The sequence below is a fragment of the Haemaphysalis longicornis genome, unplaced genomic scaffold (assembly GCF_048455015.1).
Source record: "Haemaphysalis longicornis isolate Haplotype H1 unplaced genomic scaffold, Haemaphysalis longicornis Haplotype H1 scaffold_6, whole genome shotgun sequence".
NCBI classification, from domain to species: domain Eukaryota; kingdom Metazoa; phylum Arthropoda; class Arachnida; order Ixodida; family Ixodidae; genus Haemaphysalis; species Haemaphysalis longicornis.
In genome coordinates this window covers 183,916,191-183,988,279 of record NW_027526407.1, presented here as the reverse complement: position 1 = coordinate 183,988,279, position 72,089 = coordinate 183,916,191, and the positions used below count along the sequence as shown (strand labels likewise).

General features: G+C 44.8%; 1 non-coding gene across 1 annotated transcript; it reads right to left on the bottom strand.

Moving 5' to 3' along the window:
• Nucleotides 1-46,850: 46,850 nt before the first annotated feature.
• On the bottom strand, nucleotides 46,851-46,922 carry Trnat-cgu (transfer RNA threonine (anticodon CGU)). The gene has a single exon. It is a non-coding gene; the product is annotated as a tRNA-Thr (tRNA).
• Between the last annotated feature and the right edge of the window lie 25,167 nt (nucleotides 46,923-72,089).

Sequence of the window (72,089 nt, the reverse complement as noted above, 5' to 3'; positions counted from 1 at the left end):
TGGCTGCTGCTGCTGCTGCATTCTTTTATACTGTTGATATAACTACATTACCCTACACTGACGTGAAACCACACATCGGACAACAACTTCGCGAAACATGGCAAACACACTGGACTGAACAAACAGACAACAAGTTGCACGTATTGAAACCTAAACGTGGGACCATACACCACCAACACACGCAATATATACACTGAAGGCGCCTTGGCTAGATTACGGATAGAGCACACACATGCAACGCACTCGCACATTCTAACTGCATCTCCAAGACCTCTGTGCAGCAGGTGCGGAGAAGCTCTATCCATGATTCACATCCTCAAACGATATAAGGCACTCGGCAATACACAACGCAAACACTTCCCACAAATATACACACGACTTATTCCACCACACCCGTCATACGTATTGGAAGACGCTGCCATGTTTTCCGTTCAGTGCACCTTTAGGTTCGTATCAGAAGTACCCTTTTTACAACTGACCTGAAACTACCCATAGTTTTATCCCTTACCCGTTGATTTGGTATATGTCTGCGTTGATTTGGTATATGTGTAAGCGCGAAATGTTGGGCCATAATCGCTACTTTCGCATGGTATGGTAACAGCTGTTTGAACCATGTCTTCAGAGCTTATAACGAAAACATCAAGAAGGAAACGGCTGGTCAGTGTCACTTCATTGGTCAGTGATAGTGCGGTGTAGTAGCCGCATGCGCAGATTTTCATGCTAAAATGCCATGAAAGACTGTGGTCATTTATAAAAGTTTTGTTTAGGTCGCCTGCGTCAAGTTCGTTGTTATGCTTTAGTGTTATGTAGTCATGTAACTGTTTTATTAACCGCAAAGACGCACGTTAGCTAAGAAACGAAGGACAAAAAATAATGGTAAAAACTTCGCTTTTATGTTGTAACTACTGTATTTTTAGGTCAGCAGTACAACACTTCAATTGTGTGCTACCTTCACAAGGAATACGGCGGTGAGCAAGCCTCCGTTCACCGCAACCACGTAATTTTGCTCGAAAATAAAGTAGTATTTGTAACGTTGCAGAACTAGCAAGTCGCCATCATCTGATACGAGGTTTCTTCTAACCTGAGGTCATTAAACGTAAATTTATATGACTAAGGAATACAAAAACTTGATCTTTTTTACACAATGGAGATCTTTCGTAATAGTAATGCCTGAGGTTGCACCTTTTGCGCGGGAAAGGAATCCTAGTTCTTCTGAAAACGCCAGTTTCTTGTTATGCATGGTTATTGGGCCTTCACTTGCCAGCTAGATTTCAGCAGGGATGAACATTTTTTGATTATGTCAGCGTCAGTCGGACTGCGAATCCTATCGGTGTTTTTCAGTTTGCCTGAAACGGTCTTGTCATTCCTAATCCAGAAAAACCGTCAACGGCATTCGTGTTTCTTGACGATAGCTAGCGCCAGTAGTAGCTTCGGTTTTCGGCAACGATGTTCATTTTGAATAAACTGTGGTTTATCCGAGATTCTAATCAGGATATTCTTTCAATCAATTTGCGGGATATCTTTAGAACGGAATTGAACTTGTAGTATTTGTAAATATAACGACATAATTCGACTTCCAAGCCTCCCGATTTGGACCTGATGAGCCGCCTCCACGTCACCGGCGGCTCTGGGTTAGCCTATCAAATCAGCTATCTTACTAACTAGCGCATCATTTTCTACGTTTTACTTTTGAGGGACTCCTCAAAATATTACGTTTGCCACCGCGAGGGTTGCTCACGCGCAATAAAAATGTTTCGAATTACACGGTGCTATGAATTTATTCCGTGCATATGGTCCGTCGTTCATTTATTTATTTTGCTTATTACAATACCTTCAGGGCTTAGAGGGCGCTCGTAACAAGAGAGGTAATACACGTTGAGTTTGACATGGCTGCCTTGAATGATAAAGGATCCGTGATGCTTTCGATAAACGCGGTTAGTTTGTTGTATTCCGGCGGCGGCTTTGATACAAAGGTGTTAAAGCACAAGCTTGTGTGGCAGGATAGCACTGCAAGCATTATTATGTTGTAAATGCGTGAGGCAACGTATGAAGAAACATCAAAAAGGTCGCGCTTGAGGTCACTGTAAGTAACATACATTTGATAAGAAAGGTACAATCCGGCTATTTTTCCTTGTTACTGAAAGGTCAGGTAGGTATAAAATATTTTTTTGAAGATACACTGCATGATCCAGAAAAGTTGCACACAATAAATATGACAGCCCGGTTCCAAATGAATTCAACGGAGTTAGAAAGGAAAAATTAATGAGATGTAAAAAAGGAGAGGCAAGTTCTAGTTTAGATCACACGAGGGATTTGTGTACGAGTAGTTTAAAAATTAGGCGCAAGGAAAAAGTTACGGCGCAAGAACCCAAGCACGCAATTTGCGTTCCTGGTTACGTAATCAACATGCGTTTGCCACAAGAGCTAATGGTTATAAGACCACAACGTTTGTAAATTTTAACAGCGTCGAGATCGCAAAGTTTTTGTACGTTAGGTGAAGCTTGCAGTTTTTTCCTTTGGTGTAATTCGTATAGCTTTGAATTTATGCACATTCAGTGTCATTAACCAACCTTCACACATAGAAGAAGCGCTGTTTAGTGCAATTTGAAGGGCTTAGCCGTCATCATTATTCGTTTCGCATCGTTAAATTACGCAATCGTCTGCGCATATTCGCTTTGAGGAGGCGTTGTTGTTAGCTAAAACTCTAAGGTATATTAGAAAAGAAAAGAAAACACATGGAACCTAGTGATACTACGAAAGATATTGGGCCCGCAGGTGAGTAGTTGTTCTTATTAGAAATGTTGTTGGCTACTATATGCAGGTCGTTTTTAATCTACTTCTGGATGTTATATTTATATAAAGTTTACCCAATATTAATATTAGAAGGTAGTGCAACACGGTATCCATGTGTTTCAAAGTCAAGAATGATGCAGTGAATGCAGCCGCGGTCCGGAAAAGATGCTGCCGCGGTTCTCAACAGAAAACAGGTGTTTTGTAAAAGTAGACATTGGGTTCAGAAGAGTGACCTTTCCTAAGCCATGCTGATGTTCGTTGAGTGAGAACACTCGTTGAGGCATGACGGGAAAGCCTAAAGTTGCAGATAAAGTGCAGTATGCATGTTCGTTGAGTCCAGGCAGACATGTTGGTTACAATCAAATCTAAGAGTTTAGCAGAAAATGGAGTGACGCGCATCGAATGACGCGCATCGCATATCTGGGTTAAAATAACTTCGTCACTAGTGGTAATAAATGCAGCCCTCTCAGATGAGTTCGAAACAGATAGCGTATGGTCGGAACCCCAACATGCTTAAGCAAAGTTCAAATAGCCAAGAAAAAACGGGAATGCTGGATAGCGTACGCTAAGTTTATTTAAGACATCGTGTAAGGAATTACAACACTTGGCGAGAGAATTAGGAGGGCGATAGCTCCCGCTCGCAACGACATCCTATGAAGTGTAACACGTGCGCACACAACTTCAAGGTGGCCTACAATGTGTATATATTGAGATTGTATTTCGTATGAGCAAGGAATCAAGACACCGCTACCCGTTCTTGATTGATTTTAAATTCCCTAGCACAGTGAATACTTTCAGAATCGAGAATTTTAGTCGATAGGCATGCTTAGGTTAGCACGACGATATCAGCTTTGCAGTCAGGAATACCTGACGAGAATTCTTTGCGCTTTTGAATTGCATTAGGGATGTTTGTAAAAATGAAACAAATTTATTCATAGCTCAAGGTTGGTTTTCAGACTGCGATTGCTACTGCCAGCTGCTGGCATTATAAAATTATGGGAGGGGGCGAGCAATATTTATCATTACTCTTTTTCAGGAGTTCTGTTCATGACCGTTCAACTTCAAACTACCGTTTTGATCTTTAAATAGCCCATAAAAAATCAATGATCGCTTTTTTTTAATATTTCAATATAGAACTCGCGGATATCACTTCAGTTCTTCCAAAACAGCGCAAAAGACGAGGACTAAGAAAGAAGGCACAGGCAAGCGCTGACAAACAACTGAGCGTAATTTATTGCAGCTTGCTTATAAATAGGGTTGTCTCATACAAAATACATTACAACCAAACCAGAAGATTTACACAACCATGAGAAGAAGACGTAATCACATCTTGTCCAACTTACACTCTCAGGTTAACTCATTCATGTAATTTATCTATTTTAGTGTTAAGGCAACCGACAGCTTTTTGACGCATTTTCCTTCTTTATCGCAATGTCGAACGCTTCGTGTATCTGCCTCCTGTCCGCATGTCCGTATCTGCATACCTCTTCAAAATGGCGCAATCATCCCGACGGGGCACACAGCCGCATGATGAGCAATTAAGTGCAAGACAGCATTTGAGATTGCGATAAAGAAAGAAAATGCGTCAGTAAGACGTTGGTAGCTTTAACACTAAAAGAGATAAATTAGCTGAATGGTTAAACTTGGAAGTGTAGATACGACATTATGTGATTACGTCTTCTCATGGTTGCGTAAATCTTCTGGTTTTGTTGTATTGTGTTTTGTGTGTGACAAACGTATTTATAAGCAAGCTTTATTATATTACACTTAGTTGTTTGTCAGCGCTTGACTGTGCATTCTTTCTTAGTCCTCGTTTTTTGCGCTGTTTTGGAAGTTAAGAATGAACTAACGAGCCCCACGCGAGACGCTAAATCACTTGTGTTGTCCCTGTCAGAAAACAGTGCGCCGTGCAGAAAAAATTTAAATTTACTGGAAATTTTTTTATCAGTGACCGCAGGAAGAAACACTACTCCACCTTCCCACTAAGGACTTTTAGCGACCGGAATGCACAGCATGCTTTAAGCTTGTGTACTGTCCAACTGCCACCGCTCCCAAAGTGTTCGTTACAAGGAGCGTGGCCTACTTAAGCCTTGATGAATGTCGTCACGTCACTGGCCCCACAATTGCTTCCGCCACTGCGGGCTGCGGTTGCGTCACACAGCTTGCATGCTCTAACCCGGTTCTGTAGGCTTCCGCGGAGGCGGATCCCCTCATGCGGCGATGCAGAGGCACTTGCGGAATGGGTTACTTGTAATGAGAAGAAAGGACACGATATAAGCATGTGTGCTGTCGTCATCTTGCATGTATACAAATTGTTTCCGGATGGCCTCACGCAGGGGGAAGACACGTGGGGAGGTTTCTCTGGTCCAGGTCCGCCACCGTCTTCAGTGAGCATTCGGTGCATCGCCCAAATGTTTTGGTGTAATGCTCAGTTCGACAGACAACACTAGCTGCCCCGGTGCACCAAAGCCTCAAAATGTATGTTTTCGTTTGGTAGCGCCGACTTCACCATCGAAGAAAAATCAATGGCTTTGAGGCGTCTTTAAGTTCGCTGCTAAGCAGCTACAGCAATCACGTCGGCTAAATCGCTTAGAGAAAACTTTGCTTTAAAACTTGAGGACTGCACCCAAGGTGAGCCCAGAGTGCGGCGGAAAGCGCGGCCATACCCCTCTACCGTCATCTGCTTTGGTGTGCCTCCAATGCACAGGTCATCCGTAAGCACGCTGGCTGCCGGACATGCCCCCGTTGCACTTTACTAAACTTAACGTCTATGCCGAGATGAAGCGGTTGATTCTAGGATTCCTCTTGTGTACTGTTGTCGAACACTGACGCGATTTTCAGTCATGTTGCTGTCATTTCTGGCCCATTCGTTTAGCGCCAGGAAGCTGTCACTGTAAGGTGTAAACATTCATAGTGGGAATTTTGGTTTGGTCTTGAAACCCTCCCGGTCTACACGGTGAGAAAAATGTTCTCTTACAATTTTTAGCGCCGTGTTTTATTTATGATGTTCTTTCGACTGTGTTACTGCTACAATTGCATTGCTTCAGCAAGAATTGAAAACGAAGTCTAATGTTGTGCGAATGAGGACTTTTGGGTAATCGAAAACAACCTCAACACTGAACCTTTTTTTTATTGCATCATCAGCCATACGCATAATTTTTTTCCGTCTTGTAACCTTATAATTTGAGGTTTATCTTTAAACATCAGAACTTTGCTTTATCGTTCTGTTTTGAATTGCGACAGATTGCCCAATGGCATATGTGGAAGATTTAAAGGTACAAAATTGCGTGACACTCCCTAAATCACCAATTTGTGTAATGTAATCACCGTTACTAGGTTATTTTACCCACTATTTTTCGTGAAACAAACGCCATTTTTGTTGTTTTTCCTGTCTTGTTATCTGTGATACTCTGCGCTTCGAAGCATGCAGCATTAGTGCAATTTATGATACTGTTTCAACAAGATATCTTATGTTTGAGGATTAGTGTTGTTTTTAAATACTGGAGCAATGATTATATTGCAAAAATAATGTGTAACCTTGCAGTTTGCACACTATTACAGAAACAGAAATCACCGTGCCTTTATAGGGTAGTTTTTTCATTATGAATTAAATTTATGTTTGTATTCGTAGTTGCTTCTTGACGTTGAGCATCCGTGGAGTATAATGTTAATGCTCGACGTGGTGTTTTTACAGTGTATGAATCACTGGCAATGCTGTGGCCTAATGATGTGCAGGCCATACTACACCAAGTTTTACTACGTCGAATTTCAATGCACTTATGGTCAATAAAAGGATGTTCTGTTGCACCAAAATACTCAGGCTCATCACTTTTTTTACTAATTTTAAAGTTTGCTCTTCCCACACTGGCGCAACACTGGCGCAACACAACACTGGCGCAAATCGAAGTTTCGTTGGCAGCTTATGTGCCCGCAGGGTATATTTTGTACTTCGCGAAAAGTTTTATTCAAACGTGCGCGCTTGCAGAATGACGCGAAGTGCACACACAGGATTTAAAAAAATTGAATTTTGTCTCTGGTGGAAGGTCCTTATAGCTGCCGGCCCTAAAAAGGCTGAAGGTTTGAAAATGGCCAAATTGTTTCAAGCACTTCTGTGATCATTGAACACGTACTGGGGTGACAAATAGATTGAATCGGTATTAGACAATATTTATAGGAGCACTGGCGTCTTAGCTCTGTCATTCTACTCCGAAGGCGCAATTGTTTTAATATTTTGTATTATGATAATGCATGTGGGCACCATGCCGTAATTCTTTGTTCGTTTAACAAGCAGTAGTTCTTGCTTTCAAGAATGATCATCCTCTTTCGACAACCAGGCATATACCTCTCTTTCATACAAAAAAAGACATTTAAAGGGAAGTAATAATGGAGAGCCGGTGTAGCACTAATATTACACAGGCCATTTGGTGAGGCCACTTGATCTTCTTTTTGGCTTTAAGCGCTATCTTGCGAGTGATTACACAAAGTATTTCTCAAAAAGATGTTTTACACAAAATCTTGGCAATATATTATAATAAAATAAAAGAAAGTCTATGACATTTCAATGTAGCGAGGTCGCATTGGACAGGCGATCGGTCTATAATATTTTTCTCACAATATTCTACCCTTAGGTTGAAAGTATTGTAGTTACCACCAGCCGTTGGAGCAACACGAAAATGTTTTGCTTTCGTGAATGCGTGGAAAAATGTTGTAGGAACAGTAAGCAAGATGATAACCTAAATACTGAAATGGTCTACACAAAACGTTAAAATAAACCTTAACTCTCGGGTGGAAGTTTTTAATAATAATACGATATCAATAGTATTCTTGAGTATGTAATATTTTAGTAAACTATATGCGTGGCACGGTACACCTGAACAAAGTTTTATATAAAATTGTAATTGCTAATGTCAACTTTTCTAAGCGACCAAATTCGTTAGCAGTTTTATTTACAGCTGCGAAACGAGACTTCTTCTACTTCACGCATGGCTCAATATACATTTTAGTGGAGTCATTTCACTTTCCTCCGTCTGCAAAGTTGCATGGCGGAACCGCGCTGTATTTCGTCAATTTCTTCATTCACCTAAATAAACTTGTGTTTTTGGAGTTCCCCGCCTGAGACATCTTTTCTAATAGAGGCAACAAGAGAGGAGACATGGTCGATTTCTTCTTCCAATTATAAGCTAAAATAAATCATGGCAAGGGAGGTAGTTACAGTGTGAGTGCATCGAAACACGCCCTGTGCTTGTCAGAGTATTTGCCGCTAAACACAGAAAGCCCCTCTCGGTGTCATCCTGGAATGGAGCTCCGAGACCCCCCTGACCATCAGTTTATCGTTTGTGTAGAAAGTACCAAGTTCCTTGGTTTTTCTACACCGCATTGGAGCGCCCTTTAAAAGATAGATAACCAAAATTTGAAACCAGTAAAAGTGCCTCTCCAAGACATGAGGAAGCAATCCGTGGAACAGAGTTCGTGATAGGGTGCACACACCAAGCACTTCAAAAAATAAAATAAAAAGTAAGCTACCTCTGTCACTGAAAAAAAAAACTGAGTGACCAATGCGCGCTCCCCGTGATTAGTTAGGGACAAAACTTTATTAGCTACCAAGTAACTGGAAAGAACACTTAGGGAGTCTGAACAGGCCATGGAGACAAGGATGACAGGAATAAGGCTAAGAATGCAAAAACATGTTTCGTCGATCAGAGAAAAAACAAGAGGAGACATCACAATCCTAATCAACGAAAAAAGGGCAGCGTGTATGCTCCTTGTGTTGGAAATGTCGACGAAACACGCTAGTCAACTGGCGCCGCCGCCAAGTAAACGCCTTCATTCACTTTTCACTCAGCTGTCATGTCATTCTTCTCCCGTCTCATTCCTCCCAAGATAACGCACCATAGGTTTGCTCAAGTCAGTTTAAATTTTTACTGCCCCACGTCGGGTGTCTCCATGCCGCAGAGCAGAAACACGCGTGAGTCGAGGCACCCTACCACAACACTTGTAGAACCACGTTGCCCTACTCCAGTAGCGTGTCAGGCAGAACGTGGAATCCCTCTGGCGCTATCTTTCATTGCTGTTTCCATTTTATTCCTAAAGCCGCCAGTATATGTTATAGTGCAGTAACAGCACGCGACCGATTTTAGCAGTTGATTTAGTATTATTTGCTATCGCAAAAACTAGGCACCCACAGATTTTTAAATATAAAAACGCTGCAAAGATCACTTATGTGTATTTTCTACGTTATACTCGCCTAATGCCCCGTACTTGTTCAACAGTATTGACAGGCATGAATACTGTATCAACACCGTACTTAGACGAGTAGATTTGGCTATGGGTATATTATACTATTGCGCAGCTTGTATTTCACTCTGACTGGGTGGCGGAATTCACTCCAAGACAGACCGACGGAAGGAACTATCGACGTTTAAGTAGCCCAAGGAAGACTATCATCTGTAAAAATTGTCTTAGGATGACCATGTATTGAGACCTAATTACTGCTGGTGGTTCACCATTGTTGCAGAGTGGTTGAAGAGAGGGGAAAGAAGGTAAGGCTACAGAAGAAGGGAAAGGGCATAAAATTGCTGGAGAGGAAAAAATGAGACAAGCAAAGAAAGAATGTTCTCAACAAGCGCAGGATTGGAGCTTTTGGAATCAGTGGGGCCTAGAATGGGTGGGTGTCCTGCAATGGCTGATGAAAATGATAATTATGATGAGGATTACTTGATTTTTCATTTTTAAAGCCAAAGTTACACAGTCGCAGTATTGATTATTATTAGTGAAAACTTAATGGCAGCACGGTGCACCGTTCAAATACAAATATAAGAATGAGCCATTCTTGTGAAAATTTATGCCTTTGTATCCCGGATTTTAACCCTTATGATTTTTTACACGACCCTGCCATTAAAGTAGTCACAATAAATAAACGTGAAAATTATCAAAAAAGCTTTACGTAAGAGTAATTTTATGAGCATTCAGTACACAGTCAGATCACAATACCTTGAATCAACTCCTTTAGTCCTAGAATAGAGTCCAGGGGAAGTTTTTGGTTTCCAATCATGATGCACCAATAATAAATGTTTATAGCCATCGTTACTTCTAATATTGTATTAAGCAAACTTTCGAAGCAGATACATCAGTGTTCTCTTGCTTAACCACAGCGTTTGTATTTTCATCCATAATCTGTTTTAATTATCACCAGACGCGGCGAAAATATGTTTAAAATAGAAATAAATATATTCGCCACAAATCATGTATTATAGTATTTGTGACCTCTGCGTGTGAAAAAGTAAAGTAGTAGCGAGAAAACGTGATCTACAAGAAGGATCATTGAAAATCGAATTGTTTTTCAACGTCCCAAAAATATTATGGCATAACCTCCCGATATTTTGTTTTAAACAAAATTGACGTTGGCCTACATCATGTTTTTTTTTTTTATTATCCGCTATTTTCTGACAAGCTGTTGCCTTCAAACTCTAGGAGAGTAACGTGTGGTGTGACTGTGTGTCATGCGAGAAAGCAACAGGAGCCCCGAGTGGAAAATGTCATCTCTGCCGTTTTTGAAGTTCACGAGAACGGTGTAGTCACGTAAGGTGGAGTTATAGCACCTAAACCTACAGAAAGTCTTTCAGGTGTCAACAATAACCCAGCCATCAAGCTCGATGACTTGTGACCTTCCCGAGAAAGCCGCAAACGATGCTTTTTTTTTCAAACAAGAATGTCATATGATGTTTTTACTACATAATGCGAACTTTTGCCTTTACAATGAGTATTTTCGACTAAAGGTCAGAAACACCGAATGGGTACTTGGGTCGGCGAGAGGCAAAACGTGCAGAGGTTGGACGTATCTTTGAAAGAAAGGTTTTGTGTGTCTCTTGTCAATTTCGTAACGTTATAGTGCTGTCCCTTTCTTAAAATTCGTATTTATGTACCCCGCAATCGGGTGTTGAGGTAACTAGGCTTTGTAAAAAAGCGATAAAAAAGACAGAGCATGATGGCCCCAGATTTTGTGTTTTTCGTTTGCGGCACCTGTTGGTATCTTTATGCATCCTTGTTTTTTGCTGCTTTAGAAGAATACCACAATTTGGTTTTGAAGTCGAAGCCACTGAAAACCATACTGCCTCTCAAGGCGAAGCGTGCACAGCCAAATTTCGCGGTTGCATGAATTTTTGTCATCAGAAAAACGGCAGCGTGGAACGAGTAACGTTGCCGCTTTTGGTGGTACAGGTAAATTTATCTCGTGGTTGGGGTGAGGGGTTTCGCAAAGCCATTGTTTTTCACAAGCATAAAATTATATACCCCTTCATCGGCACACAACTTACCTATAAACTGCATGAGTTTCAGGCTTTAAATTTTAAATTTTATATTAAACAAGACTCCTCACGGAAGTCATTTAAAGTTGTCGCTCTGAAGAGTTCTTTTGTAGTGTTTAGTTCGGGTACGTGAGCCGTGGAAGGAACTTGTACGTTATAAAAAAGAAATTACAAGGTATAAAGGGAAAAATGACGGGCTGATTGTCAATTGAGAATTTGGACATCATCAGAATTTTGTCCGATGACGAACAAAGCCTACATCAGCAAAAGATTAACCGTTCCAGAATACAAGAAAGTACACAGAGGGTAATTCGGTACGTCGAAATTCCCAAATTTGTGGTGATTATAAAACCTACGATGGCGCAGGCATGCGCGACCTAATAATTCTATGGTTTTATGGCGATATATTCGAGAGTTTTACATTTCCAATATTTTCCTCGTGAGTTATTGAACAAGTAAGGCAAACAGAATTTAGAATACACAAACTAGAGGCCCTAAAGGATGACTCAGAGGCGGCGACGGAACGCAACAAGATGTACACCGAATATTTACTACTGGAATCATGTGACCATGTTTCTGTATCGGCCTTGACAGTATTGGGAGCTGTTGGTACTCAGTGTCAGATATATTTGGTTGGATACTTCTATTTCTTCTATGATAGTGCTTCCTATGTACCGTCGATTGACGAGTATGCATTCTTTGTGGTAGAACTGTATTCTCTTAGCGTGCTGTTCCATGAAAATGCTTTATTGTGACGTGGCACCTCATACTATACGATAAGGCCAAGTTTTTGAAAGGATCGTTTAGATCAGGAACAAATTTCCCTTCCTGTTTTTATCCTAACTTTGAACGTGTTCTCCTTACATTTTAGTTAATGCAAAACTTACGCCCTAAAGTTAAACTTAAGACATTGCATTGTGTCATAATATAAAATAGTGTTGGATAATGATGAGGGAGAATAAAGTGAGCACAATAAAGCTCACAACAAAGTACGTGTATAATAACAATATGAACACCACCGGCAGCATATATTCTGAGAATAAAAGAGAATGGAAGAAATACTCCTAAGCGACTGTCTGAAAGGAGCACCGGGTGTGCTGCAAACACTACTAGATTCAAATTTAGCCATCGTCTATTGCACCTTTAACGCGTATGACACGTTGAACTTCGGTCTGCAAATGCAGTCAAAATACTGTGCTTTAGACGTGAAAATTGAATGTTACCTGCACGATGGTGCCTAATTTTTACACAAGAAACAGCATTGAAAGGAACACTACACTGGCATTAAATGTATGCTTATTCAGTAATACAGAATCAGTGGGGGAAAATGTCCACACTAATTATTTGGGAATCAGTAGAGTTCCCTGTTCGAACTAAGCAAGAGTTTACTCTTGATGCTGCAATCCGAGAGACATATCTGTTTTTACTGCGAAAAACTACCAACTCTAGTTGCCATGCTCCTCCAGCCGCTGTACTCTGCGCTGGTCCGGAGTTCCGTTTTGCTACCAGCGGCCCGTCTTTGACAACTGTTAGCTGAAAGGATCTTTCCCGTTTAAATACGCACAAAGAAGTGGAGCGCACTTAAGCGTTAACGTTCAGGTAGGAGAGGAAGGAAGACAGGTTTGGGGGGGAAGGGCACAGGAAGATGCACACTTCGTGCCCTCTCTGATGGTATATTGGTTTTCCTGGCGAGATATTTCCACGTGGACATCAAAAAGCCTAATGCGTCCCTCTGGAGTCTTCACTTTCGATCCGATGGGTTTGTTTGTTCCACATACAGTACGATGTCTATGGCGTGGGAGGAAAACACACAGCGGCGATTTTCAATCCCTAGAATAAAGCTCCTGTCTTTCTAAGTTTTATTGAGCAAACCGCTATAAACTATGCTAAATAGCAAACAAGCACAAACTGCCTTGCTTCGCTAACTCCACCCACTCCCTCTGAATTCGCAGGCTACCCACGTTCTTATACTGGAAGGGCAACAACTCTTTTATTCCTTTTTGTATAAACTGCCTAAATGTGCTTGGTTACAAATTCAGCTTTGTTATTTCGCTTGTTCATTTAGCGCCATGGTCTCTCTGTATTTATTTTTTCCCATTTTGTTTTGTTAGTTATTAGGTACTTAAGAGGTCGCCCTTTGTAACTTAGTTGCAGAGCTTTTTCTTAAATTTAGGTTGTTATTAGTGTTCTCAGACCGACCACGTTCACCAAATTCTGGTACCGAAATCCAATTCTTAGATTTGTATGTTAGTTGCGAAATTGTGCGACGTTTTGTTTGGCTTTATTTTTTCTTTGTTTGCGTTTTTTCTTCTGTATTTTTTGAAATGATTTCTACCTAAGATGTTATAACCATCAAATGCCCAACGTCAACTGTTTCACAGATTTGTGCATAGTTATGGGCGTATCTGTACATACACCATATTGGAGACACATTAGTACTAACGGATCTCCGATTCGCGCAACGGCGTACTATAAAAAATAGTATTATGCACTACTACCAGCAGTAACGCGACTCACAGATGTGTATTCGTTTTTCGAAAACCCTTACAGCATATTCCTGACACTTCCGCCGTCTTCGGAACCACCAAAAATTAAGCTATATTGTGAACACCACTGCATTGCGCATACTCACTCATACTGGCCAATGCGTCACTGCCGCCACTACTACCACAAGCTCAAGCGATGTCGCCGAAGAAATAGCAATTGCCCTGGCCGCCATTTTCCGCCCTGACCAAGTAACCATCCTCACCGATTCTTAGACAGCGTGCCAAAATTACCAAATCGGCCGAATTTCTTCATCAGCATTTCACATCCTCAAAACTGCTCAACGACCCCTGACATCCGTATCGTCTGGGCTCCTGGACACGCCGCCATCTCCGGCACTCAAGTGGCTCACGCCACCACTCGTGATATGATACACCGAGCCATTGCCAATGGTGGCCAATGTTTACCCCCTCACGATCAACCCAACCTACTAAGTGGCGACGCGGAGATTCTCGCGCATTACCGGCAAACTCGCGGTCTTCTCCCACCACCACACTGGCGCCTCTCCAGAGAGGACGCTACATCTTGGCGGCGGCCCCAAACGAATACCTATCCACATCCCACGCGCCTCCTTCTCATCTTTCCCACCCAACACTCTTCCCTCGGTGCTCACTGTCCCCAACCTGGCACCCTCTACCATATACTGTGGGATTGCCAACGAACTCCAGACTTGCCACCCCCTTTTCAACCCAACCCTCGAGCAGTGGAGGGCTTCCCTGGCCTGCCCGGACCCAGATATCCAGCTTAAGTTGGTGACCGGAGCACGGACGGCCATCCGAGGTCAAGGCATCCCGGACTAGGGACGCCTTCCACGGGGCGACGCCCACACATCAGCCTCTGCTAGAGAAATAAAAATATTTTCTCTCTCTCCTCTTCACCCCACTTCACACAACCCGTGACTCTACAACACCTACTGCGATGTTATTCACAGCATGCTTATAAGAAGTAGCCAGAACATAGGATTGGGAAAAGGTGGGAGTAAGGTAATAGAAAATACCTCAAAACCTTAGATTTAACGATGGCGTTGCCTTGTTAAGCAACTCGGATGAGGAATTGCAAAGCAAGCTTACCGCCCTACACAAACTGAGTAGAACCATGGGCCTGAAAATTAACATGCAGAAAACTGAAGTAATGATCTATAAACTCGGGGGGGGGTGGTTGGAGGGAATGGCACAGCAGTTTGGATAGGGGACGAGGCCGTTGAAGTAGTAAGCGAATTTCTCAACTTACACCAAGTTGTGTCCCCGGATCCCAACCATGAGGCGGAGAAAATTCGAAGGATAAGAATGGGGTGGAGTGCATTCGGCGGCATTCTCAGGTAATGAATAGTAGCCTACCATTGTCCACGAAGAAGATAGTATATGACAGCTGTATCTTACCGGTACTCGCCTACGGGGCAGAAACTTGGAGACTATAAGAGGCTTCAACTTAAATCTAGGACGACATGCGCGCAATGGAACAGAAGATGACAGGTGTAACATTAACTGACAAAAAGATAGCGGAGTGGGTAAGGCAACAAACACGCGTGAATGACATAGTAGAAATTAAGAAGAAGAAATGGACGTGGGCAGGGCATGCAAGGCGAAGGCAAGATAACCATTGGTCTTTAAGGGTAACAGAGGGGATCTCTAGAAAAGGCAAGCCTGGCAAGGAGCACAGAAAGTTTGATGGTCAGATGAGATAAAGAAGTTTGAGGGGATAAATCGGTCGCAGTTACCGCAGTACCATGGTAATTGGAGAATAATGGCCCTTGCCCTGCAGTGGGCGTAGATAGGCTTGTGGTGGTGGTGATCATGATGGAGAACGAAGGTAGCTGTTGACCCATTGTAGATATCCTCTTGTATTTTTACTCTAATGGTCGTCCACACCGTGGTTCCCAATGACTGAATGACGGCTGAGGGTTTGACTGAGTCAAATGATTTCTTATAATCTAAGAAGGATATGTATAGGGGTTGAGTACACTCCGAGCACTTCTCTTTCCCCTGATTCATCGGAGGAATATGTTCTATTTTTGGGTAGCCTTTACAAAAGCGTGCCTGTAATTGCGTTGACTAAAATCTAAGGTGGCGGAAATTTTGTTAGCGATTACCTTGCAAGTGCCTTGTAAATGACTGAAAGTAAGCAGATTGGCGTGTAATTTTTGAAGCGTGTTATGTCACCTTTCTTAGGGATTAGGAAGATATTCGCCTGCTTGTGGTCTACTGTTATTGATTTTTACCAGGTGGTTTGCCCCCTGCCTTCATTTCAAAGCCTTCCTCACTTCTTCTGTAGTGCCTGGTGCATTGTCTGTGTCCTCTGAACTACTTACTCGTTCGGTATTCTGGAAGTGATCTCAGTGTTTGGTGGTGGGGACCACGAAGCGTGCACACGGGGTCAATGACGACAGAGGCCACAAAACGAAGGGGAGACGTAGAAACACTGTAATATCCAGCGTAAACGGCTCAAATGGGTAACAACAGGAAGAAACCGAAAGGTTGACACACGTGGTAAACGAGAATAGAAAAGGAGAAAATCAAGAAGGGGTATTCAGTCCTGCACCTTATAACAGTCCCGCGCCAGTCCCAGTTCAGCGAGGGTAGCGAACGCCCCACATATGCGTGCAATCTGGAGTGCGATCAGATGGGTTGTCGCAGTCCCACTAGACTAGGGTCAGAGACTTGCTTGTCCCGTTTGGCTAACCCCACGTCACTCGAACCACACGTGGCTCGACCCGGTGGTGCAGTCCAGCAGGAACACGAGGCGCCCGGCGCAGTAGCACGGACCCCTCACCCGGGGGCCCATGAGAGGCAGGCAGGGGCAGGTGCCTCGAAGGATAGTCCTCTCGAACTGATGGCGGCCCAGACTCATAGCTGATGACCAGACGCCCCGGCCCAAGGGTCGGGTGCCCGGTGTGGTGGCGGGTACGAGGGACCGGCGCTACGGCACGGCCCCCGTTATGCGGCGGTCACTGGCGACCTCAACGCGCGATAGCACGGGCGCCATCAGTGCGTGTAGATCACGTTCGGTGCTGTCCAAGCACACACCGAGATGGTGGTCCCCGTCGCGTTCTGTCGGCCCAAGCGCTCCCGCGTGGGGACGTTATTGTCGGTCAATTGCAAGCATACACCATCGGGGATTGGCAGTTTCATTAGACTTCCCCCGACTTGGGAAAGTTCTTTAAGGTGAAGCCACACGCAAACTTTAGGAATACACCGGTCAGCAAAAGGTGGGGCAGGAAAAGAAAACAAAACATTGTTCGCACTGTCAACAGATTTTGCGGACCTGCAGTAAGCATCGTCTGGACACCACAACACCTCACTGCCGAGACAACAAAACAAGGTTGAACAGGTTGACCTCAGAGCACGTATGCGTCAGTTCGGCGTGGCCTGTCGGTGCGTTACGGGCTTTTCGTTTTGCTTGAAAAAGACTTTCTCTTACGCACAGGCCAACAGTAGGCATCATTGTCGAAAGAGCAATGCCCTTATAGCTTTTTTTTATTTTCCGTCTTGCACGGCTGAGAGGTCCTAAAAAATCATCGGTGGTCGGCGTAAATGTTTGGCCTTTAAAACTCTCGAAGAATTCTTCTGGTTGTTTTTAAAATCGATCATGATCTGGAACTCCTTCATGAGCCTTCCTCATGACCGCTTCTCTGAAAGGTTGAGGAACATGTTGTTGAGTGCAGCAGCCAGATGGTAAGGCGTACTCACGGTACAGCAGCTCCTTTTGCCAAAAACACTTTCGGGGGTTCTCTTTATCGGAGGAGGGCTCTGCCGGTGCCATCTTCACGAAACCGCCTAAAGTCTTGTCCAGCTGCTGCTGTAGGCGCATCTCTTTAATTGTAACACAGGCGAACATGATGGGACTTGCCGCCCGGTTATGCAGTACATGGTGATGGATGTGGGTGGTGTTTTCGTCGGCCGAAGAAGGATTTTCTTCCCCACCGGGCACCACTAGATTTTCTGGATGCCTTGGTTTTTGTGGCTTCCATGCACAGCTAAGGCCCTTTAGGTTCCTAACGCCTGGTACGTTTCAAAGTGGGAGGTCATACAGAAGATCCACCATGAATTTGGTCAGTACTTTACCAGTGAAGTTAGGTGTCCCCATGTGGATGGAAGCCTCTCCCAGTCTCTATGTAGTATTGTCCACAAAACGGACCGTTCATGCACGGCCTGTAAGGCACCTATCAGGGACGAGGTCTCGTCGCACAATGACGGCGTTGCTGCCGGTATCTCTCAGAATGAAAACGTGCTGTCCATAGATCTGTACGGTTCACAGAGGCGCATGCGTACGCCTTACAGTACTTTCCGTTTGGAGCTGACGCTGTTTTTTACGCTGGGAACGTGCTCATGCCAATGTGCCTCTATTACTGTGGTGCTGTTGCGGTTTGTCATGACGAGACTTCTCGATAGCGCAAGCCGACACCTGCGCTTCATCAGGAGGCTTAGAGTGACAGCTGATTGCATCAATATCTTGTCTTCCGCAGTTTAAACAGAGGGTTTGTGGCCCCCTACTCTGCCGTTAGGCTCGCTGTGCTCATTTTTTAAGTGCAAATGCACTTCTTAAGCGAGCCTGAAGCGTCCGCCGCCGTCCGCATTCCGCCGCCGTCCGCATAGCAACAGCTGCGGGTGCGCGCGCTCCTCGTCTTTCTTGGCAACGGGGGGAGATGGCCGCGCGCTGCCTGGCCGCTGACATGGCACATACCCACGTGGGGGATTGGCCAGGAATCTCCTCGTCTTCCTTGGAACGGGAGGAGATGGCCGCGCGCTGCCTGGCCGCTGACATGGCACATACCCACGTGGGGGATTGGCCAGGAATCGGGCGTGAGAAGGGCTAATGCACCCGCTTAAAGGAGTACTTGCACGTAATTTCAAAGCGGAGATCTGCTCTAGCAATGAAGTACAACGACAACACAAATAGGTGTCTGTGCATGACGCATACCCACGTGGGGGATTGGCCAGGAATCGGGCGTGAGAAGGGCTAATGCACCCGCTTAAAGGAGTACTGACACGAAATTTCAAAGCTGAGATACGCTCTAGCAATCAAGTACAACGACAACACAAATAGGTGTCTGTCAATAAATGCATCTTTCTTTCTTTGAAGTTGTGTGTGTGTGTGTGATCTCTCTTTCGCGAACATTCCCGAACCGCGCAAATTCAACTCCTGCCTTTGCTCTTTCACATTCTTCATCTCGGGTAAATGCGGGGAATTTTTTTCACACAAAAAGCAGGTGGGAGCTCCCTTGGAAGAATCGTCCCCCTACGACTCTTTTCTTTCGTCCCTGGCCTTTCCCAAGTTTGTGATAGCTTGTGCTTCAAGGAAGCGATCGCAAGCTTCGGCCATTTATTTGGTGAACTTGCACTCCCTTTTTCTGATGAAAATGGCCAGCCGAGACGAACAACACTTAGAAAATTGCTCCGCGATCACAATGTCGCGTAATTATTTGAACGTCTTGGGAACCCCAGACGTTTCGAGCCTTTGTTAAAAAACACGGGAAAGTCGCGTCGTGCATTGAGTTCTGCTTTCGTCATCCTCACCTTTCACCTGGGAAATTTGTCATTGTACCCTTGAGGTGTAAAACGGAACCGCTGAAGGAATGCCAGCTTGATTTTTTTGGAAATCGAGAGAATCTTCTGGGGTCAGCGTTTTGTTGACGGAGAGCGCATCTCTGGTGAGGCATGTGCTCAATTCGACGGCCCATTTATCTTCCGACCATTTTTGAGCTGCAGCGACCCTCTGGAACCTGAGTAGGTAAACGTCCAGGCCGTCTCTGCGCGCATCAAACGGGGGAATTAAGTTATGCGGGGTCATCGACATCACAGGCACGAGGTTAGGTTGTGCTGCCACATAGCATTCAGATTGAAGGCTGTTTCGCGCGCCTTCCTGTACCATTAGGCTGAGACTCAGGCTGTCCTTTTTTGTGCGTTTAAGCTCTGCTGCGGCCTTTAAAGCTTCCCGTTCTCCCGCCATTTCATCGCGCAGCCGACCCTGCTCGAATTTAACCCATCTCTCAGCTTGGCATCGCGGAGTCCCAGCTCCTTTCAGCTGGTCACAAACGTTTCCACCTCCATGTCAGTTCTCTGTCCCCACGCCTACTGGACAAGCCTCGTGACATCTTCGAGATGTAGTTGAAGAGGTTCAATTGCGGACGCAATTTGTGATGTTTTTTTGCGATGGGAACATGCTGCGTTAGGACTGAACGTTCCATGCAAGGTTAGGACTGTTTTGATCCCTAACGCCTGGTTCATTTCCAAGTGTGAGGTCGTACGGGGTATCGGCCATGATTTTGGCCAGGAATTTTCGAGTGAAGTTGGTGTATTCACGTGGATGGAAGCCTTTTCCAGTCTCTATGTGGTATTCTTCACAAAACCGACGGTTGATGTACGGTCTCTAAGGCAACTATCAGGGACGAGATCTCGTCGCACGATGACGGCGTTCCCCCACACGGAGCACCTTGAGTATTCATGGTGACTGTGAGCAGCGACACGGCGGACCCCGAGCTCCCATACATAAGCCATGTCCAACAGTGGCGAGGTGTTTAAAGTTGAAGGATAGAAGCCGTAACCGGTGGCAGTCGGATCCTTGGTCAAGCTCCGGCCGATGGGCTCCCTGCCTGTCTACCAGGCAGGGAGCTCCGGGACCTCTTTGACTACCAGGGTAAGGTCAAAGAAAGTACCTCAGTCTCCCTGCTTTTATACTATGTCGTATGGTATTTTCTAAACCCTCCCCCCAACCGTGATCGGCACCCTAAAAGGGGCCGCACCAAAGTATTTTTTCCCCCATTGCCGTCTCTGACATTTCCTGAACCAGATTATTACTCTCGATTTCTTGTCATGGAGTCCCTCAAACCAACCCACACTCTTGCATCTCAGTCAGTCTTCTTGATCGCCAAGTATATTGAAGCCCAAATAGGAAAATCGTATAAGTTCAAAAACCAGAGGTCTGGTGAACTCCTAATCGAAATAAATGACAAGCGGCAGTCTGCAAAGCTTCTAGCTCAGTGTAGACTGGCTGATCTCGACATCAGGGTCACACCCCATCGGAGCCTCAACAGCTCGCAGGGTGTGATGTCCGAGACAGATCTCCTGAACGAAACGGATGCGGATCTCCTTGTCGGCTTTAAGGATCAGGCGTCACTGCCGTGGGACGCATCACTCTCCGCAGAGACAACAACGAGATTCCCACCAACCACATTATCCTGACTTTTGACCGCGCAGTTCTCCCACAACACATAAATGCATCTTTCTTTTTTCCGTTGCTCCATCCGTCCGTACATCCCGAACCCGCGGCGCGCTTCGGGCACGGTACAAACTCTTGCCGTGGCCGAACGACATGTGCGAAATGCGCGGAGCATGATCAACTAAGCGAGCCTAGTCCCGCAAGTGTGTAAAGTTCCAACTGGAAAAAAAGATAATCAACATCAAGGTAACTGAGAACATCAAATTCCCGGAGGCGCGAAAGAGGTTCGCCTCTTTCCCCCTGGGGCGGTACGCTGACGTGGCTCGCCGGGGGGCGGAGCGGCGTCTGGTGTCCACAGGGACCCAGTTCAGCGAGTCTGACCTGGTCCCGACCCCCGCTGGGTTGCCGCACGCAGCCCAACCTGGCACCACGCCGCTGGCTGAGGCAGCAGCGGTTGTGGTGCCAACCACTTTTGTTGGGACCGGTGCCACTACCGCCTCGTCCTCCTCGTCCTCCAGTGCGTTGGAGGGTACCGAGGTGATGGACACCACGGGCCCCGCATCGGCTCCCACCGCACCACACCACCCATGCCACTTTTGGCGTCCCCGACGCCCGCGGCGTAGGCGGCTCAAACGAAGGGCTCCCAAAGGGGGCCAAGTCAGGGGGGCCCGGTCCGTCGGGCACCCCCTCGGACATCCGACGTCGTCCGGTTTCTGCCTGCAACGCAGCGCAAGGACCGGCGTCCGACGCCCAAGCCAGCAGCAGATTGGCCCAAAAACCCAAATCCTAGACACAAACAGCCCCGAAAGACACATGAACACGCATACACACAGACTTCAGTAGCTTCTAAATCTTCATAATGGGAGGAGAAAATATTACTCAATGGAACTGTACAGGCCTCATTAAAAATCTTGATGATGTCCATGAGATATAGCATTCGAACCAGCCAAGTGTGATGTGTCTTCAGGAGACGCATTTGAATCCCAGTCACACAAATTTCCTAAATAGGTACATGGTATTCAGAAAGGATAGGGTTGGCTGCACACACTCTTCGGGCGGTGTAGCCATAATATCCCGGAAATCTCTAGCATGCCACCCTATCGCTCTCAACACCGTCCTATTGGATGTTGCAATACGCACAATTATTTTTAATAGGTTGATAACGGTATGCTCAATCTACATTCCTCCTGATTATGCACTTTCGAGCTCTTACTTCGAGGCGCTGGTCGGCATGCTGCCCGAACCGTACATCCTAACAGGCGACCTTAATGCACACAACTCTCTTTGGGGCTCCTCCAGAATGGATGCCTGAGGTCGCCTGATAGAGAAATTTCTTACATCTTCCGGAGCATGCTTTTTCAACAAAAAGCAGCCTACATACCATAAGTTAGAACAGAATACATACTCACATCTCGACTTGGCTATTGGTTCTGCAATTTTCTTTCCATGTCTTGAGTGGGGCGTGGGCACTGACCCATATGATAGTGACCACTTCCCCACTTCCCACAAATATATAGGTAAAAGTCCATGCAGTCTATGTTCCCATAACAGGGTTAAATAATCAAAAGCAAACTGTAGTATATTCACAGAAACATCTAAACTACACCACACAACCATAGAACACCTACACGTGGAGGAAGCATCCCAACTCATCATGGCGCACATCCTCGACGCTGCCGAAAAGTCCATTCCGTACGCCTCCAGTCCTCCGTGCAACCAAAGGAGGCCGTGGTGGAATGACGACTGTAAGTGGGCGCGACAGGCTCAGAACAAGGCGTGGGGTGTCCTTCGCAGGTACCCTACGTCAGATAACGTCATTACTATTAAACGGGCGAATGCTTTTGGGAAGTGAGATCGTCGTGAGGCGAAAAAGGAGAGTTGGCGCACATTCCTCACTTCCATCAACTGGTACACTGACACGCGAAAAGTATGGACACGAATACGTAAACTAAAAGGACAACAGACACACAGCCTGCCCCTGGTTAGTACAACAGGGGACACACTAGAAGACTAGGCTAACACCCTCGCACAACACTTCCAACATGTGTCCAGTTCAGCGCACTACACCAACACTTTCATCAAACACAAAACATCCTGTGAGAAGAAGTTCTTGCGAGACAGTAATAAGTCGACATCATCTTATAACACCCTGTTCTCACTGCATGAGCTGAAGATCGCACTTAGTACTTGTAAACCTTCAGCTCCAGGCGCAGACAACATTACATACACTATGATCGGACACTTGCACACAGACACACTTGAAACCCTCCTTCACCTCTACAACAAAATATTTCTTTCGGGTGACATCCCAGGGTCAAGGAGGGAGGCCATCGTAGTGGCCTTTCTGAAAGACGGGAAAGACGCTTCCTCTCCCACAAGTTATCGTCCCATCGCCTCACAAGCTGCCTGTGTAAGCTGTTCGAGAAGATGATCAATTTGAGACTCATGTACTTCTTAGAGTGCAATGGTCTTCTCAACACCTGCCAGGCTGGCTTCAGAGCTGGGAGATCCACAAATAATCAACCGGTTACATTGGAAACATATCTAAAAGATGCCTTCATTCATAAGCAGTATTGTATAACAGTCTTCTTCGATATGGGGAAGGCCTATGACACGTCCTGGCGGTACGGCATCTTGTGTGACCTCAAGTCGTTTGGTGTTTCCAGGAACACGCTGCACACGCTTAGTTGTTACATGTCGGAAAGGACCTTTCGAGTGAGGGTTGGCAGTGCTCTTCCGAATGTATACGTGCAAGAAATAGGCGTCCTTCAAGGCGGTGTCTTGAGCTGCACACTTTTTATTGTTAAGATGAACTCACTTCGGAAGGCATTGCCACCAACCATTTCTTGTTCTATATATGTAGATGACGTTCAAATATCTTTTAGGTCCTGTAACTTTTCAGTTTGTGAACGCCAAGTCCAGCTTGGGGTGAACCAACTTGCTGGCTGGGCGGACACAAACGGTTTTAAACTGAACCCTGGAAAGATTACTTGTGTTGTGTTCTCCCGCAAGCGCGGGATTAAGGCAGACCCTGAGATTACCCGTCATCGCGCTTCTATCCCTGTAAAAAAGGAACACAAGTTTTTAGGTGTCATATTTGATAAAAAACTCACGTTCATTCCACACATCAAACAACTTAAACAGAAATGCCTGAAAACACTAAACATTCTCAAAGTCCTCTCCCACCAGTCCTATGGTGCAGACAAAGAACTCCTTCTTCGCGTCTTTACCGCCTTAGTCGGGTCTCTTCTAGACTACGGTAGTGTTGTGCATGGGTTGGCATCAAAAACAGCACTAAAAATGCTTGACCCAGTGCTCCATTTGGGCCTGCGCCTTGCGTGTGGTGCGTTCCGCACAAGCCCGGCCCACAGTCTGTACGCTAAAACTAACAAATGGTGCCTGGAACATCAACGAATGTACATACATTTATTATATGCTTTTAAGGTCTCATCATTCAATAACGATCCTTTTAAACCTGTCCTCAACGATACATATACAACCCAGCTATTCACAAATCGTCCATCTGTTCCTTTGCCCTTCTCTCTGAGGGTCAGTGAGGAAGCTTCAGGTATTTCCCTTGCGTTTTTAGATGTGTGTACATCATCATTTTCTGACGTTATAGCACCATGGCAACTGCAGCCTGTTTGTTGGGATGTTTCTTTTATGAAAATAGATAAAAGCAGAATTCCGAGAGCTGCGATTCTGCAGCATTTTTTTGCGCTTCAGGATAAGTATAAATGTGCCAATTTCTATAGCGATGCCTCGAAAACTTCAAATACAGTGTCCTGAGACGCTCATGGTCCCAACTTTATTGTTTGCAGAACTATGATTGTACACACCACTATCTTGTCTGCAGAAGCATATGGCATTTTACTCATTGTTCAGCAGATTCTAAAAAACCAATTCCTAAGTCTGTCATCTTCACAGACTCTTTGATCTTTGTGCGGGCATTGTCTTCACACAGACCCAGAAAAAACCACATAGTCAATCTTTTCTTTATTTGAAAATGTCTATATATGCAAATACATTCAACTACTCTTGTGCTGCGTTCCAGGCCATGCTGGAATCGCGGGGAATGAGACCGCGGTTCAAATGGCCGCCTCTGCTGCACTTGCAAACACAGTGGAAATAACAACAATACCCTACACTGACCTCAAGCCACACATCCGACAACACCTTCACAAACATGGCAAGCCAACTGGAATACACAGACAGACAACAATTTACACTTAGTAAAGCCAAACTTAGAACAATACACTAGTGACTCACACAACTGATTCATCGAAGTTGGCCTAGCTAGAGTACGGATGGGCCACACACGCGACACACTCTCATCTGCTCACTGGATCTCCAAGACCCCTGTGTAGCAGGTGTGGGGAGGGCCTATCCGTACTTCACATCCTCATTACATGCAAAGCCTTCCAGACAACAAGACGAAAGCACTTCCCTCAACTCTACAGACAACACATTCCACTAAACCAAGCACTCTTTCTAGCTGATGATCCCGTGTTTCCTGTGCAACGCACTTTTAAGTTTCTCAGTGCCATCAAGTTTTTTCATGTCATTTCCTATCGCGCGTACTTTTTTAAAGCCTCATTTTATGCCATGCACCATCACAACCTGGCTTTTACACCAGCCATCCTCACTGTCTTTTATTGAATTGACATTTGTTCTTGCATACTGATTTTAGTGTCTACGTTCTGACCTCTCATATTTAACCACTGTTTTGGCGCTCTTTGCCCCAGTTGGCCTCCCGCCAATAACAACCAACCATCATCATCATCAACGAAGACGGCGTTGCTGCCCGTGTCTCTCAGAACGCAAACTTGTCTATAGATACCTACGGGTAATACAGGCATACGCCTTGAAGCAATCCTTGACGTCCCGGCTACTGTACAGATCTGTATACAACTCTCCGGCTACTATACCTATTGCATCCTTTTTTGTGAAGACATCGCATTGCTTGTATTTAAGTAAACACATGTGATTCTTCCTTATGCCTAGAAACCCCTTCACTGGTTTCACGATAGCTCACTTTTTTTAAACGTGCCCAATAAAAGAAATTACGACAAGCTCGATATATTTTGTTCCATACCAACTTAAGTGGAGTTTTCTCAGCCCCATCTCCAACTATAAAAACTGAATTCCCCAACGAAGGTGGGATTTGGTACACTGGAGTTTTGCTATAGAAAAGATCAACTTGCCTGTTACAAGAGCGCAAGTCTTTTTATACGGCAGAGATTCGCGAAAATATGGCGATTTAGACATTCCGGTGACAACGGTTGCCTCCGTACGATTTGTTGCAGACAGCCTAAGATGTCGCACTGATTGTCAGTTCTTTGCGCTCGGACGCGCCTCAAAATCCCACACTTCTCTCTCTGAGGCAACGACACGCGTCTTCCCTATAGTTAGTTCAAAGTGCAACTGATGATAACGATACTGGTGCTGGTAGCAGCCTTATTTTCAAACTGTGAAAAGGCGTCATTGTAGACAAGAGCTTTAGTATTTGTAACGGTGACGTTACGAAGGGGAGCAGCAAAAATTTCATTGTCACAAACTGGAGTGTACGACGTCTAGAAGTACCGTATAGTTTTTTTTAGTCAGTGCCTAATTAGAGAATTAGCCAGTACCCAATTCTCGTTACAGTCGTCTCAATAATTCAGTTTGGTTCTATTTGCCCCGAGAAAACCCTGAAACCCTCTTCAACGAAGCGGTGCAACGTGATCACTCGCTGGCTCCGCAAAAAGAAAATACCAAAATAAAAGCTCCGCCTCTCAGCTTTCACTCAAGCTTCCAGTTAAGTCTGGGGGGCGAGCGTAGCTTTGCCAGTGCTAAGGCGATCCGATGATTCCAGAACGAAGAGAGAAATTGTTCGCGCGACGTCGGCGGGTGTGTTGTGTACTGTGTCCTCGCGCTCCGCGCCGGCGCAGTTATATCAAGATAATCCTCACCTATGCTACTCAGCTACGCTTCTGCCAGTTTCTGCACCACACCCTCGGCGACCCGCGCACTGGAGGACTCCAACGTACTCACGGGCTTCGAATCACTGTGATCGTATTGGACGGTAGCGCTTACGATGAAGCCCCGCTACACAGGTAGCCGTGTTTCCTTTGAAAGCGGTGCATCGTCAGGCCCGGTATGTGAATATTGTGGGACTCTGTCTCTTATACGCATTGAACTGTTTGTTTTTGTATTTTTGAACTGCTTTATTTCTTAAAATGTATTTGTTAACGCTCTGACTCTATAATTTTGCCTAATTTTGAACTTTTTCTCGCATGTGTATTCTTTTTAAGTGACCTCTCGGTTATAGGGAGCCCACCGCTACCTCTACCATAAGATGTTACGAGGAAGGCGCAAAGAATAGTGGTGTATTCTCAGGTATTTATAGAAAATCAGTACGAGTGGGAGAGTCACCAATCAGGCAAGGTGGCCGCGGTACCAGCAGGAGACAAGTACTCGTCTTCCTTCTTGTTGACTTTCAGCGCTAGGCCCATAGCCGACAAGGCGTGGGCATATGGTCCCATGGTCTCTCTGGCGGGAAGCATGTGCTTCACTACATCTTCCTAGAAAGAATATTGTGCGATTACTTATGCAAAATTTGGGACGTTTACTGGTAATTAATAATTAAGACGAAATAGATTCTTTTTCCCTCAGCCTACTGTTTCTCTATTATTCTTGTTTTTTATTCAACGCTCAACTAACGTAATAGATTGTCCAAAAGTATAACGTTTTATAAAAGACAAACGTTTCTGCTTTCTGTTGCTAAAACTTTGGCGAATGAATTTTTCATGCTCAGCTTGATGTTCACCATCATTCTAAGCGAAAAAATAATAAACCCCGCTAGTTACGATTACCTGATTCGTATTTTGACCCTGGTGGTTGAAACCGGCTTCGGTTGTTCGACATTGTTTTCAAAGAATATCAAAGGGTCAATAAATATTGTTTAAATAAATAAATGAATAGTTTAAGAAATATTTAATGGTGATGAATAAATATTTAAAGCTATTTTTCGTCTTCATGGTAAGTGGCAGTGTTTTCTTTCCAATAGAGTTGTTTTTACAATTAACTGAAACTATTATCTTGCAATGTTGGCAATCTCATCTTTTACTTTCTCTTTCCCGTTTTCGGGCTCCACAGAAGGAGCGTGCGCGACACTGCCGAAGATAATGTATGCATTGTCGCAAATTCCGAGTTCCGTGTTTTAGATTTTCGTGATATCTGAGTTCTAGATTTTCGCGTCGTATACCGAAGCTTCGAAAATGCTGCTCATTCTCGTGGTGTCTAAACGTTTGCCTGTACAGACCAAAAAAACGCTATTCAATATACATGAAAAAATAAATTATATAAACGTTGCTCAGGGTCCAGAGCACGCAAAAAATTATACCAAAATAACTCATACCATTTATAGGCAGGGTAATCACTTGTTTAAATGAGCCTCAAGCACTCGCGGTGTCACATATTCTAACCATTTTCCTGGCAAAATCTTCACTTACAAGTACGGACCCTGACAACTGTTCCACTAATATTTATAAAAGTTTCTTTAGAACACCGAAAACAAACGAAGCAGACTGAAGAGGATGAAAATCGAAATATTTTACTCAGGGTGATGTATTGGGATTTATAATGAAGGCCAGAGAAGGCACCGGAAGATTTACACCTTTCATTATACATATGTATCATAAAATGCTCTTTACCATACAAAAAATTACAACTCCACTTTGAAAAGTGCCAGCAAGCCATCACCGATGCAACCTTCTTTTGAACCTTTTGTGGTATATGCCTGCTGCAAAGCAGGTGCATTTATGTCGTGAATTCTACCAAGTATGCTGCTCGCAATCAGCATATCTGCGATATAAATATATATATATATATATATATATATATATATATATATATAGATATATATTTGTGTATATATATATATATATATATATATATATATATATTTATATAAATTTATCTTTAAGTGATACTTAGGTGCAGACACTTTGAAAACACTCAAAATTGATTTTATGTTCCCAACAGTTAGGAAAGGAGAACCTTTCTTCTTCGGGGGTTATCTTAGAATAAACAGAAATAAGCTTATACAAACTTTGCCTCCGAGGATTTCCTTTCTACTAACCCTCGTCAATGAGAGCTCTCGGGGAGAATAAAAGAGCGGGAGAGTAAGGATAAGAATAGCTCTCATTGCCGAGGGTGAGGAAAAAGGGAAGCCCTCGGAGCCAAAGTGTGTATAAGCGTTTTTTTGTCTATTCTATGATACCCCCGGAAGAAGAAACGTTCTTGCGAAACTGTTGGGAACAATAAAACCCTTTTTCAGTGTCTTCCAAGTGTCTGCACTCAAGTTTTTACCTATTGGTACACTAGTCAGGAATTTCTTACCTGCTATATATATACATATATATCTATATTATATATATATATATATATATATATATTTATATATATATATATATATATATATATATATATATATATATATATATATATATATATATATACAGAAAGATAGGGCGGCAGTTTACAATCCCAAAGGAGCGTTAGGGGTGTTTTTAGGCTCTTTTGTTTTTTACTACGGTTAATTAAGTCAACATTATTTTTTTTTAAATATACAGAAGAAAGAAAAAAAACACGCGCCCAGAGTGGGGACCGAACCCACGCCTTTCGATTACATGTCGAATGCCTTACCAATTCGGCTATCTGGGCGACTGTGTTCTCCTTCACTTTCTGGGCTCTTTATATTTACTAGAAGTGTATCTGACGCTTGAGGGTGGTAGCCAGCGCCACTCTGACTACACGGGGAGAAGGGGACCTTCTTTTCAACCCCCGGGGCGTGACTCGAACGTCTACAGCCTGTCATGAGCGGGTTACTGGCGGGAAGCCCTCTTATGCTACCTAGGCATCAAGGCTGCCAGAACCGAGACCCTCGCTATGCTTTCGCAGAATAATATAGTAAGGAAATGAGGGGCTCGTTGAGGAAATACAGAAAGATAGGTCGGCAGTTTACAAGGCCAAAGGAGGCTTAGGGGTGTGGTTAGGCTCTTTTCTTTTTTACTACGGTTAATTAGGTAAACATTATTTTTTTAAATATACAGAAGAAAGAAAGAAAAACACGCGCCCAGAGTGGGGACCGAACCCACGCCTTTCGATTACATGTCGAATGCCTTACCAATTCGGCTATCTGGGCGACTGTATTCTCCTTCACTTTCTGGGCTCTTTATATTTACTAGAAGTGTATCTGACGCTTGAGGGTGGTAGCCAGCGCCACTCTGACTACACGGGGACAAGGGGACCTTCTTTTCAACCCCCGGGGCGTGACTCGAACGTCTACAGCCTGTCATGAGCGGGTTACTGGCGGGAAGCCCTCTTATGCTACCTAGGCATCAAGGCTGCCAGAACCGAGACCCTCGCAATGCTTTCGCACAATAATATAGTCAGAAAATGAGGGGCTCGTTGAGGAAATACAGAAAGATAGGTCGCCAGTTTACAATGCCAAAGGACGCATAGGGGTGTGGTTAGGCTCTTTTCTTTTTTACTACGGTTAATTAAGTAAACAATATTTTTTTTAAATATACAAAAGAAAGAAAGAAAAACACGCGCCCAGAATGGGGACCGAACCCACGCCTTTCGATTACATGTCGAATGCCTTACCAATTCGGCTATCTGGGCGACTGTGTTCTCCTTCACTTTCTAGGCTCTTTATATTTACTAGAAGTGTATCTGACGCTTGAGGGTGGTAGCCAGCGCCACTCTGACTACACGGGGAGAAGGGGACCTTCTTTTCAACCCCCGGGGCGTGACTCGAACGTCTACAGCCTGTCATGAGCGGGTTACTGGCGGAAGCCCTCTTATGCTACCTAGGCATCAAGGCTGCCTTCTGCAATTCCATCTACACACGGATTTTAGATGTGAAGCATCTCATGCTCGGGGCGGTGTCCCTCCCTCCCTCATTGTTGTCCACCGTCTGCACCCCCACTGCACTTTCCTGGCCAAGCACCGCTGATGATAATTCTGGCAGGATGCCTCAGGGGATTGGCAAAACAAAGAATATATCACGAGATAGCTCCGCGTTTAAACACCGTCGTCATCTTCCCGCAGGGGAACCCTTAGTACCACACCCCACTGCTCATGCCTGGCCAGGCACCCCTGATGATGATTGTGGAAGGATGCTTCTAGAAATTGCCAAACGAAAAATTCCATCCCTACCTCGTCGTTGTCGGCGGTCCGCACCCCCCTGCGCATGCCTGGCCAGACATCGCTGATTATGATTGTGGCAGGATGCCCATTGGAATTGGCTAACCAAACAATCCATCACGAGGGAGTTTCGCTTTCAACCATCGTCGTCATCTTCCCATTGGTGAACACTGAGGAGTATGCGAGGCAATCATCCTCTCCTCTCTGACGCTCCTCTTTTCTCTGGCCTTCTTCCTCTCCTCTCCGAAGCTACCCTCTTCTTCAGGATGGGGGAAGAAACGGCAACACCTGCGGCTAGGCGTGCGATAATGCGATGCAGCTTAGGGTTACAGACGCGACGGTACCCGCTGCAGACTCCGCTGGTGGCGCCAGTGTACCTCCGCGCAATATATGACGCGCGCGCTCCGCCCCCTCATTCTCGTCACTCAACACTGCAAATAAACAAAAACAAGTGGAAACTTGAGTGGACGGCATTACTGCTTCGCATACTACTCAGGGTTGCGCTACTGGAAGATGGTGAATTTTTTTTCACCGGTTTGAATAGTCCGGCACTGGGATTCGAACCATGGTGCTTCTGCATGGAAGGCGGATGATCTACCTCTACGTCACCACCGCAGCTATATATATACTCAATATATAGTTGTTCGAATCCTGGTAACAAATGTATTGTAGGAAAACAAACAACCACGCCTAAACTTTTCCCTGCTATGTTTATATGAAAACGGTAGTGCACAGCAGGCTTTAAGTAGATATAAATGTTTTAAAAGAGCAACTCCACGGTTTTACCAAATGTAACTGCTATTTTCTCTTTTGTCAAAGAGGCAATTCGCAGACATTGCGTTGATTCATTCGCAAAACGTTGCAGCGTGCGGTTTGCTGGAATTAGTATCCCGCGACACACCCTGTTCGCCAAATGAAGCAATAAATCCCTATATTGTTTAGGAACAGGGAGGTTGTCCTAATGAACGATGAGTGTTAAGACGCGACAGAATTTGTTGGTTTTTATTTGCAAGCGAAAAACGAGAACTTCCGTGGATAGAGGTTTTAACACCCAGAAAAATTAGCAGATGGTTCCAATGATCGGCAGCATTCTACTTTGGTGCGACTAATATATCAAATCTAGCTTGTGCTCGTTTATCACACAAATTTAAACACACACAAACAAACAGACAGAAATAAACACACATGTACATCGTCAGAAGACGTATACCTGAACAAAAATGCGCGTAGGTTTTGGAGAGGCTGCTGTCATTCTGGTTTACGAACGAAGAAAAGACTGGTAAATGTTGATGAGTGAATCTTAGGGAGTCGCTGTGGAACAAAAAAGTTCAAGCGATATCTGCATTTTGGGTTTAAGGTGTAAAACGCGATGTCGTTGATTCGGCTTCCAGGGAGCGTTTTCGGCACAGCTGTCGTTACTGCGACCTGTGTTTCACGAGCCCAGTTGGCAAGCGAAAACAGAAATATTAGCAGTGACAGTTTTAATCCGTTTCCCGGTATATACAATGCCGTCTGCACTTCTCTGACTTAAGATGTGACCATAAAAAACGTAGCGGCTGCGGAGTGTGTATCAGTTTGCGGGTGGATGTGTCAATGTCAGTGCCTGAAAGTGTTTCTGAGTTGATGTGTAGTCTTGACTGAACCTTTTCCCGTTTTGTGGAGAGAGAGCGAGAGAAATCTCAGATATAGGGAAACTTTTTGAGTCTAAAAAAAGGGGGAAAACGGATGGTATGTAGCTCAAGGGTGGAACTGAAGTTCAGGGTGGAGTATAGAGCGAATGTTTCTGTTCCCCTGTTATCATTTCCCCCAGATTTTCAGATAACAAGCCACATCTAGATAGAAGTGGAATTTTTATTGTATTAGTTCTCTCTTGAACACACCCTTGCACATGGCAAAGTTGCATGAAAGTGGGTGTATGTTTCTCCGATTTTAGTATTTAAAGGCTTAAGTTATTACGTGATGTCCCCACCTAACATCTTCGCTCACATAAATTTGAACATGATTGCGTCGGTTTAGCCTCCACGCAATTTGCTATTTTTCTCCATTGAAACCCCTTGAGGCAATGGGGAAAATCATGTTCCCAAGCATAGGATGAGGAGACTTTCTTGGGGCTTATCTTGAGAGGAGTGCGGTAGTCGTGGTAGTAAGGACAACGGTATGTGGTATTCTGTGGCTCTTGGTGTGTGCCTCGAGCTCTTGCAGACCCTTCTGTGCTGTTTTGCAGGAGGTGTTAACTTTCTGACTTGTACAAGGAAGATTTTTACTGAAGCGTTTGGTGCATTCTGCATGCAGAAACACTTCAATTCGCTTATAGAGTGTGTATTGTTGGTTAAGATCCTAGCCTAAACTGCCGCTCTCTGGATTGCCATGATCCTCCAACTTTAATTTTTTTGTCCCTGTACGTAGAAGGGCCATGTGCGTAGAAGGGCAACGTAATCAACTACGACAATTTTTGCTTCGTTGTACTTTCGTAGATGGTGGAGGCGCCTTATATTGGGGTGTCATTATTGCAAAACTTTCCTGAAATGAACTTCATTCTTTCATATCAGCATGTTCTTGTGGAAATTTGCACCCGCGTTTCTGGCAGAGCAGAGTTATGGAGCAGTGGCTGGTTTTATAAAAGAGTGGCTTAGATCGGTGACATGTTTGCCATGGAGCGCTGTAGTTTTGTTTCAGAGAAGTAGCTAATCCCGATTTTTCTCAAGTTTTTCTCTTGTTGCATGGACACTGGTTTCTCTGACTTCTTCAAAAACGCTACGAAGACAAATTTTGAGGGCGTATTCCTCGTCATCATCATCAACACTCTATTCATAATGACTCCAGAACGAATGCCTTTCCCAGTCACCGTGGTTTAACTGGTTTATTGATTGGAGATGTTGGAAGCGGATCTGCTCCCGGCTACTCCATTTACCAATACAGGGTCATAGACCCAGCTATATTGCTCCACTGTGAACCACACTTTCGTGAGTACTAAAAGTTGTCTGTAAATTGTCCTCCTGGGTTGGTGGTCACTAAGTCACCGTCACCGCTCTTGTCCTGGGCAGCCCGAGCCGATTCTTCTTCTTGAAACGTTGTTGTTTGATCCCTTACTGAGTTATTCAGATTTTCCTTCTTCAGGAGCTGGGCCACTCGGGGCCCACGTATTGTCAGTTCGTCTCAGGATCAAAATTGAGACTTATAGGACTGTCCTATGGCCTGTTCTAGTGACGGTGTATATTTGTATTTCTTCGTTGCGAGTAACTTTCTACTGCGGTGTAGGTCTTGTTTTACCCGTCTGAATAAGAGTTGCGGCATGGGTCTTAACTTTTCTACTTCTTTCTTCTGTTTTCTCTAGGGTTCGCGTATTATGACGCGGGCAAAAATAAGTCTTTTTTCCTTTCTGGCGAAAGTGAGTTCGGCTCTCTTGCTTAACTTAAAGCCACAACAAGCATCCATACGTGACTGTTCTCTGGAAGGACATTCTTGCCTGCAAGTGGGTGATGCTTAACTTTCCGACGTCGAGCCCTACGGCGTTTGCTTACTGGCGCTTGCGGAGGAGACCCAGCCAGGAGAATATTAAAGAATAGATTGAAAATTTGTGATTAACCCTATATACACCGCGTTTTCAGCTTAGCGTATCATTGAGATCTTGGTTGACTCCTATTGTGTTTAGGGTTTATTGCCGGGGCAGAGGTGCAAAAAGGTGGCGAAAACGTGGAAATAAAAAATGGAAAGGAGGGACTAGCGTGCCTTCGTAAACGTAGCTAGAGATCTTTGGCAGAGGCCTTTCTCTTGCAGACGGCGCAACCAGGCTGATGATGATGATGACGACGATGATGACGACTGCGTTTTATTTTACTTCATTTAAACTAATCAATGCTTTCTTTATTTCTGAAAAACTGACTTTTATACTTTGCTCCTGTTTTAGATGGGTTACCTAGTCATGTGGCCGGCATCGCTGTCTGGAATGCGCCGGGGTGGCTGTCTGGAATGCACCTTTGAGACTTCTTTGTACTTTCATGCTAATGCAGCACAGAGCAGAATCAACTATTTGGTGTCCTGACGATCGGCTGAAAGACGCGATCAACGTCTTTGAACTGCAAAGCCATCTTCAAACTTTTATAGAATACTAAAAGTTATGGCGCTAGTTTTGTGTGAATTTTACGAAAGTCTCCCACCTATATGTGACACTATGGCTACACCTGTTCTGAAGAAAATTATAATTTTAAGAAGATCAATGACTGAACCTAATGTGTCATTACACCGCACGGCGGTTTGCAGCATTCACATTGAAACTGAAACCTACTTGTGCCTTGGACCTCGAACTTGTTTCAGTGAGAAAGCCGTTGATAGGAAGAAATCGGCTGCTAACCAAACCTTGAAGCCTACACTTACAACAGGCAGCAGCTGATTGCCTCGGCCACAAGAGAAAGACCGTAGTTATGTTTTCCTAATAAAGCCTGCATTTCATTTTTAGCTATGGACGTAAGTATTGAAAAAACGCGATGTGACACTTAAAATGGGTATGTATTGTACGGAGGGTTTTATCCTCGATTTGATACTAGAAGCAAGTGTTTTATTCACTTTGTTTTACCTCGCAAAATAAAAGTACGTGTTATTGTTTGGTGCTCCCAAGTTTCAGCAATTCAATGATGTAATCGGGTTCATTATTCTACACATGCCTTACTCCAACTATTCCCTCACATCCAAGGCTATCAGTGTATATATTATGCCAAAGGTAATCTTAGTGACCGATTCCTTGTGAAGCACAGTTTCTCAACGAATAAAGTTTAATGTTCAAAGGGGAACATTTTATGGGAGACGTTTAAAGTCTCCAGAGAGAAATCCCAAATCAGATATCTCAGTCATCTTGTGCATCAGCTCGAGAAGAGAACTGTCACACAGGCATCCCTTTTGTTAGCACAGGCTTCCTTGTGTTGCAAAATATACATGAATTTCTATTTCGAGTATTCCTTAAGAACTGTTTTACTGATTGTTTTTGTCACCAAATACACAAAGCTAAGTTCAAAACATATTTAATAAACATAAAGTTCTTTCAAATCGGAAAGTGAGCATGTCTCAGATATGTTGTATTGGAAAGCACGTGTTTTTAAACTGCGATATTGCTGCGAACCATACATTGGGTTTGTTTATTTGTGTTTTGCTTTTACCGCCCGGCTGCGCCGGTCTGTGTTATCTGTGCGCCAAGGGAAGCGCGTGTTCCATTCTTTCTTTCTGTGCCGCATGTGTTATCTGTTGTGATAGGGAGAGCATTCCGATCTAACGTGAACAGCCCAGAATAATCTTCTTGGATCTACTATGTTCTCGATGCGAATCGACGTTTCGAGAACCACGCGCGCCAAAAGATAAAAAGCCTGCAGTGCGGACGCCGGGGAATTCGATTCGACGTCACTCGCCTGTGCAAGTCACTTTGTTGACCGCTGCTTCGCCGCCTCTGTATTCTTTTGAGTTGTTAGGGGAGCACAAGTTCGCTCCAATAAACGTGTTTCTCATTCAACACCACTGCATCGTCCTTGTCTTCGTGACATCTGGTGGAGGTGCTGGGTACGCACCCTTCATGCCCACTACAACCTCGAAAAGCCGCCAAGCCAGTCCAACAAGAGCCAGCCCCCGCCTGCAAGATTTACCGCCCGAGTTCGGTCTTCTGCCAGAAGGGCCCAAGAGAAGGAACGCTGCAACCAACACCATGGTGCAAGAAACAACGTCGCCAATCATCCTGCAGCAGCCCCGAGAACCGCCATCGTTCAGGGGTGCCCCCGCTGAAGACCCCGAAGAATGGTTGGAGAAGTTGGAGCGCGTCCGCATCTTCAACAGGTGGGACGATGAAGAAACGTTCCGGCATGTCTTCTTTTACTTAGAAGATGCTGCTCGAACTTGGTTCGAGAACCATGAGAGCTCTTTGACCGACTGGACTCAATTCAAGAGGGAGTTCCTTAAGACCTTCACTACCGTGGTGAGAAAAGAGCGAGTTGCGCTTTTGCTTGAAACTGGAACGCAGCACCCCAACGAAGGAGTCGTGATTTTCGTTGAGGAGATGAAGCGACTTTTTCGTCGTGCGGACCCTGAAATGACCGAGGAAAAGAAGCTCAGGTTTCTAATGCGAGGAGTGAAGCAAGAGCTTTTTGCTTGTCTAGTCCGTAACCCTCCGAAGACAGTGGCCGAATTCGCGTCTGAGGCGGCCGCGATGGAGAAGACGCTAGAAATTCGAACCAGGCAGTACGACCGCCCTGTCAACGCGCTGTTCTCGGAGACCTTCGGTGCTGCAAATGGAAGCTCCGATACATTGCGAGAGACCATCCGAGCAGTGGTCAGGGAGGAGCTTCGGAAGCTTTTTCCAACGACGCCGCAACCTCAAGTGGCTTCCCTGACCGACGTAATCCGAGAAGAAGTCCAAAACGCACTAGGAACTTCTACGCCGTCGGAAGCACCCCGCGAACCACAAGCCATGACCTACTCCTCGGCTGTTCGTCAACCCCGCCCTGCTCCAACCCGTCGTCAAGAGGCTGAGCCATACCGCCGTCCAACGCCGCCCGCCCGACGCCCTGTAGACCAATACCAGACGCCAAGGAAGACCGACGTGTGGCGAACGCCCGATAATCGCCCGCTGTGCTACCACTGCGGAGAGGCCGACCACATCTACCGTCGCTGTCCCTACAAGAGGCTCGGTTTGCGAGGGTTCTCCGTCGACGCCCCACGCCCCCGATACGGCCAGCGCCCTGCTGAGATCGAAGAATACCTCTCCAACACCAACCGAGGACCAGCCCGCTTCAACCGTTCACCGTCGCCTTACCCGTCTCAGTCACCAAACCGCCGCAGCACTGCTGACTTCTCACGTGGAAGGTCCCCCAGCCCACGCGGGGGAAACTAAAAGCAGCAACTTCGGGAGGTAAAGTTGCACAACGGCGGAAAAATGAAAACCCTCCAACGACGCAGCGACTCGCTGAAGACCATCATTCACGACATGCCCTCATCCCGACGACCCGACCTAGCCCTAACGAGACTCCTGAACACGACGACAGCTACACGGCGCGACGCGTACCCGACCTGACCAAGACGTCCGTTGAGAAGACGACGACAACGACGATGCACAGTGCCCGACCATCAACACGTACAAGCAGAGATACGACGCCCCGACGAACCCGCAACTCGAGGACGACTGCATCTGACGTCAAGGTGTCCATCGACGGCTTTGACGTAGTCGCCCTCGTAGACACGGGAGCTGACTATTCGGTAATGAGCGGACCATTTGCGTCTAAACTGAAGAAAGTTATGACCAGATGGGACGGTCCGCACATACGCACAGCAGGAGGCCACCTCGTGACGCCAAGTGGAACGTGCACATCGAGCGTCACCATAGACGGCACAACGTACCCTGCGGCGTTCGTCGTTCTGCCTAACTGCTCCCGCGACGTGATTCTCGGAATGGACTTTTTGACGGACAATGGCGCAATAATTGATCTGCAGACCAAGTCGATAACATTTTCCTCCAATCACTCCACGACGCCGCAGCCGAACCCCGATCACCGTGCTGCTGTCAGGATCGCCGACGATCACATCACCCTGCCACCCCGCGCAAGCTTGATGATCGCCGTCTACTGTGAGGATGCTGCTTCTGACATCGACGCTATCGTAGAGAGTAATCGAAGGTTGCTTCTCGACCGCGGTGTCTCCGTCGCAAGAAGCATTGCGCACTTTAAGCAACGCCAATCTCACGTTTTGGTCACTAATTTCACCGAAGAGTACCAGCATTTAAACAAGGGAGCTGCAATTGCGTTCCTCGAAGAAACGCAAGAAGCAAGTGATGTGATCGCAGTCGCCGACTTTGAACGCACACCCGTAGAAACATTCAAGCTCCCGCAGCCATTCGACGTGAATCCGGCGCTACCGCAAGAACAACGGAAAAAATTATTGGCTTTGCTGCGTCGCTATAGCGAATGTTTTTCGTCGAGCGCATAACTACGTCAGACCCCTCTAGCGAAGCACCGAATAATAACCGAAGATGGAGCCCGACCTACCCGACAGTCACCGTACCGCGTCTCTTCACACGAACGGGAAGCCATCCGGACTCAAGTCGACGACATGCTGAGCGATGACATTATACAGCCATCGAAAAGCCCCTGGGCTGCGCCCGTCGTACTCGTAAAGAAAAAAGACGGCACATTAAGGTTTTGCGTTGACTACCGGCGCCTGAACAAAATCACGAAAAAGGACGTGTACCCCCTCCCCCGAATCGACGACGCCCTCGACCACCTCTGCCATGCGAAGTACTTCTCATCGATGGACCTGAAGACCGGCTACTGGCAAATTGAAGTGGACGAGAGAGACCGAGAGAAGACTGCATTTATAACCCCAGACGGCCTATACGAGTTCAAGGTGATGCCGTTTGGGCTGTGCACAGCACCAGCGACGTTTCAAAGAGTCATGGACACTGTGCTAGCTGGCCTTAAGTGGCACACCTGCGTCGTATACCTCGACGACGTAGTGGTATTCGCCCGGACTTTCGACGAACACCTTGCAAGGTTGGAGTCTGTACTCGAGGCCATTCGTACGTCGGGGTTGACGCTGAAGCCTGAAAAGTGCCGTTTCGCATACGGGGAACTCAAGTTCTTGGGCCACGTCGTCAACGCCGCGGGAGTCCTACCTGACCCGGCAAAAACTTCAGCTATCGCGAACTTCCCTAGGCCGAAAGACAAGAAGGGCGTGCGGAGATTTCTCGGGCTGTGCGCATACTACCGGCGCTTCGTCGCAAACTTCGCACGCATTGCAGAGCCACTCACGCGCTTGACGAAAGATAGCACCCCTTTCAGCTGGGAAAACGACCAAGAAAAAGCATTCGGCGAGCTGCAAAAACGCCTGCAAAGCCCGCCCGTGCTCGCTCATTTCGACGGAAATGCCGAAACGGAAATGCATACGGACGCCAGTGATATAGGCTTGGGTGCCGTCCTTGTTCAAAAGCAAAGCGGCTGCGAAAGGGTAATCGCCTATGCTAGCCGTGGTCTGTCGAAGGAGGAGAAAAACTATTCTGCCTCTGAGAAAGAGTGCCTGGCTATTATATGGGCGATTTCAAAATTTCGCCCATACGTGTATGGAAGGCCATTCAAGGTTGTAACAGACCACCATGCGCTGTGTTGGCTCGCCAATTTGAAGGACCCCTCTGGCCGTCTTGGGCGGTGGAGCTTGCGCCTGCAGGAGTTCGACGTTACAGTCGTTTATAAATCCGGCAGGAAACACTCCGACGCCGACTGCCTGCCCCGCGCCCCCGTCGACCCACCACCACAAGACTCTGATGAAGACAGCGCGTTCTTCGGGATCGTGACGGAGAGCGACCTAGCCGCCCAGCAGCGTGCCGACCCCGACTTACGCGTCATAATCGAGTACCTCGAGGGATGCGACGTTGCCGTTCCTAGGACCTTCAAACGCAGCTTACCAGCATTCAGCCTGAGAAACTCCGTCCTTGTGAAGAAGAATTTCAGCCCCGGAACAAGAGCGAATTACCTTCTCGTCATCCCCGCGGACCTTCGTGACGACATTTTGGAAGCGTGCCACGACGACCCGTCTTCCGGACATCTGGGCACAGCCCGCACTATCGGAAAAATCAAGACGAGGTACTACTGGCCCGGCCTTACCTCTGACGTCACCCACTACGTCCGGAGCTGCCGTGACTGCCAGCGACGAAAAACGCCGCCGACAAGACCCGCCGGACTTCTGCAACCGATCGCCGTCCCATCGAGACCATTTCAACAGATTGGAATGGACCTTTTAGGCCCGTTCCCTACGTCACGATCACAGAACAAGTGGATTGTCGTAGCGACAGACTACATGACGCGCTACGCAGAGACCGCCGCTCTTCCGAGGGGGACTGCACAAGAAGTGGCGAAGTTCTTTATAAGCCAGGATGTGCTGCGACATGGAGCCCCGGAAGTCCTAATCACAGACCGCGGAACGGCATTTACTGCGGAGCTGATGCAAGGAGTATTACGCTACAGCAACACGGATCACCGAAGAACGACGGCGTGCCACCCCCAAACGAACGGACTAACAGAACGTCTGAACAAGACAATTGCAGATATGCTGTCAATGTACGTTGACGTTGAACATAAGACTTGGGACGAAGTGCTCCCGTATGTCACGTTTGCGTACAACACGGCTATCCAGGAGACGACACAGCTGACGCCGTTCGAGCTTGTCTACGGTAGAAGGCCGACTACGATGCTCGACGCCATGCTTCTGCACGTAGAAGACGACGGCCTCAACGCCGACGTCCACGGATATCTTCAACGTGCGGAGGAGGCCCGCCAGCTCGCTCGAGTTCGTATAACGGACCAGCAGCTGGTGGATGCGGGCCGCTACAACCTCCGACGCCGAGACGCCGAGTACCAACCAGGGGATCGTGTGTGGGTTTGGACTCCCATCCGACGACGCGGACTCAGTGAGAAGCTCCTGCGAAGGTATTTCGGACCCTACCAGATTCTACGACGTGTTGGCCAACTTACCTACGAAGTGATCCCCGATGGTGACTCCGGCACATCACGACGACGCACGCGGCCTGAAGTCGTCCACGTGGTTCGCTTAAAACCTTTCTACGGACGATGACGAACTTTTATTTTCATTTGTTCGGACTGTCGCTTATGTTAGCATCGGGTCGATGCACTCTTAGAGGGGGGGTAATGCCGCGAACCATACATTGGGTTTGTTTATTTGTGTTTTGCTTTTACCGCCCGGCTGCGCCGGTCTGTGTTATCTCTGCGCCAAGGGAAGCGCGTGTTCCATTCTTTCTTTCTGTGCCGCATGTGTTATCTGTTGTGATAGGGAGAGCATTCCGATCTAACGTGAACAGCCCAGAATAATCTTCTTGGATATACTATGTTCTCGATGCGAATCGACGTTTCGAGAACCACGCGCGCCAAAAGATAAAAAGCCTGCAGTGCGGACGCCGGGGCATTCGATTCGACGTCACTCGCCTGTGCAAGTCACTTTGTTGACCGCTGCTTCGCCGCCTCTGTATTCTTTTGAGTTGTTAGGGGAGCACAAGTTCGCTCCAATAAACGTGTTTCTCATTCAACACCACTGCATCGTCCTTGTCTTCGTGACAATATTACGTCCCGTATTGCATATCTTAGTTTTAAATAGACGCATGCGGAGCAATAGGTCAGTTGAACATTTCATTTGCTTATTCTGAGCAGCCGATTTACAAATGTGTGGAAGCAATGTTTTCTCATTCTTGAAAGATTCAGAATGTCCCACGCTTTGATTGCGAAGGAGCATGGGTGGAATAAAAAGCTTTTATTGTTTCTTGTAGACATGTTTGAACCTTATAAGTCGTGCTGAACAGTGAAACAATCTTGATTGTTCTAACATTCCTAAAAGACCCCGCCCTAAGTACGGGTAAATGCAGTATGTGATGATCTTAGGGTTCGGTGGTGGGAACCACGAGGCGTGCACACGTGGTCAATGAAAAACATAGGCCACAACACGAAGGGAAAGCAAAGCAGCATTATTTTATGTCGCCGAAACGGCACAAATGAATCATGGGTCAAAACAGGAAAAAACCGAAAGGTTGACACACGCGGACAAGGCGAAGGAAAAAAGGAGAAAACAAGAACCGGGATTCAGTCCTGCACCTTCCAGCAGTCCCGCGAAATCCCATTTCAGCGAGGGCAGCGAACGCACCACATACACGTGCAATGTGGACTGAGCTCAGATGGGTTGTTGCAGTCACAGTAGCTGAAGGTCATAGACGTGCTCATCCCGTTTGGCTGGACCCAGGTCACTCAAACCACACGTTGCTCGACCCGGTGGCGCAGCCCAGCTGGAACATGGGGCTACCCAGCGGGGTAGCACGTAACCTTCACCCAGACCCCTATGAGAGGCCGCAGGGGCGGCGGCCTAAAGGGGTGGTCCTCTTTAACCGTTGGAGTCCCTGAGGGCTCTTGACCAGACGCCCCGGCGCAAGTAAGGGGTGCACGTTGAGGTGGCGGGTACGAGAGATTGGTGCTACAGCACGGCCCCTCTTATACGGCGTTCGCTGGCGACGTCCGGGCGGGGAACCACTAGTGCCATCGGTAGCTGTAGATCCCGTTCGATGCTGTCCCAGTACACACAGAGCTCTCGCCTACCGATGGCTTCATGTGCTAGAAAAAACCTACTTCTGGAAGCCTGCAAAGCTATCCCGTGAATTTACGTTTTGCTCGCAGAAATTGGACCAAAGAACATTTTTTCAAAGTTCCACATCACGAAAGGTTACTGGCGTCTGCGACAGGACCTCTTCAAAAACATCTACAAGAGGTTGCTAGGCTTGTGACAGAGAACAGAGTGGTGACATAGAACCGACATGGAGGAGGCGGAGTTAGTTGCCAGCGGAAAGGAGCTGAAGCTCCATGATACCGGACTGTGCGAATGGCTTAATCGGAATGGAAGAGAGCCAGCAAGACCAACTTGATTGAAGAGCTGCACATCGAACGCGACCTGGCCTTAGAGGCGAAGCATCCCAGTTAAGGCGACCATGACGTAGCACCTGGGCGTCGACAGCTTCTGCCAGCACAGCGGGGACCGCGCTGCAGGGCTGGACACCCGTCTATATCCAGGCACCGACCTTTGCGCCGGGTAGCCTGGCCATCGTTCCCTCCTGCGGAGGCTCCCATGTTGTCGGACGGACCGCCTGCTCTTCCCACAGATCGATGCACCCAGGCATTGCGCCGGGGATCCCTCGGCTCGCGCCAAGTCATGGGGCCACCACTGTCCATGGTGGATCTACAGTTGCTGCACCGAAGGCAGTGGCGCCACAGATGCGAGCGCTACTCTACTGCCACCGGACACCCCAGAACGCGAAGACGTCGGGAAAGTCTACCTTTCTACCAGAGATGTGCCTTGCGACGCACCTGGAGAACTGTGAGCTAGTTATTGGCCTTATGAGTGACATTAGGCGGGTCTTAGAACGATTGGTTTAGTACCAGGACCATTCCATTAGGGTTTCCTTTTTGTAGAGCGTGTGTTTACTGTCGCTCTCTTTGCTGTGTTGTCTGCGTCTTGAGTTTTTGACATTTTCATGAATGCCTTGTTTCTTTTGCTGGAACTTCGTGTTGCTTCTCTATCTTTGGCGAAAAGAGTGTGTCGTCTCGTTGTTCGTAACACCACCGAACACTGACATTATAACACAGTCCCACCGTGGCTTTTCCAATGAAAAAAACTATACCAATATTTCCATTATTCCCCTGCCTATATACAAAACGTTTATTTTTGACAGCTATCTTTCTACTTTATGAAAGTATATTCTCTTCGCGGTGACATTCTACGCAAATATTTTACTTATTTAGTGAACGATTTCGGTTTCATACACGCTTATCCCTTTCAGTCACCGTGTCTCCTAATAGAGACGCGACTTTCTTCGCCGTGTTCGTCATGAAAACGAAAAACGCTAACGCTGCATATCGCTTGGGCTGGTGTTAGAAACCTGCGGAAGCGAAACGTAGCACCATGCAACCTGGAATCGCGGAACCGCACTCATAAATATCGTTTAAACTGAACGCCACCATGTGTTGTGGGAGCTCTGGTGTGTTGCCATCATAAGTTCTCTTTTTATGCGGCGTAAACCTTTATAAAGAGTAAAAGTACGGCTTTTTTGTGCAGAAATAATATTTAACATCCTTGTTTGTAAGCTGCCTCAGGATATTATTATTTTTATAGGGAAAAGCAGGATTGAGTAATTGTGTCTCCGCATGATGACGCGACGCCATTTCGGTAATAAATACTCCAGAAGAACTGAACTTTTTTTCTTCCTGGCACTTGACCCTGCCAAACCTCCAAGTAGAGAATTTTTCTGCAGTGAGTATAATATTTTTTTGTCACAAACAGTTACGTAAAACACAAACAACGCTTGCAAACCTGAAAACTTCTCCGCTCTTCTCTTCTAGTTAACTTTGGTAAAACCCCGGCCTTTTATAAATTTATATATTGTTTTCAAAATCCACTAGCCTCTTAAAAGTCACCAGTCCAAACATTTAATAAAATAAACAAGAATATCCACTCCGATATACTATGTTTTATTTACATTGATTGCAACAGATGGCAAGGGTGCAATTTACCAACTCACAGGTTTCCCTTGACGTATATTCTTTAGTACACGTCCAACAGTTTTTTTCTTCAAGGCAAAACTGCGTGGCGTGGTGGGCCACTATTTCTCGTTAATCAGTCACGGAGTGTTTGTAGGAAACGCTTTTGAAAGGAGGCACAGCATACTCAGCTTTTGTTTGTGTTTGTAGTTACAACAATTTTTTTATAAAAACCTTCCCGCTCCTATAAATAGCGTCCTCGTCGTACTCAAATTTTAGCTGTTGGTGCACCTACTGTTTTCAAGAGGCTTTAATACCACCAACATATTACTAGCCCCACCGTTTGTTACATTACGGAGGCGTACCTCAAGCGCCAGAAAAAACTAAGGAAAAAGTCATATGTTGGACGGGAAGAAAAAAATTAAGGGACAGTTTAGAGTTCGGCACTAAGCTTTACATCTCTGTTGAGGAAGTGAAACCGATAAGGACTATCACTAAATTTTTTCATGGTGGTTTTTTTATAAAACACAACACAAATAAACGCCTTGTATTAAACGGACGTTGGTTATTGTTTGCGAGACCCGAGTTTTCGCACGATAACCTACTGCTTATGTCAGAATGTAATTTTTTGATTTATTCCATACCAATCCACTATTCTTAAGTACTGCTTCGCTTTTGCTGTGGTAACCTCAATAACGCTAACCAGACGTCTTCAGAGTCTTCTTTTCGACAATTAGAGTAGAAGGTGGTTGCAAGACGTCAAAGTAGCATGAATAAATCGAGCTAAGACAAGACGAGGACAGAGAAAATGCTGCTTTACATCTCCTGCTGCGCTTTTTTTACAACGTTGCTTGAGGTGGTATGAGAGTGGTTTTCTGTCAGACATAAAGAACGCCTTATAGAATTACACTATTTAAATTTACCACAGCAGTTTTAACCTCTTCTAGGTACCTCAGTTGTTAACCAAGGCTGACCAATGGTAGACCAGTCTACCACATCTTGAGACGGATTCATTGAAGCGCATAAAACGAGGTACACCTTCATTGTGGTCCTTGCAGAACTTTCTAAACTAACAAGGGACTCGTGGTTAGAGCACCGATAATTTGAATGATCCAAAGGATTCATGACATTTTTTAACACGAAGGTATTTTATGCTCGGGTACACCATCATCTAACCGGCATCATGTCCGTCACGGAAATGACTTCGCCAGATTGAGTTTCATTGAAACGGCTGCGCCCGGATTTGTTCCACGAACTCTCAAGCCGCAACGCGAGCTACACAGCGCTCAGCCCAGTGCGCTACCAATTAAAGCGCCAGTAGACCTACGAACGCACAGTTTATCTTCAACAGTACTTTCTTCATTAAGATGCCATCTAGGAGATGCTGCAGTCCAGGAGATGTGACGCGAGGTAGTTCATGAGGAATGAGCGCTAACACTTTGGGCCTTGATGAAAGCATCATGTGGTACGGGGGACACGACTGAACATAGGCAACCTGCGCCATGGAACATAAAACCGAAGTCGAAACCTTTCGGTTTCGGCTTCGGTTCCATTTTGCTCACACGGTTTTTAAAGGAATGTGGTTTCAGGCGAATTTACGGAATTTTATATATATATATATATATATATATATATATATATATGTATGTATATATATATATAAATATATATATATATATATATATACAGAAAGAAAGGGCAGCAGTCTACAACGCCAAAGGAGGCATAGGGGTGTGGTTAGGCTCTTTTCTTTTTCACTAGGGTAATGAAGTAAACATTTTTTTACTATACAGAAGAAAGAAAGAAAAACACGCGCCCAGAGTGGGAACCGAACCCACGCCTTTGGATTACGTGTCGAATGCCTTACCAATTCGACTATCTGGGCAACTGTGTTCTCCTTCACTTTCTGGGCTATTTATATTTACTAGAAGTGTATCTGACCCTTGAGGGTGGTAGCCAGCGCCACTCTGACTACACGGGGAGAAGGGGACCTTCTTTTTAACCCCCGGGGCGTGACTCGAGCGTCAACAGCCTGTCATTAGCGGGTAACTGGCGGGAAGCCCTCTTATGCTACCTAGGCATCAAGGCTGCCAGAACCGAGACCCTCGCTAGGCTTTCGCAGAATAATATAGTAAGCAAATGAGGGGCTCGTTGAGGAAAATACAGAAAGAAAGGGCAGCAGTCTACAACGCCAAAGAAGGCATAGGGGTGTGGTTAGGCTCTTTTCTTTTTCACTAGGGTAATGAAATAAACATTTTGTTTACTATACAGAAGAAAGAAAGAAAGAAAAACACGCGCCCAGAGTGGGGACCGAACCGACGCCTTTCGATTACATGTCGAATGCCTTACCAATTCGGCTATCTGGACGACTGTGTTCTCCTTCACTTTCTGGGCTATTTATATTTACTAGAAGTGTATCTGACGCTTGAGGGTGGTAGCCAGCGCCGCTCTGCCTACACGGGGAGAAGGGGACCTTCTTTTCAACCCCCGGGGCGTGACTCGAGCGCCTACAGCCTGTCATGAGCGGGTAACTGGCGGGAAGCCCTCTTATGCTACCTAGGCATCAGGGCTGCCAGAACCGTGACCCTCGCTAGGCTTTCGCAGAATAATATAGTAAGCAAATGAGGGGCGCGTTGAGGAAAATACAGAAAGAAAGGGCAGCAGTCTACAACGCCAAAGGAGGCATAGGGGTGTGGTTAGGCTCTTTGCTTTTTCACTAGGGTAATGAAGTAAACAATTTTTGTACTATACAGAAGAAAGAAAAAAAGAAATATATATATATATATATAAATATATATATATATATATATATATATATATATATATATATATATATATAAATATATATATATATATATAAATATATATATATATATATATATATATATATATATATATATATAAATATATATATATATATATATATATATGTATATATATATATATGTATATATATATATATATATATATATATATATATATATATATATAAATATATTTATATATATATATATATATACAGCTATTTTTGTACTTCACTAGTTTACGTAGTTGCGGCCTGAAATTGTATGTCGTGCAGTCTTAAATCGCTGGGACGTCTTCGTACTGACGTGGTGTAAAGGGCGGTGCAGCAATCTCTACTAAATATTCATAACATTGAAAATAAACAAAAGCGGTGTTTAAGAAATACCCAAATATTGGTGTAACGTGGGGTGCCTCGTTCCTCGAAGTAATTTCTTGACTGACTCTGCACTTCCAGATCAAAAAGGAAGACAAGACGTTAAAGAAATGCCCGAAGAGCTACAAGACGCCCTATATTTTAACGAAAAAACTGTGGTTGATGCCTCTTTAACAGGAATCTGCAAAACAAGAATGTGAGATTTGCCTTCACAGGAGCAGTTATTGTTCATCCGTATGAACTTGCACAGGTGCTATTTGTGTTACGTCGATATAACATGATTAGACGCAGCAACGTTAGACACTGAATTGTATGGCAGGAAGATTGTGTAAATCCGACAGAATTCACAGACATTTGAAAACCGCGCAAACGAAACGGAACCGAAGCCGAAACCGCAAGCCTTAAGTGGCAGAGGGTGCCCAAATTCCCCGCGTCCCACGTACACGAAGCCGCTGGTTTCCTGATGAGCTACCTCGCTTCACGTCTGTACTGCAGCGTCTCGTAGATATCATGTTTATAAAGAAAGTACTGTTGAAGATATTATGAGCGTTCGTAGTTCTATTGAAGCTTGAATCCGTAATATTTTTGCAGAGCGCTGTGTACCTCCCGTTGGGGAAATAGAGTTCATAGCTGAGTCGCGAGCACAGCCGCATCAATATAACGTATTCTGGCGAAGTCATTGCCTTGACGGATATGACGCCAGTCAGATGTTGGTGTACCCCAGCATAAAACACTTTCGTGTTAAAAAAAATGTCATGCACCCTTTGGGTCACCCACAAATCTTTGTGGTCTGCTCAGATTTTTTTTTAGTGCACAAAGTTCTGTTAGGACAGCTCTGAAGGTCTTTGACCAATTTGTGCACCTCGTTTATGATGCTTCAATGAACGCAATTGAAACGGCGGTAGACTGGTTTACAATTGGTCAACCAAGGATACCCCCTGAGGTAAACAGAAGAGGTTAAAACTACTGTTGTATATTTATATATTCAAATTGGTAAAAGGAGTACATTATGCCTAGCAGGTAAGCACTCTCATACAACAGCAAGCAATGTTTTCACAAAACCGCAGACAGAGACGTAAAGCAGCTTTTTCTCTGTCCTCTTCCTGTCTCGGTTGGGTATATTCTTGCAACTTTGACACCTTGCAAACCAACCTCTTTGATAATTGTCGCATCCAAATGTTCCCCACGTAAGATAAAATCTGAAGACACCTTTCTAGCGTTGTTCAGGTTACCACCGCAGTAGATAATAAAGTATTAAAGAATAGAGGATTGGCAAAAAAAAAACATTCTTCTGACATACGTTGTCCGTTATTGTGCTGAAACCATGGTCTTTCAAAGAATAACCCAAATATGTTCAATACGAGGCGTCTGTGTGTTGTTTTTTATAAAAAAGAACACCCATATAAAAAATTGAGGTTTCGTGCTTAGCGATTTCACTTCATCAGCACGAATCTAAAGCTGAGTTCCGAATTCAAAATGTATCCCTAATTGTTTACTTTTGCTGCAAAATACGGCTTTTCCTCCGTTTTTTTCTTTCGCGCTTGCAGTACTTCTCAGTGATAGTGACAAAAGACGGCGCCGTAATAAACTTATTGTGGCATAAAGCCTATTAGAAACAATAGATGATTCAACAGGTAAAATTTTAGTACGACAGAGACCGTTTTTATAAGAGCGCAAAGGTTTTTATAATAACATAGTAGTGAATACAAACTTAAATAAAGGCTGAGTGCGCTGTTCCTGCTTTCAAATGCGTTTCGAAAAAACACTTCGGGACTGATGAATGGCCAAAGAGCAAAGAATGTCTCAAACGATACACAGTTTTGCCTTCAAGAAAATAATTGTACACGTGTACAAAATATCATAGGTCAAGGGAATCCTGCGAATTCGTAAATTGCACCCTTGCCAGCTGTTCGAAACCCTGAAGAATAAAACAGTGTATATCGAAGTGGATATTCTTGTTTATATTATTTGAGTCGTGAAATACTGTAAATTAGGTGGCTAGTGGGGATTGAAAACAATGCATAAATTTATAACAAAAAAAAACGCGTTTTAGCAAGGTTTAGTAGAAGGAATTAGCGCTGAAGTTTCAGGTTTGCAGTCGTTTTTTTTCTTTTATGTAAATGTGAATCAAACTTTAACCATTCCCTACATATTATATAGTTTGCGTAGGATGATCACCACAAAGAGCATATACTTGTTAATAAGCACAGAGAAAGCTATCAATATAAAACGTTTATATAGAGCCGGTAAAACAAATAAAATATTGGGACATTTTTTTATTGGAAAAGCCACGTTGGGAGTTCATCTCGTGGTACTAAGGGTGGGGTAATTTCAGAACGTAAGGATGTTGAATACTGTTTCACTGTTCTACACTCCCTATACTTTCAACCATATCTACGAGAAAGTAAACAAGCTCTTTTTCTTCCCATGCTCGTTCACTATCAAAGCGTGTAACGTTCCGAATTTTTCAAGAAAGAGAAAACTTTGCTTCACACTTTTCTAAACAGGCAGCAAAGAATAACAAACTCTACCGTGCGACTGGCTCATTTCTCTGCGTGCTTCTACTTAAGACTAAGATATGCTTTACGGGAATTTCGCACTCTAAAAAACACCTGTTTCCCAATCACAAATTTTCGAGACATACTTACTTTCGAATGTAAAAGAAATTTTATGTGTATTTTATATCTTTCAAAATTAGCTGTGTGCATTTGGTGACAAAAAATCAGTAAAACACTTCTTAAGGAATACCAGAATTTGAAATTCATGTATATTTCGCAACACACGGAATTCTGTGTAACATATAGCAGTACAATTCCTGTGGGACATTTGTGTGTTCGACCTGATGCTCAAGCTTACTGAGCATTCTGATTTGGCATTTCTATCTGGAGATTCAAAACATCTCCCAAGCAATTTTCCCATTTAAACATTAAATTTTATTCGGGGAATAAACTTTTTCCCAGAAGAAATCGGTCACTCAGATTACCATTCGCATAATATAGAAGCTGATAACCTGGAATGTAAGAGAATGGTTGGAGTAAAGTTGTAGAATGATAAACCCAATATGTCTTCATTGAAGCACTGAAACGTGGGAGAACCAAACAAACACACGTACTTGGATTTTTTAAATTTAAATAAAGTGAATAAAACACTTCTTTCTAGTACCAAAGAGACAATAAAACAGTCAGTGCAATACCTATCCATTTTAAATTTTTGATTATGTTTTTTTTAATCTTTGAGTCAATGGTTAATTGTGAAATGCCAGCTTTTTTCAAGAAAACGCTACTGCAGTCTTTCTCTTGTGGGTGGAGCTATCAGCTGCTACCGGTGGTAAATGTAGGCTTTATTGATTTGTTAGCAGCCGATTTTTAGCAATTGCATAGGCTTTGTCACTGAAACAAGTTGGCGATCCAGGGTGCAAGTATGTTTCAGGTAAATTGTGAAAGCTGCAAACCGCCTTGTGGTATAATGCTGCATTATGCGCAGTGATTCGTCTACTTAAAATTATGTCTTCTAATTTCATGATTTTCTTCATAACAGTTGTAGCCATACTTTCACATTTATGTGGTCGAGTTTTTTAAAATTCATAAAAAGCTAGAGACACAACTTTTGGTATTCTATAAAAGTTTGAAGGTGCATTTGCAGTTCAAAGGCGTGGATCACGTCTTGCAGCCGATCTTCAGGACACCAAGTAGTTGATTATGCTCGATTTTGGAGCAGCATGAGTGTACAAAAAAGTCTTAAAGCTTTTCTAGGTTTTTTTAAGAAAAGATGTCACACACAAGAATATTTCACACGTTATTGTACGCCAGTATTTTTACATTTGCCTGGTCGAGGGGGAGACACCTTCAGAGGAGTTTTTTTGTACGCTTTCACAAGTCCTCATTAACGTTCGCCTATTCTATAAAAAAATCAGTGACACATTAAGTTCATAATATGTAATCAAAGAAAGAACCACTATCCCCCATAAAAAAGTATGTACCTGGCGAATATTAGGTAAGCCTCTAGTCTGGTTGTTTCTTCATCAAATTAAGAAAAAAGGTAGTTCCAAGCGTCTGGTAAATTCGGCTCTAGGAAGTTCCCTACTACAATATTTATAAAGAGACGTTGTACCATACGACCATCCACAAAACAACTCCAGAAGAAACATTTCACATTCGAATTCGTGCAAAGTATAACAATTTGAGGGCAAAAGTAACAGGGTAACATAACAAAACGTTTATGGCATTGCCTAAATATTGTCGTTAGAAATTTTCCTAAATGTGAAAACTTTTAGAATATATGGTCAATTGCCCGCGACTTACCCTGCAAGTAGCCTTAAATTGTTTACTAGGAAGGCTACGATGAGGTCGGAGTCGAACGATCAAGGTGCTGAATATAAGTTCTGGTTATTTGCAAACAATAAACATCTATTTAGTTGTTAAGTCAAGAACTACGCCTAAAGTAATGCTCTAACCTAGAGAACTAGAAAAACACGGTGATGATAACAATGCACAGAGATGGTTAAGGAGCCATAATGAATAGGGTTTTGCTGATGATTCGTGCCCACAATACAATACACGAATTTTGTTCCAGAATAAATTTTAAGCGTAAACTCGGTGGCTGTGTGGTGAAGAAGGATCACCATTTATAGACATACTTCTGGCAACCTCATGTACTCTTATAGTACTGATGACCAGATATAAATGAATATTTTTGCACTGCCGCTATGGCGAAGCTCCTCTTTCTCGGGCCGTGTCCCGTCCCTCGTTACTACCATGTACATACCGCTGATGATGCTTCTGGCCAGATGGCACTAGAGATAGGCTAACTAAAGATTGGACGAAGAGGTTGAAACGTTCAACGCGTTCGTACCTACCCATCAAGTAGGAGAGGAAGAAGAGGTTGTCGTTCGTTGTATGCGAGCTCTAGACACATTCCGCAATACGGGACACGAGACGCTCTGCAGAAGCTGACCGCGAAGGTGTCCAAAATGTCACACACGGAGTTTACCAACTTACCATTGGAGATTGTCATTGTCCCAAACAAGCCCTACATGATCACCAATAACATCGACGTCGTAGACGGGCTTGTTAATGAAGCGGTGGGAAGTCTCAATGGAGCGGTGTTAAGTCTTTGCGAGCGAGGAGTGGTGGTCTTGAGGCAGTGGTGCCCGGTGTCGATCCCACGACTTTCTTGCCGCGACGGGGGGTACCTGGCGCTCTTCCCACTGCGCTACAAACCGAGACGCGAGCAAGGCAACAAAGGCGCCTTATGTTCTTCACTTATTATGTTCTTCACGTGTTGTCAACGGGACCTATAAGAACGTGTCGAGTTCCATTGACGCGGCGACGCTCGGTTTCGATCCCACGACTCCCTGGCCACGACAGAAGGTTCGTGGTGTTCTTCCCAGTGCGCTACGGAGATGCGAGCATGGCTATGAACCGGCCTTATGTCCTTCACTCATTCAGATGGTGCGCGCCACCAGGAAGATGTATAACAGCGTGTGGAGTCTTTGTATGATGCGCGGGAGAATGTTTCATGGTTTTAGCGATAAGCATTTTAGCTTCGGCCCTCTCATCATCATTGTCTTCGTGGAGATGGCAGGATTCTTCGGTATATTTGAAGCGTAGGGCACTTAAGGGGCCTCTTACTATCAGTGTAACACACCAACACAAAAGAAACCGCTCACCCCGAAGAACAATTGACGGTTTCATAGATGGGAGAGACTGCTACGTTTGAATCACCTAACAACACAACAAAAAGGTCTTCCGTACCAACAACAAACCCACCTGTAGGTGCATGACCCCTTCCTTCCACACCGCAACTGTGCACGTATATACCGGCAACCGGATATTTGCGTGTGCTTAGGCATGGATATTCTAGCGAAAACGTCACTCAGATTGCCTTTGGAATTGAAGACATTTAAGGGGTAACGTCGGCGTTGTAAGGGGGCAAGTTGCACTTGCGAAAAGGATCATTTGCTCTTCCCAGCTACATCACCACGTATTGGTAATTTGAGAGGGCAACAGCGGGGGCTACGCGTTCGGCGTTTACGGCTTTTGTTCATTTTTACGCCCATTCGCGCCTCTGTTGATTCTCCGCATTTATCTGACGACGTGAACGCCTTACCTCTTACGCAGCGTGCAATGATGCATAAGTGGTGGAGATAGGAATACCCAGGAAATAACACAAATAAAAGTAAATAGCCTTCAACAGATTAAAAACTAGATAGTAGGACATATAGTGCTTCGAAGTAACTCATGTATTTAAACGCAGTCCTCGCGTCTTGTTTGTGAGGAATCCACATTGGGTTGGTTCTACCATACTAGGCAATAAAAATTGGCCACCACGACGAAAACAAAATGTCTTATTCAAGGTTCCGCAGAAAGGCTATAGCAGGTGCCAAATGAGAGCAAGTAGAAAATGAACAGCCTTTCCACTCCTGCAGTTCACGGCCGAAAAGGAAACAAGATAAATAAATGAATACGAGCTGTCGCAGCTGTAGGTTCATCAGCACTGTGATGGCAGCCAAATTCAATGAACAAATGTTTGTTCACCTCATCAAAGGATGAGGGAGACAGAAGGGAAGAGCGATATGTGGTAGCAAGGAGGAAAGAATGGCCCCAATGCCCTTATGTCGAATCACTCCTCAAAACTTCCATCAGCCTCTACGTTGAGAGAAACTGCACCATTTGTTGTGTTACAAGTTTTCTTTTGGTTGTGTAATGACAGTGTTCGGTTAGTGGCAGGCATAGAGAAAATCTGGTAGCCGTAGGAATGATAAGAGGAAGCGGGCGATTCTATAAGCGGACTCTAAGCGTCGGTTTGAAAACAGAGACGTGCATTTCGTGAAGCTTAACTAACCCTGTTAATTTTTGCTTGCCAGTAATGCATTCTTGTGTGTTCAGAGGTACTTGCAGCAAATTCATTTCTACGAAAGAGTTCTTGCTTGTGGTATTTATGTTTTTTATTTTTGGTGTATTTATTTATTTATTTATTTACTTTTCTATTGATTTATATGATCTGCGGTAGAGGAATTTGTTTTTTTTCTGGCATTTCTCTCGCTGCCTCAGTTCGCATTCTTTAGATTTGTGAGCTATCTATCTTTCATTTCGCTTGATGTGTCTATAGCGATAACTCAACACCAAACGCATACGTTGCGTTGCAACCCCGTTCTTCGTTAGTTCAAAAATTTTCATTTCGTATTATTTAAAGCAGAAGCGTACAGCAGAGCATAAATGTCACCCACCCTGCTGTCGTTTTTTCCCCATATGATGTCACTCACCTGCTGTCGGTCTTATCGGTGTTGCATTTATAACAAGAAACAAGTGAGTTGCCGGGTACATACACCATAAAGTCTTTAGATGTAAGACCCGATAGCGCTACCTCATCTTCAATGGAGCACTTCGCACAGAGCTGCTTGGAATCACAGTTCCTGCTCTCCGAGCGCTGAAGTTTACGCTAACGAAAGCTGCTACAACGGCTTTGTGCAAGAGAAAGAGCTTCTCTGCACAGAATCGGCAATTGATGAAACCATGTGCCCTTTCTGTCTTCTCCATACCAGTATCATTGTCGGCAAGACTACGTTCCACATTCGGTTTTTTGTAACTACACCAGATTACAGCTTGAGGCGCGACCTATATTTTGGGTGCGCAGACGGACTTCCCGGTTGACGGCAACTCTTATTTCTGTTGCTGCTTCATGAGCTCGAATGACAGAAGATAGTAAGACTTTAAGGAAAGTCACCGATGAGCCGTGTAACGGTATCCAATCAAGAGTGGCTCACCGGGCTATGAACCAACGGTGGGAGAAATAACTTACTGCGCAGATGATGCGCTTTATGAATCGTCAAGCAAAATTTCTGTCATAGCAACTGACGTAGCAATATTACCCTGCTTCCCTTTTTCCAGTTAACGTTTGTGTCTGGCTGGCTCAGCCGTAGTTTCTTGTTGGCTGTGGTGACGTACTTTCGTGGACCCTTGATGAGCATGGCTGATTGCGGACGCCTATAGCACACGGCAAAATAAAAAAATGAGCCTAAAAATGCTACCGCGTTTAAAAATAATTTGGTGCGCTCATAACTGAGCATACTCCCGTCGGCGTACTCCCGTTGCCATAAACACGTCGCCGGACCTCCTATTATTGTACCTGACAGCAACGTTCGTAGAATAGAATTAAAAAGTCTACCTTCAAAAAGAAGGCATCTCAATCGTGTCGTTCACAGCGCTTTTTTTCTCGGTAACTTGCTACTGCCGAAAATGGACCACGCGTTCAAGAAAGGCTTAGCCAATCACTCGTCCTAAGCACTCACTGTTACGTGGATGGATATATATTTTTTTCCGTTGTTATTCACGAATGCCCACCCGCGGCTTTTGCAGGTGTGAAACACCATCCGAGAATGCCCCAGGCCGATTGTGGCTGCTCGCGTGGTGCGGGAAAAGTACAGTATCCGGTTTGGAGACCTTGGGATTCGCTCCATTGAAGACACACACGTGTTGGTGTTCCTAGCCTCACGCTTAGATGCTCATCGGTGTGTTCACGTCCGCCTGCCGCCCGCTTGTCAGGCGGAAATATGTGCAGGCATGTTTTTCGAACGCTTTGCAGATGTAAGGCCATTATATCTCGTTACCAGTTTCCTGGCTTCATCATAGCTCCTAGAAGGATCACAATACCTGGGCCGTTCCTCCTTTCTGTAGCCAAGGCAGAGCGAAGAAAACAGAAATGGAGGGAGTTGTCTACCACATTCAAGGACCAACTGAAGCTGAAACACAAAAGGCAGTGGCTATGATAGAATTAATCCCCTCCATGTGTACCCATGCGCAGTCATGCACGCTTGCCTGTATCTTGTTATACGCCCACTATCGAGCCGTGTATATAAGCGCCCGTCTCTGTCAATAAATGCTGATTGCCAGACCAGACTTCGTGCGTGCTACATGGTGGCAGTGGCGGCCGATAAGAACGACGACGGCCGATAGCGAGAGCGGCAGCGGTGGCCGACAGCAGCGGATCTACGAGATAGCAAGCCACGCCGGGCGGCGTTCAGCTTCGCTTCGCAGATCTTCGCAATGTCCGACCCACTACGCCAGCAAGCAGCCCCGGTCACCCCGCTACTTCCACCCCCAAAAGCCCTGGATACCTCCGCGGACGTGTGGCAGAGCTGGACAACGTGGAAGCAGTTTTAACTGTTCGCCGCGGCTACCTGCCCGAACCAACAGCCCAAAGAGGTACAGGCCACCACCTTTCTCATGGTTATTGGAGACGATGCTCATAAAACCTACAGCACGTTTGTGTTTGAGGAAGGTGTAGAGAAGTCGGACATAGCAGTCTTAAAGAAGAAGTTTGAAGCATTCTACAAACCGTCACTTCACCTAGCGTACCACGAGTATCGTTTTGAAATACGAGACCAGCGGGACGGAGACAGCTTTAATGACTGGCTAACCAAAATGAGGGTATTGGCCAAGAGTTGCGAATTTGGCGAAATGAAAGAACGCATGCTACGGAGCAGAATTATCCTTGCCGTGAACGATAAAAAGCTTCAGGAAAGGCTTATTTCGGAGAACGGGAATTTTGCCAAAACAGTGGAAATATGCCGCACCCGAGAACAGGGCAAAGAGCAATGCAAGGCAATTCAAGCAGGTGCTCATGGCAAACCCAATATCAATGCAGTCTCCGAAAAAGAACTGATCCGTTGCGGCTGGTGCGCCAGAAAGCACGAGGCTAATCGCAGATGCCCGGCAAAAAGACGCACATGCAACAGGTGTGTCCAAAGCAATCTTTTCGCTGTCGCGTGCAGAACAAAAAGTGATAAGGCGCGCGTAAGCACAGACCGGCTTGCAGCAGTTGAAGCCCAGGAAGAGACTTTCTGGATTGACGCGTTCTCAGGTAACGCCGAGAAAAGCGATCGCCTGTCAGCGACAGTGAAAATAGAAGGGACGCCCGTCTAGTGCAAACATGACACCGGTGCCAATAGTTCGGTGATATCGAAAAAGAAACTGCATGAAATAACCGACAAAAGAGTCGAGAGTTGCGACCACATGCTGAATTCGTTTTTTGACCACCAGAAAAAGGCAACACGAGGTATACGCCTGGTTGTCGCCGGAACTGAGTCTAGCTTAGAAGCTAACTTTTTCGTCGTTGAAGACGACGTTCCCGTAACACTCAGTGGGGCTGTCGCAGAACAGCTTGGGTTACTGCGCAGACTTGCGGCGGTGGAGCAACCACAGCTTTACGAAGTTGTATTCAACGGCCACGGCATGCTCACAGGTGTTACCTATCACATGAAGCTTAAGCCAGAAGCCCAAGGCGTGATGAGGCCGCCAAGAAGGATCCCAATAGCGCTACAGGAAAAAAATAAAGCGGAACTCGACCGCATGGAGGAAGCGCAGGTGATCAAAAAAGTAACCGAGCCAACAGAGTAGTCTAGCCACATCGTGGTGGTCGAAAAGAACGGCAAGACGCGAATTCGCATGGACCCTACAGAACTAAACAAAGCTCTACAGAGGAAGCACTACCCTATGCCGGCTTTGGAAGATATCGCGCCATCTCTTGGTGGTGCTCGGTATTTTTCAACGCTAGACGCTCCGTCAGGGTTCTGGCAAATAAAGCTCAATGATGAGAGCTCTCGAATTTGCACCGCGAGCACTCCTTACGGCCGTTACTGGTTTCTGCGTATGTCTTTCGGGATCTCGTCTGCTCCGGAAGTTTTCCAGCGTGCAATGCACAAGGTCATGGAAGGCCTCAAAGGTGTTGCCATCGTAATGGACGACATTCTTGTGTGGGGCCGTACCAAAGAGGAACATGACAGGAACCTGGAAAACGTTCAGCAGCGATGCCGACTGCACAATTTGAAGCTAAATCGAAAGAAGTGCCGTTTTTTGCACGACACTGTCAGATACCTAGGTCACGTTCTGACACGTGATGGGCTGAGCTTGGACCCGGACAGGCTGCACGACATCCTACAAGTTAAAGAGCCAAGCGACAAGAAAGAGCTGCAGACCTTCCTAGGAATGGTCAACTTCGTCTCACGGTTCATTCCGATCATGTCGACGGTTACCACTCTATTACGAGAGCTTTTGAAGAAGGATGTCGCATGAGTTTGGGAGGACCGCCACCCACATAGCTTCATGGCTCTCCGAGAGGCGCTCTCAAAAGCTCCAGTGCTGGCGTACTTCACACAGGGTCATCCTATCACATTGTCAGTCGACGCAAGTCAAAGTGGAGTTGGCGCAGTAATAATTCAGAATGGCCACTCCCTAGCGTATTCGTCTTGTTCTCTAACGGAAACGCAACTGAGGTACGCTCAGATCCAAAACGATGAAGGCACGCGCGCGAACTGCACTCTATTGGCCAAACATAAACAATGACATTGAAGAAGCAGCGCGGCGTTGCCCGGAATGCCAGAAGCACAGGCCCAGAAATGCTCGAATGCCTCTATTGAGCCACGAAATTCCAAGTTTACCGTGGTAAGTCGTTGGCGCCGACTTTTTCTATTGTAACGGAAACGAGTACTTGGTTGTTGATTTCTATTCCTTCTTCGTTGAAATGAGAGCAGGGACGTCGACATCTGCTAACCATGTGATTTCCGCTTTCGCAGACATCTTTGCGACTCATGGGTTTCCGCTCCAACTCTGCACCGATAATGGACCACCATTCACCAGCCAGCAGTTTCGGGACTTCATTGGTAAGGTTGGCACCAACCACGTTTGCTCCAGTCCTTATCACCCGCGCTCAAATGGTATAGCGAAAAGAGCCGTACAAGAGCCCAGGAAACTGGTAAAGAAGCATCCATTTGGATCGGTAGACCTTTTCGCGGCATTGCTCGAATGAAGGAACTCTCCCCGTGACCCATGTTTGCATTCTTCATCGCAACGACTCATGGGAAGGTTGACGAGAAGCCTGCTGGCCGTTCCTGCCATCCACCTCCAGCCACGGGTCATACCTCCTCGAGACGTGAAGCAGCGACTGCAACGGATCCGCCCCAAACAACAGACCTTCTACACCAGAAGCTCCAAGCACCTGTCAGAGTTGCCACGTGGATCCAGTGTCACAGTGTACAACATTCCAGCAAAAACGTGGTATCCCGCTGAAGTCGTCCAGACGGCTTCTACTCCACGCTCCTACGTCGTGGAAACTGAGGACGGTCGTCAGCTTCAACGCACCCGTGAACATCTCAGGCCAGTGCACTAGCCGTCCGCACCAGTCGGCGTGCCTACCGACGCGTCTGTTCCTGCGTCTGCGCCTCCGCAACAATCGGAGCCCGAACCGTTGCGAAGAAGCCAGCGAGAACGACGTCCACCGAAAAGATACCCAGAAAGAGACTTCTAACCCCTCAATAAAGAGAACTAGAAAAGGGGAGATGTTACCGTGCGCGGTCATGCACGCTTGCCTGTATCTTGTTATACGCCCCCTACGGAGCCGTGTAAATAAGCGCCCGTCTCTGTCAATAAATGCTGATTGCCAGACCAGCCTTCGTGCGTGCTACACCATGTTCAATTGCCTTAAAGGGAAACAAGTGATTTCGAAACATTCTCGTATTCTTAACAAACTTTTTAGTCTGGAGGTCGTTAGCCATGCTTAGACCACTGTCGGTGCATTCACGCGGCCTTATTCAGTAGAAAAATCAACTCTGAAAGGTTTTCCTCCTGGATTCTTCCTCCTTAATAATTGGTATGACGTTTCGCATGACGTCACAAAAAATGGCTTCGCACAACTGTGCTACATCCTGGCTCGCCGACCCTCCGACAGAAGCAGTCGGCCCAGCGTTTATTCAAACGGCGCCAGGGGCTCGTCGCAATTCGGTCCCTCAGTTGAAACTAAGGCGCGACACGATTTCAAACTGAAGAAACGTGCTTTTACTTTGTTAGTTAATTACAAAAAGTAAGGGTCTTAGAACGGAGCCCTGAGTTATCACTGAGCGCCTGCGTACCTCAGGGGAGCTAGCTTGGTTGGCAAACAGAGACTGATTTCGGTTAGAAAGAAATACTTTTATCCATTGAAGCATTTGGGGATCAATTTTCAAATCACATAATTACATAATTAAAAAATTTCCAAAAAACATATTAACGCAACTTTATCGAACGCTTTGAAATAATCCAGAAAGACAGAGACAGTTACAAAGAAGGGGTCAAGAAAAATATGCAAGTCATTAAAAACCTAATAACTTCAATTTTGCAGACGTTTTTTTTCTGAAACAATATTGGGTATTATGAGTAAACTGATTGGACTCGAGGAAGTTAACCAAATGAGTGTATAATATGTGTTCGAGGTCTTTACAAGAGATCGAAGTAATGGGTATGGGGCGGTAGTTTCAGGGGTTATGTGCATAACGTCACTTGTAGAGTGGAACCACACTGCTGATCTACCATTCTCTTTGCAAGTAACTCTCGTCGATAGATTTGGTGAAAATTCAATATAACATATTTGAGTTGTACTCTTAGGTATTCTGATAAAATTTAGAGTAATGTCATCAGGACCACAGGCAGACGAACTTTGTAGTTCAGTTAATATGGCTGCAATACCAGCAGGATCAAGAGTTAATGTTTCCTTTCTGAAAACATTAAACTATTGCATGTTGAGGATGCTGAGGAAATCACTGATAGAGGAGTCATAAAAAAATTCGCGAAGCTGTTAAGTACAGAAGCGCAGAAATGGTTCGGTATTGGTTCTCCCCAGATGTCTACCAGACAAAAGCTAGTCTTGCTTCGGCTTCATAGCGCTCCAAAAACGCTTAGGGTTACTTTTCAATAGGGAGGGTAAGGTATAGTAAAATAATTATTTTAGCGGTTTTCAATGCTTTGGTTTAAGATGCTATTGCAAGCCTATAGGCAGCCCACCGCACCCGAATTGCCGATTTTTAGCAGCGTGGAAGCGCCTGGATCAACTCAGAAAGGCCTCGATATACTCGCCATTTCAAATGCCACTGTTATTTTAAACTTCTGATAGGAAACGGGGGAGAAATATAAAGCATCTTTCCTTGAGGTTTCTGCGTCAAAATGGGAAGAACAATATTACTGGTTTTGTCAAGCCTTCACAGCAGAGGACGTAAAAAAACGAAAACCCAACAGCGCAAACCATGACTTAAATTGCGTAAATTCTAAAAAAAGAAAAACAAAATATCTTCAGATGACACCATATCCTGCACTAGCGTAAAGGCAAGACAAATCACAGGACACCGCTTCGATGATGAACCTTGTCGTACTAAACTGCCAGTGGTCAGTAACAATGGTCACTTGACAACAAGGTCGCAACACATGATGTGGTGAAAATAAGCAACTCCTGGTATCCTGCCAAATCTTTTGATCGTGTGAGACGCTGGCTTCCATTTTTGAGCGGTAGTTTACATTCAAAAGCGCGGAAGGTTGCAAATAAACGAAATCAAAGTATGCAATCGATTGAAAAGTTTCCATGAGCATGTAGCCGTCTATCTCCCAAGCCACACACGCCTGTCCAGCTCCACTTTAGCTTCGCCTCAGCTGTCGTCTCGTCGCCGGATACGCAATATTGATATATCCTTTCTGGTTTCCCCCGTACTCGCCCTCACTCACCCGACTGTTCAGAACAATTGTTGCCTAAACAATGACACTCATTAAAAATTTAATATGTACAATAAACCTTTTACGTAAACGTAGCGTTCTTTCGGCGTTTCCAAAGATTGTAAGTGGTTTCAAACTAAATTCAAATAAATTGTTGCTTTTTTATGAATGAAGATATAGCGTACGGTGTCCTACGCTTAAATGCCTACGTTGTCATACGCTTAAGTGGACCCTAAAATGCGTACGCCTAGATGTTAGCGTACGTAAACCATCTTTTTAGTAGCAGTATATATTTTTGGGGTTGTTGAACCCCTCTACAGAATGCAACTTTCGAATATGCACGGCATAATTTATGCTGTGTTATTTTGCCTATCAGAGGTTTTAGTTGTGTTGCGACAATGCAATAGAACACATAAATTTGTTTTAGTATTAGCGAATGTGCTCAGAGCACTGCTTGGGAATATTACGGTGAACTGTCTGTGGGGACAGTGAAGAAACCGATTCAAGAACGGGATTACATTTCATCAATCCTGTTATGTCCGCTGAGTAATCGCATACCTGTCATTGGTTATATCGTGCTGCCTAGTTTTTATATCCAGGCGATAGTGCAGCTTCATTATGAGCCAAACAAATACAGAGGAATTTCAATTTCAGTAATACATTTTTGACACTTGGGTCCGGAGCCGGAGTGTGCTCACAAAATAGAGATAAAAGGTAACTGTCACGAAGCCAAAGACAACGCATTTGTCTCCAAAAAAAAACTAATCCAATAAAGCGAACTTTTGCTCCCCTAAATACTCTAACATTACACAGGCAGCGAAACAGCCGTAAATAAAGTGACGTGCACCGACTGGTGTCGGGGAATCGACTGCCGCGGCGTCTTCTCTGCGGTCATTTATTGCTTCACGCGAGGGCTTCTCGAACAAACCAATGGCATCCATAACACTACATCAAATAAATTTAATATAGGCTGGTGACGCTCATTCGCCACACTTATGTATTAAAGGAGATATCGCATGCGACACAAAGAATAGATGACGCGCTTTGCTTGTCCTACGTAGAACACAGATAGCATAGCCCAGTTCAGCCGGTCGGCAAAACAAAGCAAGAAAATCTCCAAACATGGTTCGTGGAATTACGCTCCTATAAGAGGGCATCTACCCGATGTTAAAATTATCGTCCGAACAAACAACAACAAATGTTTGTCTTTGCGTGTAGTTAGGTTTTAGGCGGACCATGTGGACTACTTCTTGCCGTGTGCGTCGTCGTCATGTTCGGGCATCACCATCGTGTATCACCTCGTATTTAAGTTCGCCCACATGGTGTAGAATTGGATAGGGTCCAAAATACCGTCGCAGAAGCTTCTCACTGTGTCCACGTCTTGGGATGGGAATCCAAATCCACACACGATACCCTGGGTAGTACTCGGCGTCACGGCGTCGGAGGTTGTAGCGTCCCGCATCCACCAGCTGCTGGTCCGCTGTACGAACTCAAGTGAGCTGGCAGGTTTTGCCCGCACGCTGAAGGCATCCGTGGACGTCGATGTTGAGGTCATCGTCTTCTGCGTGTGGAAGCACGCTGCGCGTGGAAGCACAGGCTCGAACGCTGTCATCTTCGTAGTTTCCTGAGTCGCTATGGTGTACGCAAACGTGATATACAAGAGGACTTGGTCCAAAGTCTCATGTTCTACGTCCACGTACATAGGCAGCAGAATCGTAATGATTTATTTCAGATGTTCCGTTAGTGCGTTCGTCTGGGGTTGGTACGCCGACGTTCTCCAGTGATCCGTGTTGCTGTAGCGTAAGATTCTTCGCATGAGCTCTGCAGTGAAGGCCGTTCCGTGGAACATGATTACGACTTCATGAGCTCCATCTCGCAGATATGGGTTATGGAGAACTTACGAACTTCTTTTGCAGTCCATTCGGAAGAGCTGCGGCATTTGCCTAGTGCGTCATGCAGTCTGTTGCAACGACAATCAACTTTTTCTCGGAACGAGATTTAGGAAATGGGGCCAGAAGGTTCACTTCAATCTTTTAGAAGGGCCTATTTGGGACGGCGATCAGCAGCTGAAGTCCGACAGATCTCCTGGATAGCGTTTCTCATCTCTCGCAGTCACGCCAGCTCCAGACGTAGTGGGTGACGTAGCAGAACACTTGGGGTATTATCTTTAGCGTAAGATTCTTGTAATGTCCCTTTTGCGTAACTTCTTATTTTTAGTCAAAACCTGTGCTCTCTACAATTGTGTAAATACAATGACTCCTCGTCTGCACAGAGAATCGTTATCCCCGGGCCTACCATTCCACAGCCGTGGTAGATTCTTAGAGGCTATTTGTTATTTGTTTGTCCAACCGCGCAAACAGATAATGCATGCTTCTCTCACCAGCTTGATATTTTCATCAAACGAAAAATGGCTGTTTCTTTTTTTAGGTGCCTTAAATGAGTGTGATTGTGTTACTTTCCGACCATGCAAATTTATTCTTTGCAAGTTTTGTCTCTGAAAAAAGGGCGTCGGTTTCACTCATCATATCTGCAAGACATGTCAATTTTTAACACTTTTGCAGTTCTCTTGTCTGTTGTTATCAAGTAATACAATGAAAATATTTCAATACCCGAATAAATATAACAGAGATGACCTGTATTATTTCTATTGTGTACTTTAATCAGGATAGTATATTTTGGGCAAATACTCATTACGTATTAGATGTTAGAAACCACGCCAATAAATTCCCATGTTCTAGGTAGAATAATTTTTCTATAAGTTTCTACATCCACAATGCTCTAGAAATGGCAAAGTATTGCCAATCTGTGCCAGATCCTCGAGTGTAGTGGAGTTGAAATGGCAACCTTGTTTTGGGCAATTGGAAATAAAAACACAGATACTAAAAAATAATATGTAATATACACATTCACATTAAGGGTTCAATACTTCAAAGCTACATTCGGACACATAAACGCGCTGCAGCTGAGGGCTCCAGATTAGTTTTTTATTTACGCTCAATTTTAAGCAATCAAGTTTTCTTTTTTTGGCTGTACATGAAAAGCAGACGCCGTGGCCAAATTGAACCCGTGTCCTTGGGCTGCTGAGGATAACGCCTTAGGCATCGAGCCAATGCGTCGAGTAACATACTTGGTATGTAAGTTTGCAAAAGTAAACGTGGAAAAATAGGATATGTAACTCTGGCGCCCTTACTTATGAAGCGGCAATCATCCAAGAAACAACAAATATGGTTCGCAACACTGCTTTTTAAACCACAATATAAAAGGTGAAGGACGAACAGGTTACACTCTGCTCCAGTCTATATTATGGCCATTTCAGATTTTTTGCTCACATGTAAGAAGCCTCCCCGCAGTTAATCATTAGGAAAATACCTTGGAGTGTTCCAACGGAGTCCGAAACACTTTTAAGAGCTAATATTAGACAAAATCTTTGCAACTGTTTACTTCGTGATACACACAGGCCCACTACAACTTTTTCATAAACACTTTGCGTTTTTTTGTGGTGCCTAGATGTACCTAAATTCTTACACCTGTTCCCCAGCAAAATCGGCGCCAGTGTTCTTCCTCGCTACACACCAAGAACGCCTACTGGGGTTACAAACCATTTGTGCGCGCACTTTTTAAACTAACTCCCAAATGAATTTACGGGTACCCCAGCCGTTTGCTGCGAGTGATTCAGGTCGCCACAGAAGATAACGACTACCTCACATACGAAGAGAAAAGAAACTTTCACCGGGTTTCTTCAAACAAATATGTCCGTACTGCAGTCGTATTTCGATTTCTTCCTTCATAGTTGTTCAGCGATGCAGTGACCCGAATTTCTCACTATTTTCAAAAACACTAGATACCTGCCCAGAATGAGAAGAGAACCACACAACATTTTGTTGCGGAAATGGTAGCTCCACATATTATGATCTGGTGTAAACTACTAGGGTTCTGGAGGACCACCCTTTCAGCAGGAGTCTATGAGGTAAAGTTAGGTATCAAGCCCTCATGTAGAAAAGATCAGGACCTAATAAGTAAACTTGAGCCTGGATTCACGATAAAAACTGGCATGACTTTCAAGCGATTGCTGCAAAGCTACCTCTCTGAGCGAGAATATTTATGAATAAAGACACAAAAAGATTGAAGCCCCAAAAACACGTTAGATCAGCTAAACATCAGCGTATTTTGGCAACCCCTGAACTACTACTGTTCTAATATTTCTAAAGATGGTGTTTGGCTCGCGGGAAAGAAAGTTTGAGGGGTTATTTCACAGCCCTTAACTCTATACGGTCGAAATATTTAGGGAAAAAAACGCGAGGCACAAGTGTTTGCCTCCGTAATAACCAAAAAAAAAAACATTAAGACTCTGTTGGGGCTGCTCTAGAGGGCAGCCGTCAAAGATTTTTTGTTCCGGTGCTTATTTTTTAGACAGACCTGCCCTAAGTGTGTGATAGCAACAAACATGCTTGTCCTCTAATCCCCATTTTGTTTTAAAGGCAAAAGCCTGGAAATGCTACTGGAAACATTTATTGACGCTATATCGAATTTGGGTCTGTTTCTTTGCATTTTCCTCGTTCACATTGAGTCACGTCACCCGAGCTTTCTGCTGAGTTGTCATGGCTTGCAGACTTTATTCCGGAAAATATCGAGTAAAGCATTTACATTTCGAGACACAGATTTTGTTATCTGAACAGCGATGCTGTCTAAGTTGCTGGTTGTGCTCGAGACTGGGTGCAGGTAAACATCGGCTAGTTATGACGCCATCTTTCCCGCCAGCGCCACTTTACAGTAGGTTTGCCTCATCACGCACGGGTGTTATGCGGGTCGCCAACTGCCCGAGGCGCGACGGAAATGGCAGAAGCTTGGCTTTGAAACGCTTCGCGAGGATTCCTAATTCAGCTGGTAGAAACGCATCGCGAGTTTTCTGGCTCTAACGTGTGTTGCCAAGAATGTCGCAGTGTTTATTTAGCAAAGAAGTCAAATATTGCTAAAATGAAAGAAGCTGAAATGCCGAGGAGTAATACGTTAATCAACTTCTTAAGTGTGACCTCAAGCATGACCGCAGAAGCCAAACGGTGGCCACAGAACGAGTTTAAAACGTTTGAGCAAACACCTATTCGCTGTATCATCCGCTTCTCTTAGAGCTTCACCACAAAGAAATTGGCTACGTTTATATTCTGCTGTTTTTACTCGATTGTAAAGCGAGTTTTTTTGTCCAAATTGTTGCTACGTGAAGTGTACCCAGCATTGCTATCGAATACGAAAAGGCACGTGTCTCGTAAAGTGCAATAATTCACCTTGTTTTAAGCTAGGCTACAGGTTGAAACATGTCACGATAAATGTAGGCAACTGGTGGCAAAGCCCTTTGGATCCACTACAAGCCAACGCCTTTGTTCTTATTTTCCCTATTTTTCTGCGGTGGCAGATATAGCCGCGGGAACCATAGTGTCATGGCGCCCAACTGGAGCACAACCGAGCGTCATTCGTTTCAGGACAACTCTATACGCACCTAAATGTGACAAACACGGGTACAATTCACGCAACTGATGACGTTTTGCGTCCTACATGTGAAAATGTACGTTTGCAAATAATTTTCTTACTTTTACAGTGTTCAGAACAGTTTACCCATTGCCCTTTTCAGCGTGCCTTTTCTATATTTAGCATTAGAATTTTGTTTATGCTTTGGTGGAAACTTTGCGCCTTTTTCAAAACATCTGCTGCAAAGACGATACGTGGCTTTCTGAATATTCTACAAAAAACGAAATCACGAATGAAATCCCAGTTTTACCCCACAATACCCTTGACGGAGCCTCAAACCTGACAAGCTGCAGCTGTTCTCTAGTCTCATTTGAATAAGAATCGTGGAATACTCCAACTGTTGCATTACTTTAGATATTGCCAGTTAGTCCTATATCAAGATCAGTGGCCACGTGGACTCTGCTGTAGGTCTTCTGCCGTTGTGCTGGTGTCTCTATTCACGCGGAGTATTTGAGGGTACAGGTAATTTTCTATGTAATTATAACCTCTTTGGTATAACGGAAGTATGTTATTGTGAGTTGAATAGTATGTCCTACTATTTATGAAAGTGTTATAGCAGTAGGACTGTTTTTAAACTATAGTATAAAAAGAGCGTTTTTTGTGTGGGTTCGCATTTTGTAAAATGAAATGCTATGTTGCGACTGGTTTTGTTTTAAATATTCAGAAGGAGTGTGACATTGCGTTCGTAGGTACTATAATATAAAAAATATAACAAATGTTTCGGTGCTATTATTAAATAACAGTACAGCATGTACAATAACAAATATTGCACTTTCAGCTCCGATTGAACAAAATGAGTCTGCATTACGTACGTATGGCTAGAAAACTGTGTTCTTGCATTTCCCCTTTATTAACTGTTACAGACGCTTTTGAGAATCTCTAACTAGTTAAAAATTCGAAATATTTCCGGGACACTTTTATTGGAAATACCATAGGTAATATTACCTTCCCTGTTTACGTGCAAAATGCAATGTAATCACGTTGTTATGATAAGCACCTGCTTCGCCCACAAACCGTTCTGATCTCTCCAGTTGTTTCCTAGTGATGTAAGCTTAGTACACGGAGCTTTTTATTACTTCTTTTACAAAGTGACTCGTTTCAAAAGCACTCAAAATAAAATAAAACATCGACATTCGAGTGGATATTTTGCGTAATAAAAATATTGCAGCCAGCGGTGATACGCTAAATCTAGTAGTTATATTTATTGTGTCATAAAAGAAATAGAAATAGTGGTATAAATCACCACAAACTTTCTATGATTACGTTTGTGTAATTAAACCAAAATTGACGTTGTAAACTACAATTACCTTAAACACAAAATGACCAATCCGGCGAATTGTGCAATAAATGATGGAAAATGCACGTCCAAATGCACAACTCTACGGTAACATTACCGTTAGTAAGTTCGAGTCTTACGCAGCTCCGTTCACAATACAAGTAACACTAATATCAGGTTAACGTTGCCTAACAAGAAAGCTGGCCTTCCGTTGTTACCATTTGCTAAAAAGTATTTCCACAAGCTTACGCAATATTTCATATACACAAAGAGCGGGCTCAAATTCCACGTCTAGCAGAGACCTTTGTTCTCCAGTGAAGTATCTGCGAGGAAAAGTTTCAAAAATGGTCATAAAACCTGAAATTTGAATATTTGCAAAACAATTTCTGTAGGGTACTGAGCCATCAAAACATAAATTTATACCTTATGACCTAAATATGATGCTAAACTCAATGAAATTTTTTTCTACACGTCGAAGAGTTTTGAAGTGTTGTAAATGACTTCACCCGCAGTATATCAAAAAATGCTTGGTTTGGTAAGCATTTTTGAGACAGTCGTAAACCTGGTCGGCAATAATTTTAATTTGTTGCTACCGTAGTTATAATATAAGAAGAGTTTATAAATATTTCTTATATTTAAAAAAGAAAGGATTGAGATTTTAACGAGAGGCTTTAGGATACTCAGCGGATCCAGCTTAACGTATAATAAGTAATTCTAGAAAAATTCAAACCGTGCAGTCCGGAGCTTCCACAGCATTAAAACTTTAGCACTAAAACACTTAAGAATTGTACAATCAGAGCACTACCACTACGATTGCTCAACAAGGTCATTTAGAAATCACAATGCGGTTGCCTATTTTTTCCGAAGCGGGACAGAAGCAAAGGAAGTGCGGGTGTCGTATTTGTTTTATAACTTTTGGTTAGACAACCGCGCATGCGAGGTTATACTGTTTAGGTGCCGAGTCATCTCTTTTTATTGAAAGGCCTGACTGATCTGTGGTTTTTCTGTGCCACTTTTGTGTAATGTAACGGCAAGTTATCAGCGAGGCCAAGTGCGCTTGTAAAAAGAGAAAGGAGATGTTCTTGGAGAGATTTTCGTAAGGACTTGTGGAGAGATGGGCTTGAATGTTTGTATTCACTTTAGTATCACCAGAGCGAGTCCGAATTCGCAAAGTTGTTCAGGATGCACTAACGAAAGCAGCAATTTTGAACAGATTTTCAGGTTTTTGCTGGCCCTGATTTTTATTCTTGCTCTGAGCGACATCTGCGCCGAAGCATACGAAGATTGCAAATATTTTAACCAGAGAGTGAGTAATCTGTTTACCTTTATTGTACGCAGTAGAAAGTTTGTCGACGCATTTCTTGTTCTTTTGTTCTCTCGGTCAATTCAGCAAAGATTGTTATCTTGTGGCACAAACAAGGCTTGGTTCACAAACCCTAGTTTCATGGGTCTGCGTATAAAGCGAGCAATACAGAAGGTGCAAAAAAATCCCGTTATTCTATTGCGGTGTATTTTGATCAATTCACCATAACTGTTATCATTGAGAAAACCACGTTATATATTGTGGCGCGTTTGCGGAAAAAGATCTGACTAACCATACTTGAGGGCAAACGGCCGTGCACAAAGTATGTCAACAGAGTAACGGACACTTTGGTGGTAACAACCTCAGGGTAACAGCTTAACCAGAGGGTTTTAATCGCATATAAAACGTGTTTCGTCGGCGGCAGTTCACATTGGTTATGTTGACAGCAGCTCTGGTCTTTATAAAAGATATTGCGCGTAAGGTGAAGTGTTGCTTACGGGAGGGATGAAATTCTACACTTTTAGCGTAAAGTTGCGCCTTTTATGTTTGAGCGTTAGTCTTGATGTTAAAATGCCCTCTACCACGGACTCAAATAAAATAAAGGCTCATCGAAGACACGTAGAAAGATATGAGCATCGCAACGTATTTAAGGAAAGTGTGCCATTTTGTATGGCTAGCATTGTGGCGATACCTTGTCGAAATGTTCTTTGTGTCAGTCTCAGCCCGATAAGCAATATTTTAAACTAGTGCAGCCTGCTTGTCTTAATGAAGGTTCTCGTTTTACTATCTCCGTCGTACACATCGATTTCCAGGCATCACGGCTTCTGGTGCCTCAAAAAAAAGAATAATTAAGCCAAAGTTTTTTGAAAGCATCCTCGATTTGTCGCGCCCGATACACGCCTTTGTGATTTCTTTGTTGGCCGTCGGTTTTGAAACCATAACCTTACGGTCAGTGTTTGCGCTTTACTAGCGCAAGACTGTCTAATGGCAATGAACTATATGGATGCTTCAAACTCCGAATAAACATTTCACACCCAACATGTGTGTTGGTGCCCATTAGGCAAAAAGCCCCTTTGCGACCGCTTGAGCAAACCTGAGGGTACTAACAAGACCGCAGGGCTTTATATGTAATCACTTAAGGGTAAATTCATAAACTACAGAGAGACGATTTTCTAATAGTGAAAAGTGTTACATGCAATAAAACATATGTTATACTTAATAAAACCTAAACTTGGGACCATACACTACCGGTACACGCAATAGAT